Here is a 56,427-nt window from a genome sequence, read left to right on the forward strand (position 1 = left end):
TTAGTATGCATCACCCCTAGAGATGCTAACTCAGAAGGTCTGGGACCGGGCCTGTGAATGCATATTTATAATAAACTCATCAAGTGATTCTAACATGTCCAGCTTTGGGAACCTTAAAAATCTTGCCTTGGTGAGTTTTTCTTGAAGCAAAATTTCAGCGATGGGAGGCTGAGAAGTATTACAATATAAACCAAGGCATATTAAAATTTTGAACAGAAATTGGTTTGAATTCCACTAAAGCAAACTAGAAGTGGTTAGGGGCACTCCACTGACAGGTGTTTGGGGGGAAGACTTTTATAGAGAAGAGGTAGAATCAATGCAAGGATATTATTTGATTGGCTGTAGCTTAAGAGATTGCTTTCTTTGGAACAGCCTAGTTAGCTGTTTATGGTTGGTTGTCCTTAGGTTTCGATTTCTTAACCTTGAGTATTTACAGGCTTAGGTTTGGGTTTCTTAAGCAGGCTGCCACGGCATTAGAACCAGCTCAGTCTAATGGTCTCCTTGTTTAATTAATTTAACAGAAGGTATGTGATATGTGAGGAAAGATTGGTGAGAAATCTGGAGGGTTCATAGTGGGTCCATGGCCCGTTAGGGCAACCACCGTTACTGAAATAAAAATGGTCTGTTTGCCTGCATTCAAGTCAGAGAAGAAATACAGGCAGGTTTGCAGCAAAGAAAGTAAGGATTTATTTCAAGGAGTTGCAAGTCCCAGAAACGGAGGCGAGATAATGCTCTCAAAAACCTGGCTGCCCGGAGGAGTATGGATTATAGAGGGAAAAATCAGTTGTTATGGAAACTAAGGGAGTTGGCTTAACTGATCATTGTGTTCAGTTCTGGAGTCAGCCTGGCGCCATCCCGTCTGGTCCCCTGGCCTGGTTCCATGGCCAGTGGGCTTGTTGTTCTGCCTCGATGGGCCTGGGGCTGAGACACATCTAAAGCTAAGATATTATCTTTAGTGTAACCAAAACTCATTGTCCCCATGACTGTAGACCTGAGTCTTGACAAATCTTATGTTATAAGGCTTAACTGTTAAAGAAGCAGGCATATAGGGAAAAAGGGGAGAAAAAGCAAGCAAGGTACAATGCCATCATCTGGGCAAAACCAGCCTGAATCAGAAAAAAAACTATACTAAAGAAATGAGATGAAGTTTGTGTGTGGTTACACCATGAACTGGGTCAGCTTTCTGCATTGTGGTCCAGAGCTCACGTGAGAGTGTGTGCTAAGCCCAGTTGCCAGCAACGTGTGCCTTCTGAATAGAGTTGTGTCCATGGCTGACTGGAATGGCCAAAGGCTGAGGTCAAAGGCGGAATGGAAGGCCAGGACTCCTGGCCCTAGAACACCAGAGGGCTGGGACCAGTACACCCATACTCTACAAATGCCAGGACAGAGATGAGATGACTTTCTGCTTAGCTAGGCATCTAAGCTGGGCTGCTTTGGTCAGAACTCCGTAGAAGACGTTGTGCTCCACACTGGGTGAACCTAAAACCCAAACGTGGATGTAGCACGTACTATGCGCTTCTCAGTTCTTTCCACACAGTCATTTCATTCTCGTAACGACCTTATGAGTTGGATAATAATACTTTCCCCTTTATACAGATAAAGGAAATGAGACCAGAAAAGGCAAGTGGCTCACTCACGTTCACATAACTAACAAGTTCAAATATAAATTCTCAGGAGACCAGGTAAGTATGTAGCATTGATTAGACTTGCTAACGCATTATGTTTTTATGGAAAATATTTCTCTGGATTGTCATGATTAAGTCATCAATTATTAGTAAAGAAGACTTGGGAATAGGATGGTGAGTGAGTGATCTGCCCTAATTCAAAAGTTTTTACATTCAGCCCTTGCTTATTTTGGGTGTTTATCAGCTCTACGAATTATACAAAGCATATTTTTCATCTCTGACCAACATGGGTGGATTTGCCTTCCATCCTGCCATGTCATGTTCAGGGAATTCAAATTCATTGTTCAATTCGTTTAGGCAAACAAACTAGAGGAGACTAGAGAGACAGCTCAGAGAGGTTATGTGAAGCTAGGGGAGCAAGGGAGGGTAGGTGATCTTCTGTGAGGGAGAGGGCAATGGTCTTGGAGCCATCTCGAGGTCTTTCATGCCTTATTTCTCTGCGTCTCAGTTTTCACATCTGTAAACTGGCAATAAGGATTGTCATCTTGTTGGGCTGTTGTGAGGTTCGAGGTATCATATTCAACTCATAAGTACAATGAAACTGAGGTGTTTGGAGTCGCACTGCTAGTTCGAGGCAGAGCCAGGGTGTGCGGGGTGTGAATTGGTGTCTGGGTTTGGCTAAAGCCCATACTTGCTATTCCACACTGCCACCATCCTCGAATCTGGCCTTCAGGGGCATGAGCCTCAGCTGTACCTCATGTGACCCAAGATAAACTTCCAATTCAGAGGGGCCAAACCCATGTGATTCCCTGGCACCCAGTCATTCTCCTAAACGGTAGGAAATGGAGGCACTTCACCCACTTCGTTTTCTGTCTTGATTTGAGCCTCCAAGGCGAAGAACTCCACTTCAGGGTGAGTCTGCACCTCTGTGTCTTTTCCTTATGGCTTGGGGTACCACCCTGCTATAATAAACAGAACCTGATTTAAAATTAAAAAGTGAGAGGGAAATAATGTGTGTTTTGTTTAAAATTTTGAGCAATCGAGTTTATTTAATGTAGATTTAAAGGAGATTTGGCTCTAGCTTCCATTCCATATATGCCTTGAATGGAAAAACCATGCTGTTAAAAAAATTTTTTAACTGAGTACAAAGATCTTACTGGCTTTATTCAATGATTCAGGAATTGAGCAGCATCCCATCTAGCAGATAGAAAGGCGCTCCAAGGAGCTGTACAAAATGAAAGCCTTTCATAGGAGGAAGGGAACAGGAATAAGAAAGTTATATTGGCAAAAAAAAAAGGTTGATTGGTTTTTGCAAGGTTATTCTCCTTTAGTGGATGGCAGGAGGTGGATTATCTAACAGGTGCTGATCAGTTTAAGTTTCCACTTTTGGGAGATTTGAAACTATAATTAAGACTCAGTTTGGTGACATGGTGCTTAGTGTAAGTGACTCCATTTTGGGCCTGTTGTGTTGTTTTCGGCAATGTCACATGTTGTACTTGAACCATTTTATGGCTGTCCTTATTCTTCATTTCCTTTTCTCTTGTAAAGAAGAAAACCACAGGTTATCCCACAGACTTCTCTATGTGCTTTCTGTGTAGCTCAAGCCTCAGTCTTGTTCCCACTCTACCGCTAGCCGTGCATCCCCAAGTTACCTAATTCACTAAGCCTCAGTTTTCTTGTCTGTAAAGGTTGCTTTGAGGGTCAATGAGATCCACCTAGTATTGTGCCTGGCATATAGTAAGCACTCAATAAATACTAGCCATTATTATTAGTAGTAGTAACTATTTCCACTTCCCTATGTGACCAACTCAAATTTAAATCATTGGTTCTTTGCAAATCTCTGTAAGGAAGTCTACTTTCTGCCAGTGTGTATGATGGTTACATCAGAATTGGGGCACTCAGTAACTAAACTGATCTAACTCATGAATGGTTGCTTTGATTTAAAGTCTCAAAAGACGCATCTCAGGAAATAGATCTCTGCCTAAACTTTCTAAATCGGAGCTTAAATCACCTCCTTTGGGAATCAACTTTCAAAAATAATTCTCTGGCTCCTAAGGCATTAATAGCCCCACTCATACAATTTTGAATGTTAATTTATGTTTGGTGAATAAATAATTATTCTTTTATTGGTTTATTTATATATATCATCATCACTAAGGCATTTGCTTTTTTAAATGTTATTTTTTTAATTTTTCAATTACTTTTGACATTCAATATTTTATCAGTTTCAGGTGTGCAGCATAGTGGTTAGACGTTTACATAACTTATAAAGTGATCCCTCCAATAGGTCTAGTACCCAACTGACACCATCCATAGTTATTACAATATTATTGACTATATACCCTGTGCTGTACTTTACATCCCTGTAACTATTTTGAAACTACCAATTTGTACTTCTTAATCCCTTCAACTTTTTTACTCAACCCCCCCACCCTCCTTCCATCTGACAACCATCAGTTTGTTCTCTGAATCTGTGAGTCTGCTTCTGTTTTATTTTGTTCTTTAGATTCCACATATAAGTGAAATCATACGGTATTTGTCTTTTCTCTGTCTGACGTATTTCACTTAGCATGATACCCTCTAGGTCCATCCATGTTATTACAAATGGTAAGTTGTTTTTTTTTTATGGCTGAGGAATGTTCTATTATATCTAAGTACTACATCTTTGTTATCCAATCGTCTTTTGATGAACACTTAGGTTGCTTCCATATATTGGCTATTGTAAATAATGCTGGAATGCACATAGGGGTGCATATATCTTTTTGAATTAGTGTTTTGAATATTTTTGGATAAATACCCAGAAGTGGAATTGTTGGGTCAAATGATAGTTCTATTGTTAATTTTTTGAGGAAACTCCAAACTGTTTTCCATCATGGTTGTACCAATTTGTGATCCCACCAACAGTGCACGAGGATTCCCTTTTCTTCACATCCTCGCCAACACGTTGTTTGTTGATTAATTGATGACAACCATTCTGACAGGCGTGAGTGATGTCTCTCGTGGTTTTAACTTGCATTTCTCTGATGAGTAATGACATTGAGCATCTTTTCATATGTCTGGTGGCCATCTTTATGTCCTGTTTGGAGAAATGTCTAGTTAGGAACTCTGCTCATTTTTTTTTCAGACAAATTGTTCATTTTATTATTTTGTAAGCTGCATATGAAAGTTTTCATATAGTTTTGTATCCCAACATATAAAAAGAAGACAGGTCCCTCAAGAGTCTTTAAATTAAAGGAATATGAGATATATAAACAGAATTTAAGGAGGCTTAAGATAAGGACACATTAACATGAAATAAACAGGGAATTTAGAGAAGGAAGAGAGATCAAGGATTTCCTGTGGTAGCTCTTATGCACACATCCCACGCTCAGACGTGCTGGTGTGCAGTTTGGGTGTTTTTTTGTTGAGTTTTAGGTGTTCAGCTTGTTGTTTCAAAGAACGATCTGGAGACGTCCCTCATTCTGCCATATTTGTCCAAACTCTCTGCCTGTTTTTAAATTGGATTGTTTGTGATTTGGGGGTTAACTTGTATGACTTTTTAAATTAACTCCTTATCAGCTGTATCATTGGCAAATACCTTCTCCCATTTAATAGGTTATCTTTTGTTTTCGTTGATGGTTTCCTTTGCTGTGCAAAAACTTCTTAGTTTGGTGTAGTCCCATTTGTTTAGTTTTTCTTTAATTTCCCTTGCCCAGAGACTGTCTTAACCCATTGTATAGTCTTGCCTCCCTTGTCATAGATTAATTGACCATGCAGGCATGGTTTTATTACTGGGCTCTCTATTCTGTTTCATCTATATGTCTGTTTTATTTGCTTTTAAAACTTTTGATTACTTTGAGTATGCATAGTTCTCGGCACACTGGAGGTGTACCTCATAGCCCTACACAATTATTATGTCCTTGGAAAATTAATAAACTTTGGGAGGGGAATTTTTCCATTCCATTATTAAACTGGATATTGAGTGAAGTCTGTTACAAATTGCTTTGCAGAGTAAAGAATTCTTTTGCAAAGCCAGGGTACCTTCTCGATGTACTCGATGCACAATTCTGAATTTAGAAGATAGCATAAGTTCACAGGCCAACAGCAGGACTTCACTTTCTGAGGTGCGGGGGCGGGGGACACGGAACTTCCGTTGAGTCAGCCTTCCGCTAGGGGGCGCGCCGCCGCCCGCGGAGGTTCCGCCCTCACCACGCAGCCTCCGTCCAGGGGTGGGCGGGAATCCCCGTGCAGAGGCGGGGCCACCCGAGCTCCCCTCTCCCAGCTAAGATACTTTGCGAGCAGGAGGCAGTGGCTGCTCCTCCGCAGTGTCGGGAAGATGGCGCCGCCGGTGACAGAAAGGGGGCTCAAGAGCGTCGTGTGGCAGAGTGAGTGCGGTGGGGCAGGGGCCGAGAGAGCGTGAGAGAGAGAGAGAGAGGCCAGGAGGCCGCCGCGCCGGCCTTGCTTTCCTGCCCCAGACCCGCAGTCTCTTGGGGAGCCGCCGGGGGCACTTGTTGCGTGTTGCGTCGGGACCCACGCCCCTGTTGGGACTTCTTTCTCCTTCCCTTCCCTAGTTGTTGCCGGCACCGGGGATGGGCGGGGTGCGGGAAGACGGCCTTCTCCCTCGGCCGGGCACCCTCTCCCCTCGGCGGGCGGCTCTGGCCCCGGTCCCCGCCCTCCGCCCTGGGTGAGCGGCCCCGCTGGCGTTTGCTCTCGCCGCCCGGGCGCGGACCCTCGGCGGTGGTCCCCGCGTCCCCCGTGCCCGCACCAGCAGCCGATGTCTCCACCCGAGACGAGCTGGTCCGAGCAGTGTGTTCCTTTATCCCCCCTCCCCTTGTCCCCGCACTTGAGTTTCCCAAGGCTGCTTATTCTGTTTATTCATGTTAGTACCAAGGAGGGTTTTACAACCATAGTTTTCGACGTCTGTCCTTAAAAAAACAAACAAAACCTCACTGTTAAACACACCTTCTTTTCTCTATTCCTAGAGGTGCTCACTTTCTACAGAGTTCTGGAGAAGGGACCACGGGAATGATTCAATTTCGGGGCCAACCTGCACCATCCTCTCTCTCCCTTTACATTGTCCGGGCCACACCCCACTGTTGGGACTCTACCGTACTTTATTGGTTACTGATGTTATGCTTTTCTGCCACATCATCTTTGACTTTTCATAAGAGTTGCTCCAAATCTAGGTCTGCTAAGTTAGAGATGGAATGTAACCACCCAACAGGAAGAACCACCATTGTTTGGCATTGCTGAGTGCAAATTAATTATGGTCTAGTTGTGGAAAGGGAGTGACATCTAATTAGTATTTCTGACTCCATGTTGCTGAGCAAAGAACAGAAATGACTGAGTTAAAATTCCGGGAGTTAGAGTTCCTTATGTAAAATTAAAACTCCAAATCAGTAACTGGCATAGTGCTTAATATACCATAACCAAGTGTATAAATAGAAGGAAAAATAAAGTTATGATAACACCTTTTTAAAAATTGAATAATTATAAGGTTGGCATTTTGTTTTTCAAGATTTCCGGGGGTGACTTTTCAGATATGGTAATGACTTAAAATCACAATGGCATTTAAATATATTTATATGAAAACAGGTAACGAATTGTGTTTAAAAATAATTTCCAAGATATGTATGGTCCTTAGCATTAGAAAAAAAAGGTTAATGATATTAATGTCAGTCTAGAGAGGGAGAGTTCAGTGATAACAAAATTTCTGTTTTTGCTGTTAACTTGAAGTAGCACCAGGATACCCAGTAAGATCAAGAAGACAGGAGACTGAATGAAAGGAAAGAAATATATGGGTTAGAAAATAGTTCTTTGACTTCTTATGTAATAGAAACATAACCGAAAGACAATATGATAGTCATTCAACATTTAGTGAGATAAGTAGGGAGAGAGAGAAGGGGGTGTCTCTTAAAATCTGTTAGCAAAAGGTGACAGAAAGAAATGATGAAGTAATCTAAGTGGTTGGAAAATTATACATTTAACTGAGAAAAGGTTTTGCTAAATTGAAGATGGTACAGTTAGGTCAGGGTAGAAAGCTAAATAACCTTCAATTTACCCTCAAAGTAGGGAGAAGAGAATTAATATTTTTGAACATTTACTCTGTACCAGGCGATCTCTGCATATTTTAAAACTTAGAATTATTTGACATGTTAAAACTGATACAGCTATTATCATAGCTGCATTTTTCAAAATAGCCAAAAATTAAAACAGCTCAGACGTTAATGAATATAACGTGTGTCCACACAATGGAATATTCTTAGGCAATAGAAAGGAATAACATACTGATACATGCTACAGTCTTTGATGAACCTTGAAAAAATGATGCCAAGTGAAAAAAGCCAGTCGGAATCGCCTATCGTGTGACTCCATTTATACTACATGTCCAGAATGGACAAAACTGTAGAAACAAAAAGTAGATTAGTGGTTGCCTATGTGAGGAGGGGATGGGTAGAAGCCGGGATGTTAGCTAAGGGGAACATCTTTCTTTTGGAGCAATGAACATGTTCTAAAATTGATGATGGTGCTGGGTGCACTACTCTGAATATACTGAAAACCATTTCATTGTACACAGTCAACTGAATTGAACAACATGGGTTTGAACTGCCTGAGTCTACTTATACATGGATTTTTTTTTTTCATTAAATACCTGTACTGTTTTTAATCCAGAGTTGAGAGTCTGGATGTAGAGAGCTGACTGTATGCGTTGATCTACTCCATTTTATATAGGGAACTTTAGCATCTGTGGATTTTGGTATCTGTGTGTGAGATTGGGGTGTTGGAGGGGATCATCCTGGACCCAGTCACTCATGGATATCAAGAGACAATTGTAGTAGTTAAGTTTTTGGGGAGTCAAAAGATATACATGGATTTTCAACTGCGTAGGGGTGGCACCTTTAACCCCCTACTTGATTCAAGGGTTAGCTGTATATAGTATGCAAATTAAACCTGATAACAGCTATTAAATATAGACTTAATATTCACACCCGGTTCTTTTAGCTGCAGAGTTAATATGTGACTTGTGTGTTACTTTTCGCAACGTTTAAACCTCGGTTCAGGGCCCCGTTTTATGCCTAGTGTATTGCAGTAACCTCCCAACTGAGCCTCTAAGCCACTGTTCTTTCTCACTTCAGTCCACCTGGCCAATAACTGGCAGAATAATTTTCCCGTAACAGTACTGTGCTGTGATAGGGCTGAAGACTTGCAGAGACCTCCCCGCCCCTTCCCTGAGGATTATTTCAAAGACTCAGTTCACTTTTGAAGACCTGTAACCTCGCCCCTTCCCTGAGGATTATTTCAAAGACTCAGTTCACTTTTGAAGACCTGCAACCCCAACCTACCTTGTTGTCTACTTTTCCCTCATATAATCTTGACGTTCGGCTAGTCTATACTGTTAACTCTTAAAATTTTCTACCTCCATATTTTGATGCCAATTCCTCTGTCTAAAATGCTCCCCTTACCCCTATTCTTCACCTATTCAAATTCTAGTCAGTCTCCAAGTCTATGCTCAAATGGGCTACTACCTCCCTAGTGGCTTCTCATTTTAACCCAGCCTGTTATGTTTCTGTAGCATTTAATTTATTTTTCTCAAATGACACTTCCCACTACTGCCTAATGGGAGTCTCTTGATAAGCTTCTTGAAGATAGGTCCATTATTGTGTCTTCTGGAGCTTTAAATTTAAAACGGGCCCTAGCAGAATGCAATGGATAATAATGCTTGTTGAAAGTAAATAGTAGATCAGTTTTTGCTACCTAAAGTCCCCCATTTATTCAATAAATTTCATTTAATTCCTATGGGAATACAGCAGTCAAAGGCACACAAATGAAAGCTTACATTCATTGGGAAATAACAGAAAATATGAAAACAGAATAAACATGATTGTTTCGGTTTGTGGTATATAGAGGGGCTACTGTGGGTAGGTGGATCAGGAAAGGTTTCTCTGAATAGGTGACATTTGAGCTGAGACCTAAAACATGAGAAGGAATCAGCCTTTAGGGACTACTTTAAAACCCTCTTTTAAAAAAATATTTTGAGTGTTAAAAAGGCTACATTTATTTACCAAACTAATCCCCATACTTAAAAGTCAGTGAAAATTTCTAGTGGTTGGTATTGCTTATTTACTACTTTTTGCTACAGGGATGTGACTGCAAAAATATGACTGATAAAATGTTTTAAAAATTTAGTGAAGTTTATTTGTAAAACACACAACAAAACAATGGTATATAACCACAAAGCAAGTTTAGGCCACCTTGCTTTTTTCCTCTTATTCAATGCAGTCTCTTTTCTTTCTTGTCTATAAATAATAGTCCAATCTAATGTCTGTAATTCATAACATATATTTTAGAGGAAACTTTAGGGAAAATAAAAGTAGTAGTGTATTTGAGCCAATTCTTCGCATATTAAATCATAAGCTTTTTTTTTTCATATTTTCCTTTTAGTCCTTATAGAGCTAAAAATATTTTTTGTCATCTTGAGACTTCCTTTTTTAAACACTTGAGATATTTTCCATGCTCCTTCATAGTCTTTGTAGTAATATTTTTAATCATTATTATTTTTAATCATTATTAAATACCTTGGTGTGGCAAAAAAAATTTTGATGGCATAAAAAGTTGTAACATAAAGTTAATTTTGCTCTCATCTCAGACCCCCTGCATCCCTCTCCACAGACACCCACTCTTAGATTTTTTATAAATTCTAGAAGTTTTCTGGGCAAATATAAGCATATATAAAATACAGTTTTGTTTTTGTTTTAATCAGTTATTTGTCTTCTAGGTCTTTCATTCTGGTCACTTCTTTAAGTTTATCTTGTTGAGCAAAATTTTCTTTTAATGTTTGGATATTTGCACAGTGATGTATTCATTTAAAATCGATATGGAGTATATATGCTGTGCTGCACACTATTCTAGATGCATATTCTTTGATGTCCTAAAATTCACAATTCAGTGGGAGAAGACAGGTACACAAGTACCAAGTGCTTATGAGCAGTATGAAAAAGTTTTATGGAAAGAAAGAAGAAAAAGGAAGTATATCCACTCTGGGAATGGATCGGGGGAAACTCCAAGGAGGAGACGACATTAAAAGGTGGTAGGATTTTGCCAGACAGAAGGAAATCTGAGCCAAGGCCCAAAGATGAGGAAAGTGCATGACTGTTTATGGAACGGGAAACAATTCCTTGTTGCAAGAAATAGAGCGATGAAGACTAAAAGGTGGTCAGACATTTATCTTTAATGGCATTGGGGAGCCATTAAAGATGAAAGATTTTTTCTCCTCAAAAAGACACCAGCATTTTGGGGACTCTATTAAAACAATGCTGAAAGGAAGCCATTTTCTCGTTTCTATTTGAAGAGAAATGACTAAGATTTCGTTAAGTATAATGGTAGTGTAAAGTGCACTACTGCTAGGTGTACAGCTGGATGAATGTTTATCCGTGTAACTGCCACCAAATCAAGATAGAGAACATGTCCAGGCACTTCATAACCCTTCCCAGTCCCACCCTCTCCTTCAGTGTTACTACCTTTCTAACTTACACTGCCATCAAATAATTTTGTAACGGTGCCTTTTTACCTTTACACTCTTAGGTTTAAGAGAGAAACCCTCCAGACCTTTTATTGTATTTTCTTTAAGAATAAATACAGAATTTACTAAATTTCTACCTAGAAATAACTTCTTTAGTATTTGCCTTTGTATATGTGTGGTTAGTCTTATAATAATCCTCAATTTTTGTATGTTCTTTCATAAATTTTTTTGTAATTGATTTATATGATATGCTTTGTAATTAACATGATCAAGAATTCTATATCATATCATTGCGAGAAAATGGTGATCACAAAATGTTACCTGAACTATACTCATACAATTTTTAAACAGTGTACCTTGAAAGCCCTAAGTGGTTTTTCCTATGCACAATTCAGTCCATTTTCATTCAACGGACCGTTAATGAGTATTGCTTTTGCCCCTGCCCCAGGCCCCAAGTTTACCTTTATAAAGATTTTTACCTGTTCACCAAATAACTTGGTAGTCATCTTGTTTCTATAGGTAGGCAGAATCTATTGGAATCATAATCAGGAATGTTTTTGTTTTCTGAGAAAATTTATGGCCTACAAGTCTGTTTTTTTACTTTTGGCTCTTTGATTTTCATACACATTGTCATTATACATTGGTTATAAAAACCTGGTTTATTATTTTTCCTCATTGGACTAATAGTTGGAAGACTTGGTTTCCATTTCAGAGTATATTTCATTTTGCTAACATAAACAATGAGTTTTACATTTTTTTCAGCTTGAATTCTCCATGATTCCACTTTTTAGATCTTCATTTTGTTTTCTTGATTTCTGCTTGTATTCCTGATAGTTTTTTCTTATGCCATAATTTTCTTTTATGTTGTTTTATTTAGGCCATAAATATTTAATATTAAATTTTTATTGTTTAATGACAAATTTTTTCTGTTTCAAGGCTTTTTGCTCTGACATCAGCTTATCATGGTTCCTTGCTTCTCTTTTATTTACTTAGGCATGTGATCTTAGTCCAACTTTAGCAAATAAAAAATAAATTTTTAATATGTATTAAAGAACTAAAATGTAAAAAGTAAAATAAAATCTGGAGAAAATAAAGGATAATGTGGGTTAGACATTTTTAAAAATTAACTGGTAACCCAGATCCCACAAAAGAAAAGATTTTATTAAATAAAAATATTGTAAATTCCTGTGTGGTAGAAGATACCATTATCAAAATCAGTAGCTAGACTATAGACGTCAAGAAAATACTGATCATACATAGAAAATAAAGGTTTAAAAATAGCACCTACAAATTGATAAGTAAAAGATAAATGACAATAGAAAAATGAGTAAAGGATATAAACAAGGCAGTTTCCAGATTTGTAATTTATAGTACATTCAGTCGATTGTTTTTGACTGGCTGGTAATCTGGGAAATGCAAATCAATACAAGGTACACTTTCTAAACCATCAGTTTGATAGAATTAGGGTAATTGGTATCATGCAGTAGTTGGGAAGCTGGCGATGGAAATGTAAATTGTTAGAAACTTTTGAGAGAGCATTTACAATGTGTGGTAAAAGAAGAGACACCTATTTTTTGATGCCAGCCATTTCGCTTATGGGAAACTCTGCTTCAGAAATAAAAGTAATGGTAAATAAAGATAAAAAGATTATCAATGCAACATTATAGTAGCAAAAATGGAAACAAGATGATAACCTGTCATATAGGAGAATAAATAAATAATGTATAGTGTGCCCTAAGGAATATTATGTAGCTATTAAAAAGAATGATTTATATCTATGTTTATATTCTACATGGAGGATATCCAAGATGTATATTTAGTGAAAAAAAAACAAGTGACAGAGCATCTGTGTCTATTTCATTTTTTAAATAATTTGATTACTGGGGAAAAACTCAGAAGTTAGAAGAGGGTATGCACTTGGGGTGTAAATGAGAAGAGACTGGGTGTTGTGTTGAGTCCAAGAGAGAAGGTAAAAGCAATAGAGGGGAGAAGATGGATGAAAATATGAGAGAGATTTAGGTAGAATCAATAGGATTTTGGCTGGGGGAGAGTCATCCTAGACTAGGATTCAGGTCTGGGAGACCAGATAGTGGGTAATGCTGTTTATTAATAAAGGTAAAGAGAAGGAATAATTTTTGAGGGAAAAAATAGTAAAGGTTTACAACACAGTGAATTTCAAGTGCAAGTTGTATCCAGTAGGCATTTGGAGATAGAAATCTCAGAAATGGGAGCTGAATTCGAGATCTGGATTTAAGGTACAGCATGTAGGTGGTCATGGAAGCCATGGGATTAGAGAAGGAAGAGCAGAGACAGAAGAGAGACCTTCTCTAGGTCCATAATGAGATTATCTTTTTATTACTGGCATTTTTTTCCCCTTATTTCCTCAGTTATGATTTATACAATTTCCTTAATTATGCTAGGCTTTGTGTGTTTCCTTAAAAACTCTTATTCATAGATTATTTTCTGTTTTCCAGACAAGTAAGTTTCTCTTGCATTTTATTTTCAGGTTTATTAATAGTTTCTCTGTGATTTAAGATAGTTGTTGATGCTGTGCACTACTTTGTCAGTTCTCTTATTGTTCCCTTCAGTGTTTTCACCTCACTGTTTGCCTATAGGAGAAACAGAATGAGCAAAAATAGGGGAGTCACTATTAACGAGTCATTATTTGGGTAGCATTTGGGTTGGTGGAAGATCAGTTTGCAGAGAAGATAGAGGGCAGTTGGTGGAGAATGTTGAATAGTAGAGTATAGGTTTTATTCTGTAGGAAAGAGTGAGCATTTGAAAGAATTTTGAGGTGGGTGTTAATGTAAACAAAGGGTTGTGTTTCAGGAAGATAACTGACTGCAGTGTGAACAATGGATTGATTGAAAAGGCAAATGGGTTGGAGGCGGAAAGCAGGAAATCCAGATAGGAGACTATGTACAGCAGAAGTTAAGTGAAAGATGATGAGAATTAAGGTAATACTGGTGACAGTCACCAGAAAGAATGGTCAATAATGCCTAATGACTAGATATGGGGGAGGAGGAAGTAGCCAAAGACTATGACTAAGAAAATGACAAAACTCAAATAGAGACATTTAGAGCAATTTTATGGGAACTGTAACCTGAGTTTGAGACATGTAGGCATGTAGAATCTTAAACCTGTATTGTGTAGTTGAATGAATTCCAAGGAGAGACGGGCTCTAAGGTTTGTGGGAAATCGAAGGACTGCAGGGGGTTGGGGGAAATGAGGGGAAGCTCATCAAAAAGTACAGACTTCCAGTTAGAAGATGAGTAAGTTGTAGGCATCTAACGCACAACATGGTGATTATAGGTAACAGTACTGTACTATGTACTTGAAAGTTGCTAAGAGAGTATAACTTAAATGCTCACCCCCAAAAAGAAATGGTAGTTATGTGAGGTGAAGGAAGTGTTAACTAACACTAAGGTGGTAATTATATTGCGATATATGTATACCAGATCCCATTGTATACTATAAAGTTATATAATGTTATATGTCAGTTATATCTCAGTAAAGTTGGGGAAAGAAATTGAAGGACTGATCTGATAGATGAAACTTTGATGATGAATATGTCTCTGAGGAAGAGTGTAGAGCAAGCAGAGTAAAGGTTAGAGAATAGAGTCTTAGGATATATCCATATTTAGGGTGCTAGAGAAATGTACATGAGGTCAAATACTTTTCATTAATATTTAGAGGAAATACTTTTTTTGTTCTGTAATATTAGTTGATGTGTTTTCCTTTGACTCCTCTCCAAACATACCCTATGTGTGACCATATCACTTTTCATGGATGCCCATAATATCTATTCACAAAACTTGTTATCATTTATTTTCAAGATGCTTATACTCGCTGACTGTTTAGGTATCCTCAGATTCTAAGGCAGCACTATCCAGTAGGAATATAATGCAAGCCACATATGTAATTTTTTCTAGTAGCCACATTTTTTAAAAGTAAAAAGAAACAGATGAAATAATTTCACCAGTGTATTTTGTTAAACCTGATATATCCAAGATTATTATTTGAACATGTAATCAATAGGAAAAATAATATTTTACATTCCCTTTTTTTTGTTGTTGTACAGAGACTTCAACATCCGATGTGTATTTTATACTTAAGGATGTCCTAGTCAGGCTAGCCACATTTCAAGTGCCCAATAGCCACATGTGACTAGTTTCTACCATATAGGACAGTGTAGTTTCTAAGGTTTTAAAGAATAATGATATTAGTTCTGCCTAGGGAACTTTTTAGTCTATTCCATCATAAATTCCATTAGCATTCATTTCTTAAGAGAAAGAAACAAATCTGGTAAAAACAAGCAAAATGTCTTTGATTTTTAGCTTGGTTGAAGTATACAGGAATAAAGAAAACTTAGAAAGGGAAGTAGCATATTATTTCAGGGTCTGAACTCTGCCTGAGAAAATCCTTCATCTTTGCTTGTAGAGTACTAGAAACCAGTGCTTTTGGCTCAAATTGCGGTTAAATATTTCAGGCTTTTGCCAAAATTCTCATATATTATAATCTTCCTGCAAACATATAAGCACTTTAACTAACATTTCTTAACACTTTCAAACCTTCCTCGATCATAGTGAAACCTTCTAGGTTACAATTCTTATGGTAAATAACCCTTATTAAATAGACCCTCAGCTTGAACATGTTCTTCTTTAATATGATGTCAAAAACTTGATAGTAAATTACCAAAAGCATTAACTTAATTATAAATTAAGAAATAGAAAATTTTAAGTTAATTATATAAACATCTCATTTCACTCAGAACTAAAGACAGTTACTATAATTTACATTTTAATTGTATTTTGTTTATTACATATTACACAGTACTACAGTTTTCAAAATTAATTGAAAATTAGTAAAACCTAGTAAATGTGGGAAATAAATCATTGCAAGGAACATATTAATAATTATTGATTACAAATCAAGTCTGAACATTATATGTTTGTATCCTAATGCTGTGTTATATATTGTTGAGAATTATAATGTTGTAAATTTAGAAGAAGAGTATTTATCCAGTTTTGACGATCAGATGTAATTTAGCAATGGGCTAGTTAGGGATTTTCCTGTGAGTTTTTTTGTTTTCATCTTGCTTACTTGGGATTTAAGTAGAATAGGGAAGAACAAATCAGATAATACTTTCAGAAATATTTTCCAGATAATGTTTATATACTTAAATATATTAGCCTTTTTTATTATATACTCTTATTCTCAAAAGTTTAAAAATAATTAGTTTAAATGTACCATATAGGTCAGGTATTAAAGAGAACTGGAATTTTACATAGAGTTTTAACAAGTGTAAGTGTTTTTTTATGTAGCTTAGCAGATTTTCAAATTGGATATTTCCTTAACCATCTTGGATCTTTTAAATAGTTATTCTATTATTATATTTCTATATTTTTATTGTTTATTTTTTTAATGCTGTTTAAGATTTCTAAATCTTTTGTTTTTTTTCAGAGATAAAATCAGCAGTGTTTGATGACTGCAAGAAAGAAGACGAATGGAAGGTAGAATTTGCATATTTGCCCTTATATTGAGGACTTTATATTTTGTTTTTATCTTACTTCTGTAAGAGTATAGGGTCTGGAACCATATTGCTTATGTTCAAATCCTAACTTCATCACTTGATAGCTGTGGCTTCTTGGGCAAATTACTTGACCTCTCTCTGCCTCCATTTCCTTGTCTTTAAAATGGGGATGGCAGTACCTCATAGGGTAGTTGTTAATAATAAATGTGTTAAGCTATGTAAAATGTTTAGAACAGTGCTTGGAACAATTAATATTATTTTACAAGCGACATAATTCTAAGAAAATTTGATGTTAAACATAACATTTAAAATGAACAAGTTCTTCAAAATGGACAAGAACTCGTATTATTCACTTATGTATAATACTAGATGTACATATATTGAGAAATAATCTCTAGGTAATGCAAGTTAAAAGATAAGATAATTTTGCCTATTGGCATTTTAATTTTATGTTATAAAAGATTTATAAGTTTGAGTAGGCTTAATAGATTAAATTCTGTCTTTTGTGAATTCTTAGAATCAGATGCTTATACTGTTTCTTAATATATTTATTTTAAGATAATGCTTTTAGATGAATTTACCACTAAGCTTTTGGCATCATGTTGCAAAATGACTGACCTTCTGGCAGAGGGTATAACTGGTAAGTGTCACCATGAAGATTTTTTTATTATGATTGGAAGTGGTTGGAGTAGTAATAAATTTTAGTTAGTAATTTTGTTTCTGAGGGGGTTATGTTTTATTTTTTTAACTAGCCTTAATAATTACACTGGGCATTCTTCTTTTCTCTTTGAATCTTCAGAATAACCTCTGTAACTTGGGGTTTTCTTTCTCAACTGAGACATATAATTATATGCCCCTAACCAAGATTAAGTAAATTGCCTTATTGAGTTTATTTTGCAGATTTTTTACTCTTACATTTTTGTTATGATTTTGTATGTTGATGCACTAAGTTTACCTCAGTGTTTTGGTTAATGTTTGTGCTTTACATGTATTGCTTTCAAATAGTAAGATTTATGTCATAAAGTCAATTTTTATACATTTTTACAAGTGTATAATTTTAACTTTGTTTCTCTTTATTACTTAGAAATGAGGCAATGAATTATAAATTTAAATCAGCTTTAATATGGAATTATGAAAAACAATCATGCATCTTCCATTAGGCAGGATTGTGTCAATGAGATTTTAATCTCTCTTATCTTTTGGGGAAAATACCAATATCTTAATAACATTATCATCCTTAAGTCATAATTCTTTAACTCATTTATTTAAATTTGATCTTCATAACAACTCTTTAAAGACATATTAAGTATCCCATTTGTAATGAGAAACTGCTACTCAGAGTCAAATTAATTCTTTTGTATTTTGGATCCTGATGTATATGTACCTTCTGTCACTTCTAACTTGTGAGGTTCAAAAATATACCCAGTATTTTCAAGAAAGCCTTAGCAATGTATACAGTGGGAAGATTATCTACAAAAATTTAAGTAATTTTTACTTTCTTTAGGATATTTACAAATAATCTTTTATTGTTAATTACATATTCAATTTGAAGTCTTTATGACCTGCAGTGGAAAACGCTCTAAACTAGAAATTGCATGATTAAAGCCTTGATTCTTCTACTATTGAATAAGTGTAATATCGGTTAAGCCGCTTAAGTTTTTTAAGTTCTCAGAGGTCATTCTGATGTGCAGCTAGAGTCAGAACCATTGGATAACATGTGTGAGAATACTGTGAAACTACAAAACCATTTTGCACTGTAAGGAGATTTTACTGAATTTTTGTAGAGCATTTTTTTTTTATTGTGTGTTCAGTGTTGATAGATATTTTTCAAGGAAAGGATTCTGTGACCAAGTAAGCTTGGGCAGCCGCATTAAACAAGCAAAAACAGGTTTCTTTAGGACTTTTTTGAAGTTTTTTATATGCTAGTGTATATGTGGATCTCCTGGGTACAGGTATAGCATTCAGGTTTTTGGAAAACTTATTTGACGACAGAAAGCTTTTTTTTGAGAAGTATTTCATAGGACTGTATATCATAGAGCAGCACATTGCTGTGGACTGTTCTCAGGACCCTCCAGAGTCAGCTACATTTACTGTGGTTTAATCATAATCATATCTGCTAACTTGAACTTGTCACAGCCCTTTTGAGTTCCACATGAGCTCTCCTGAAAATCCCTCGGTTAGATTTGGCATTGGTGGGTTCAGTGATCAGACTTTCCATTGTCATTCAGGCCATTTGTGAAAATATTCAGTGGTGTCTTAGACTTTAAAAAGTAGATGTGAAAAAATTGCACATATGATGCTGCTTTAATGGAGTAATGTCAAGTAAAAACCTTTAAAAAAATAGACTGATAATTAAGATTATTTCTTTGTTACTATTATAGGAATAATCATAAAAACCTTTCCTTTTTCCATCATTTAATAGATGTCCACTTTTCAGTGAATTGAAGAAATGGCACTTTCTGCTGTTGCTAACCAGACATTTCAGAATATTTCACAACACTTTACCATGTACATTATTCACCAAACAATAGTATGTATAGCATAAATGACCATAAGACACTTCATTTTGAGTATTAGGCAATAAAAGTAAGTTAAGACAGATATAACCTTAATGTTTAAAGGTAAATTTACAGTTGTTGGGAATGGAGTAAAAATAAAATTGAATATTTCCTTGGAAATCTTATTTGATACCCTACGTGATGGAAACTGATAAATCTATACTAACATAAATTTAGGATTGAGAAAAATGTATCATCATATATAAAAGAAAAGTCCAAATAGCCTCCTTGCATGTCAGATTAATGTTTTTAATTTTTTCTGGATCCCTCACCAACATGAGTCCTGAATCTTAAAAGATGGTTCTCTTGATTTGTAGAATGAGACTTTAGTTTTTTTGCAATTATAGCATTAATAGATAATGTGACAAGTTAGTTTACTAGTTTAAATTCACTTGGTTTTATATTAGATAATTCTATAAACTTAATTTCAACAATAAAAATAAAATTGAATAAAGTATGGTGATATTTTGTTGAAAAAATACCTTATAATATTAATGTATGGTTTTAAAAGAATAAGAGTAAATTGGCCATTTATTTAAAGAATATTATAGTACTATAGTTAAAAACTTGGGCTCTGGAGCTAGACATATCTGGGTTGGAATCCTGTCTGTTGCACTTTTTATCTGTTTAACTTAGACAAGTTACTTGAATTCTTTTAGCTTTGGTTTCCACATTTGTAAAATACTTACAGAGTTATTATGAGGTTAAACAGATAATTCACATAAAGTGCTTAACCCTGTATCTGGTACATATTTGCTATTATTATAGTAGAGTATTTTTTAAAAGAAATACATATTTTAATTTTGAATACATTTTCTTGGTTTCTTCATGGCATGTTGATTGCTTATGCTGATAGACCTAACTATGGAATAACTGCTTTATCTTTTTTTCTCATAATGAGCACTTAGGCCAGAGGTTAGCCTTGGGGAAGACACATGTTTAGTTTTTTTCAATTTATCAAATGAAGACAAAAAATGTAAACCCAAGATATGTAAATATGTTTTTGTATTATTATAAATGAGCACAGTAAAAATTATTTAAAATTTGTTTCAAGTGTATAAATATTTGGTTAGATAACATGATTTTTTTTTTATTAGTTGTGGAGAACATTTATAAGAATCGAGAACCTGTCAGACAAATGAAGGCTCTTTATTTTATCTCTCCAACATCAAAAGTGAGTATTTTGAATCTTTAAAAAGTATGTTTTTCAATATTTGCACAATTAACATGATTTTCTCACAGAAAAGTTAAATAAAATACCCTTTATTAGAAGAATAGTTCCATAAACTAGTTGGCTTAGGAAAGTTTTTCTGTGTTAGAATTTTGTTTCATTTGCACTCTTCTCAATAAGAATATGTAAGTGAAAAAATTTCTGTCTCCTCCTTATGTGAAAGAAGAATTTAATTGTATAAAGTGTTAGAGTTTCTTTGAGTAATTCGTTACTCATGCAGTTCCTATTCAACCATAATTTTTGAGAAGATGGAAATGTACTTAAACAATCTTGGATTAATCCTTTATTTATCATGGTAACTTCTCTATGTCATACAGTCATCTATATGTACACACACATGTATGTATATATGCAGGCGTGTATATATATTTTTTTGTGTCAAAGGAATTTCTTTAGTTTATAATCTAACCATGATTTAACTCATACTTAAAGCCAAACTTTCAGAGCCATATAAGATATCAAATTCTTTTATTCAGTACAATAGCTGATAGTGCATTTTGTAGCACATCCTTTGGCTTGTTCTCACCTAGAATGTTAACTTGGCAATTCCAGTTTCATTTCTTCTAACTGGTAAAACAGTAGGAAAAACCCAGATATTCACTATTTACTCTCTACAGATTGACTGCTGGTGGGTTTTAACATTTTATATATTATTTATAATATCATCATAAGATAAAATTCATGATGGGAAAAAATACAAGGTAAAGGCACCATTTTTCACCTACTAAATTGGCAGAGGGATATATATATATATATATATATATATATGTATATATATCTATCTCATATTCTAGCTATCAGTGGGTAATGGAGCAGAAACTATATAGCTAGTGAGACTATAGATTGACACAGCCTTTTTGGAAAATAATTTGCCATACTTTATCAAGAACTTTAAAATGGTCTATATCTTCAAGTTTATTGTAAAATAATCAAATGGTCAAATTAAATCCTTTCAATAAAAAAATCCAATGCTAAATTCTTAGCATTAAAAAACAATGGTATGAAAGGCCATGTGGCCTTGGGAAATGAGATTTCTAGGAAATTTTAATGATCTACGGAAAAGTTCCTTTTTAATGATAAGTGACAAAAGCAGGATACAAAATTATATATTCAGTAAAGGATCAGAGGATTCCAAGAAAATGGTACCTGAATGTGACTCCTTTTTCTACCACAACCAACTAGATCCTCTTCCTGTTCTTAGTCAATTACCTGTTGGGTTGCACAGACCTCTGGGTATAAGCAAGGCCTTGGGCTCCTTGGCACTGGTAGAGAAACCTGATATGACACTTCCTCCCTCAGGAGCTAAGTAAGCACCTGGAGATCAGATCAGATAGTTCTCAGGCAAGAATCATAAAATGACAGATTTCAGGAAGAGATTGGCTGTAAGAGATTTGTGAATCCCTGGGGAAAGATCAGTAGGGTGTGTCAGAAAATCGCTGGTGGTCTCTGCTTTGTACCCGTAGCCCTCTGGGGGAAAACCACTTTGCCTTCCTCATCTGTGAAACTGCCTCTGTTTAGGAAACTCCAGCAACTAAATCTAAACCCCAAGGAAGTTGACAAAGAAAAGCCACCACACATCTAAGTGGGTCAAGTGACTAGAGAGAGAGGAAGTTCAGTAAGAATAAAGAAAACATGCATCTAGCAAAATGCAGCTGCTTGGAGAAAAGGAGGACAACCTGAACAGAAAAATGGGACACATCAGGAGAGTCTAGTACAGCATAAAAACCTTTCTGATGCTCAAAAGTGTTATTTCTTAGTTGAACAGTTAATTGAAGAAGAGGATAATCACTACTGAAATTTGAATTAATAGCATAGAGTATCAAGGTGGAATATCTCAAAGCAAAAAAAAAAAATCCCTGGAAATCATAGGGGGAAAGAGACTTACTTGCAGGATAGATCTGTGAAATCTAACAGACATGTTGTTGTCAGTTTGAAGGAGAAAAAGAAACAGGTGAAGGAGAGAGAATTAAATTCTTTATTCTTATTTTTTTGCTTCCAGACCTTTGTATCTTGAAAACTGGCAGTATTGAGTCATATACTACCAGTCTATATTTCCTTTTTCTCCTTGCAGTCTTCTACCAATCTTTAAGGTTTTCATTCTAATCTCTTGACATTTTTAGCTCCTAGTTCACTATGACTCTCTTCATTACTTCTCCAGTCATAGTCTCAGTGGTTTCAGTATTCATGTAGATAACGCTTCCAGTATGTTTGTTGACTTGTTAGTTCCTTGGTCTGTTGTCTTCCAGCGGTCTTGTCTTCCATGTTGCTGCAGCTTCCTAGTTAATAGATCATACCTAGGTTTCCTCAAAACAGTACTTTGTTCACATGTGTTACCTTAATACTTATCATGTTTCTACCTATCACTGGCTAGACAACATCTTTAAAAATAAATTTATAAATTAAACTTTTAGACAGTTAAGTTTTTATTTTATCATTGAAATAAAGTAATCTTATTTCAAAAGCTAGCATATTTAAATTAGTATTTGCTAAAATGTATATTAACACCTAATTTTCTTTAAGTCTGTAGACTGTTTTTTACGTGACTTTGCAAGTAAATCGGAGAACAAATATAAAGCAGCGTATATATACTTCACTGACTGTAAGTAGCTTTGTAAAAGTCATTCATTATATAAAACCCTATTAATTATAAGGTATCTAATTCTTATAGTACTAGTCCAATACTAATGACTTTCTATTCTAATCAGGTTAGAAAGACTCTAAAAATATAAGATCATATGTATCCTAATTCATGTTAAGATGATAGAAAATTAAAAGCAATCATTCCAGACCAGTTTAAAAAGTAGTCATTTTTGCTGGTCTACAGGGTTGCAGCAGGGGCGTGTGGAGAGGGCTATCTCTCAAACCCATGCTGGTGACAGGAAGAATTCTTTTTTAAAGTTTCAATTGGGGATTTGATTATATAATAAAAAATAAGACCCTTTGGGAGGGCACTGAAGAAAGTACCATCTGTTTGACAAATACTAAGGGAGAAAACCTATCATATTTCTCTTACTGTGCCATATGTTCAAATAGAAAGCAGCTAAATGAGAATCAGAAGTACAGAGACATGTAATTCTATGTTATGTTATATCTTATCTAATTACACTGCAAAATAAAAATGCCATTCGTCTAAGTTAGGCCTTGGTCTCAGCTGTTAGAGATACATTCTTTTAAGTAGTATATTATTTTTCCTGTTAATATTTATGTTATGCCTAGTAGGAGTTTGCATTTTTTTAAATGTCATACATAAGTATTTGTCATCTAGATAACCTTATTATATAGAAATTCATGTTTATGTAATTGATAGAATTTAATGAATGTGAAGGCCTTTTTTATCTTAAGGAATCTTGAGGCTAAAGAACTTCTTGTTAAAAGACACTATGAGCCAATGGCTAATATTCCAACCTAGATTTAATGGAACTATAAGCAGGTAAAAGGAGGAAGGAAAAAATGGGCTCCAAGGTCCAGAACTTACTAGTATAGAATTTTAGAACTTCCTGACATTAGAGAAGTTCCTGTAATTCAAGGAAAAATTATCAATTTGTGTGGTATATTTATCCTTAGTGGCAGATTCAGAAAAGTAATATAAATTTCTAAGTTCTGAAAGTCCTACAAAATTTTATTAAGTCATGAGTTTGGATCTGATTTTTCTTCTTAACACTTTCAATTTGCTGTGTTAGCAGCTCTCTAAGGAGATGCAGGTTATGGTGGATCTAAATGGGGAGAATGGAATTTCTCTTCCTGCCCTTTTGATTAGAATACACCTGCTCTGTAAAGTGAAGAATAATATTTACACATTATTTTTGTCCTCATAGTAAATTACTTTGTGAAAATCAGTAATTATATATAAAAATAAATATTCTTGGATGTTGGAATGATTTGGTCAAAAGAATAAAAATTTAGATGGAATTATTATGCTTTGATTTTTCTTTTATCCTCCCAGTTTGCCCTGATAGTCTCTTTAACAAAATTAAGGCTTCTTGCTCCAAGTCAATAAGAAGATGTAAAGAAATAAATATTTCCTTCATTCCACTTGAATCTCAGGTAATTTCTATTTTTATTTTTAATTTTTGTTCATAATGGATTTTAAAATTTGGTTTATGAGCTTATTTGTTAATAAAGTGTATACTAAAGATGTTTTATATGTTATGTATTTGGTGAATTTTGAGCAGTTCACACATAAACATTTCTATAATGAAGGGAAGAACATGAGCATTTAATTGGAATGCAATATTAATATTGAAAGTGGAGCTTAAATTTCATATCTGCCACTAAGTCCTGTGTATGTCAAATTTTACAGCACTATCAAAATATTTTGAGGACAGTCTTTCTTAGATGACTCCAAAAAAATACTTTTAGCTTCTGAAATCATTCGTGATATTAAAATAAATGTTCTTTAATAAATGTTTTAATATAACATTATATAAATTACCATTTTTTTAATTTACAATATGAAGAATTTTTGTTAATTTGTCTTGCCTTTGAAATAGTTAATGAGCCTTCAATTAATAATAATAATAATAGCAAATACATCATATTCTATGTGTCACTTTCCTAAATGCTTTACATAAATAGCCTTATGAATAGATGGTAATTCTGTCTCCATTTTAAAGAGGGGGAAATCAAAGAGGTTAAGTAAGTTGCCCCAAATCACACAACTAGCTTTGTGTGCAAAGCTTTGTTGTGCTTTGTTCCCTGTGTTAGGATTCTAGCATTTCATAGAATTGAAATGGTTGTTTAGAGATAGAAAGATTTTAGATAAAGAATTTCTCTTTTAAGCTATTGCTATTCTTGACAAAGAAGGACTGTAATCCAAAATAAAATTTTAAGATATCTGGTTAACATTAAACTATTTTCCTAAAGTTACCTTCAGACCTAATTCTAGTATGATATGTAAAGTTAGTGCAGGGTGAAAATGGGCTTCCTAAAATCATGTGGGATATAAACAGTAGTTAGATAAATATTGCAGACATATCCGGATCATCTTGCTGCACAGAGAGTTTATTGAAATTGCGGAATTGCTATATTTGAAGCAGAGATTTGTGTAGATATCTGGCCAGTTTGATAGCTGAGGAAAATAACTTGTCTTTGTATGTATAGAGAAATCTCATGAGAATTGTTTACTTAACAGTCTTTGCAAAATGTTGTGATTATTTAAGGTCTTGTCTGTCTGCTATGAGAGAAGGAAGGAAGTACATAGTTTTCATTTATATCTTATTAGCTAAAATTTAGTCATGTGGTTATACCTAAGTGCATGGGAAACATGTCTTTTTTTTTAATTTTTTTTAGGCGAGGTAACACTTGGTCAACCTCACAAATTGCAAGGACCTTGTCAGCTTACAATCCTTATTTTTTTATTTTTTACTCCTACAGCACCTGGTTTTCCTAGGTAGTTTCCCATCCAAGTACTAACCAGGCCCGACCCTGCTTAGCTTCCGAGATCAGATGGAATCGGGTTTGTTCAGGGTAGCATGGCCGTAGACCTAGTCTTTTAACTGGGCATATGGCTGCTTCCTCAAAGAATTGGTATGGGTATGGGAAAACATTTGAAAAATGGATTGGATTTCATAAGGTAGTAATGAAGAGGTAAAGAATATTCTAGAAAAGTAAAAATAGACTGAGTGCAAAGATACAGAAGCAGGAAAGTGTAGGGGAACAGCAGGAAAAATGGATTACAAGAAGTGTGAGGGTATGATGATAGGTAAGGCTGTCTCTCTCTCGGTAGGTTGGGACCGTGTTGTAGGAGGCTCCAGGTCCCACCAAGAATGGTGGCAGAAAATGGGCAGGTGTGGAAAACTGTGGGACTGGTCTTAAAGTCTTTATGGAAAATAAAAGTCAGGAGATCATTGTTGAGACTGGTATAGTCGGATACAGTGTGCTCCAAAGAAGAAAAGTTGGCCATTCACCACATTTATAAGATACATGGAGAGGAAGGAAGTTGATTCTCTCCTCTTGAATACCTTTCAGAGGGTTTACAGTAATTAATGCTACCATGTATATGTTAAGGCAATTAGACAGCATTCAAGAATATAGGGAAGTTTGTTTACAGTGGACCTTAGGGAGTACAGAGTCTGGTATAGTTTCTGGTATAGTTAGTTGAGAGGGTGCTAGATGGTCTCTATGTAGAAAAAGAGCTAAAATTAGCAAAAAATGTAGTTGGAAGTTGCAGGGGTCTGTATTTAAGGAGGTGATTGTGAGTCATAAAGATGAAGAAAGCATTTAGTAATAGTCTAAAGAAACATGTAATGTTGGTGATGGAAAGTGGGAAGGACAGGGAGAAGGAAGGGAAAGAAATGTGTGCGTAGAATGAAAACAAGTTCCAAAATTTGTTTTGGTTCATCGGAATATTAGATAGCTTGGATTAATTTAAACTGTAGTAACAACTCCCAAAATCTCAGTGTATTACAACAATGAAGTATATTTCCCATTTGTGTTATTGTGCATTGCGGTTTGACTGGGGCTTTGCTCTATATCCTCTTTTGGGACTGAGGCTGAAGGAGTAGCCCCTGTCTGGGATGACGCAAAGTGAAAAGAGAGATGGTGGAGCTGCACAATGGCTCTTAAATCTTCCGTGGTGAAGTGGCATGTGTCACTTCTGGTCAGATTCCAATGACCCTAGACAAGCTTGACATCAGTGAGTGGGAAGTATACTCCCATAGGGACGGGTCCCGTCGGGAGGGGCAGTTAGTATTTTTGAACAGATAATATTATCTACCGCAGTAGGATAGTGTGTTACGAGAAAAGCACCATCAAGCTGTAGGGTGCTTGTTAGCAGTAAATACAGAGACCGAGACTTTGAGAAGCACAGACACGAATGGATTAGCTACAACGAAGTCTCAGTCCATGTTCAGGCTGCTGCTCTCAGTGATGGGTTATGTTCAGAAAAATGAATCACTTTGTGTGAAAGGAAATGCAAGGGAGCTTATTTATAATTTATTAGTTAACCTTAATGTTTATTACATACCTACTTTTACACTCTACATTATCCTGGGCTAAGAAGTGATTACTATCATTGTTTAAAAAAATTAAAGTTAGTTTAATGAGGAACTCTCAACTCTAATTAGGGAGCTGCTTCTTTTGTTATTCTTTTGTTATTTTGTTATCCTTCAAATAACACAATAGTAGTAATTCTCTAAGCCAATTCTTTGCACATAAGTAAATGTTTTGTTAGTTGAATAAATGTGTCTGTAAGGTTTCACTGTATATGTGGCACAAGGTGTGTCTTTAAGGACATGAAGAGTATAAGCTAAAGAACTGAAAATATGATCAACGATGGAACATTTTTAGGTTATTCTCTAGAAGATTTTTAGTATATGTCAAATATATAGACTAATTTTGGCTTTGTTGTATTTCTTTGTGCCAGGTAGAGTTTTATTTTAGTTTTGCTACCTCAGATTCTTTCACATAGTTAAAAGCAAACAGTACTATCTGTATATGAAACAAGAATGAAGGAGAGGTAGACTAAGCAGGAAAGGAGAGTGAAAAAAGAAAGGATGAAATAGAGATGACAGAGAAAATGAGATTTGATTAAGTTAAAGACAGTCATTTTGGAAAACAGCATGGTCAGTGCAAGTATTTTTTTTTTTTAATGTCTCAAATAATAGCTGCATTTTTCTTGATATTTTTAACAAGTCTCCAAATTGACAATGTGACTCTTTTTTTCCTGGCCTAACTTAGGTGTATACTCTTGATGTACCAGATGCATTCTATTACTGTTACAGTCCAGACCCTAGTAATGCAAACGGAAAAGATGCCATAATGGAAGCTATGGCTGAGCAGATAGTTACAGTATGCGCTACCCTGGATGAAAATCCCGGGGTGAGATACAGAAGGTAAGACAGTAGTGTCTGTTTATGTTGTGCCTTCTGTTTGCTCTCCAGTATAGAGGTAAGTAATGTCTCTGTGCTTACGCGTATTAGTTAGCAGAATTTATTTTTCTTGTAAAATCATGTTGTACATATAGGAAATTTAAGATGCGAGGTTTAAATTTCAGAGTAACTAATAGCCTCTGTTACTGAATTTCAGAGCTTAAATTTAGTATGACTTATAGGCATTTTTTTCATGAGTTTAAGGAATTCTTAAAGGAATGTCTTTGTTGTCATACAGGGTTTACAGTCTTACATTTAATGTTTTATTAAGTTTTCACCAAATTTAAGTGGCCATATTATCTGAATATGGTTTATAGTGTCTCAGTATCTATATTGTCTAATCCCAGTGGCCATTTTAAATATATTTTGGGGATTTTTTTTAATAAGTAAAATTTGACTTTAGTACTATGGAACTTTTTATTTATTAGCTTCTTTTTAAAAATAAAGTTTACTGCGAAGTGCATAAATTATATGTATATGGCTTGATAAATCATTCCAAAGTGGACATACCCGTCTAACCCACCAAAGAAATAGAACATTAATAACATCTCAGACACCCCCCTCATGATCCCTTCTTGTTACCTCTCCTCTCCCAAAAGATAAATACTATCCTGACTTTTACACATATTTTAGGTTTGCCAGATTTTGAACTTGATAAAGTGGAATCATATGATATGCTTTGCTCCTGGCTTCTTTTTACAGCATTATGTTCTGAGAGTCATCCACACTGTCGTGCGTAGCCAGACAGCTTGGATTTTAATCTGTACTAGCTGTGCGACCCTTCTACCTTAGTTTCTTTATCTTTGAAGTGGGAATAATAATAACAGTGCCCACTTTATAAGGTTGTTATTAGAATTAAATGAGTTAATATCTGTAAAGCACTAATAGTGCATGGCATTAATAAATGGTGGTAGTAAATATACTTTACAAATAAAGATTATCACTTCTCTTTTAAAAGCTTCTTTAAACATTGGCATTTGTCAAGTTAGTAAGCTGAATTGTTTAATTTGAAATTCATGTAGTACTTTATATTTAAATTACATTACTCTTAAACACTTACAAAATCTAGTAAATCCCCTTAATTCTGGTGTTACCCAACAAGCTCTTTACTCATAACTCAGGTATTGGAAACATTCTTTTTCTTATAGGTGATTTGCTGATTACATTCTGAACCCAGTGGAGCAGAGAGCTAAATGGCTTATCTTCTGCCAGAGTTCAGTCTCTGTTCAAGCTTCTGTTCTTGGTGATTGGTTCTATTCAAGGAAATGAGTTAATATAACTAATTTATAATTTAATAGCTCACTTATGGACCTGTTTTGAGTTACTGTAATAGTTAAGTAATCCAGGCTTTCAAAATCCTGCCTGTTTTTTTGGCAAAGTATTCCTTATGCCTATGTACTTTTAAAGTATAATTCTAACATTACATTATTACCTTTTGAAAATAGTTTAAGACAAAATATGTAATAAATTATTCTTTATGGTTGCTCTTTTATTTATTTTTAAAGTATAAAACCTAGAGGTTCTTTAATACTTTGAAGCTCTCACAGTGAGACCATTTTTGAGGTTAGTGTGCTAATTGAAGAGCCTTTTCCACTTTTCATGAAATTACAGTTAAGAGTACAATTTTCATCATTTTAGAAGACAATTAATTACATATAAGATTTAATGCAAAAGACTATTGGAAAGTTGACTAGATGTTAGAATGTGGGGAAATTTCACTAGTGGTTGGGGTAATTTGTCAGATAATTTGGAGAATAATATGGTAGTATCTAGAAAAGCTGAAAATGTACATACTCTGTGACCCAGCAGTTATACTTTTAGGTGTAATATATCTAGAGAAACATGTACATGAGATATATATATACAAAGATATTTGTTCCAGTGTTGTTTACAACAGGATAAAATTCAGAATGACTTAAATGTCCATCTTTAGGGAAATGAATACATAGAATCCAGTATAATCATGTGATAGAATACTATATAGAACTAAAATGAACAGATTTGATATGTGTCAACATATATAGATCTCAAGCATATATAACAGTAAAAAACATCCACTGTTAAAACATATATAAAACTCTGTATATGTATGTATATATGTATATATATCAAAATATAGATATATATATCTAAATGTATATACACACACACACACACACACATACATACATATAGTAATGATAGGAAGAACACACACCAAATTCATAATGTGATTGCCTTGGGGAGTGGGGTGTAGAGGTAGGGGAAGAAGAACAGGAATTGGAGGAGGAATGAACGGAACTGCAATTTTATTTATAATATTTTATTACCTTTATATTTAAAACAAGCTGAAGCATATGTGATTTTTACAGTTATTAAATCCAGACAAATTGATACAATGTTGTATTTATAAAATCTTTTAAATTAATAAATTACATGGTTTAATTTTGGAATTCAACTTTATGATACTGTAAACTGTGTCTTGAAAGATAATTATTTGGATATTTTTTCGTTTCTAGTAAACCTCTAGATAATGCCAGTAAGCTTGCCCAGCTTGTTGAAAAAAAACTTGAAAACTACTACAAGACTGATGAAAAGAGCCTAATAAAGGTAATGTATAAAAGGCAAATAGTGATTATGTATAAAGTCTGACTTATTCCTTTATAAACCAAAGAAACTATTCATTTATTTTCCAGTATTAATTTGGGAATCATTAACATAGATCTTCAGTATTGATTTGGGAGTCTTTAATATAGATGGTAGTAGAAACCTTGGTAATGTAGTTTAGTGGGGAAGGTATGTATTTTGAAATTAAGCACTGTCCAAATCCTGGCTCTGTCATTTAATTCATAGATATGTCAGTTTAGGCAAATTATGTAACTTCTTTGTGCCTAAGTTTTCTTATCTATAAAATAGGGATAATTAGAGAATACCTATTTTATAAAGTGGTGAAAGGATTAAATGAGTTAATACAAGTTTTTAGAATACTTATCATTGAGTAAACATTTAATAAATATGATTATTCGTATTATTACTAGCTCTGTGACCTTGGACATATTATTTACTCTGAGTTGTATTTTTATCTCTAAAATGGGTGAAGTAACATAAACCTTGCCTGGTCGATATGAAGATTAGGTGAGTTAACGTGTGTTTGGCACATATAGAAATTTAATAAATGGCAGCTCTTACTTACCTGATGAAGATAGTATAAAGTAATCAAAGACTAAGGTTAGAACCTGTGAAATACCAGAATTTAGGCTTGGGTTGGAGAATGAAGAACCTGAGGGGATTGACAGTGGTGGTGCCAGAGCGCTAGGAAACCATTGACAGTCTCGAAAGCATGAAAGGAAGAAAGTGTTGATTTGATTGTTTAGAAGAGGAGATGGGCAAAGAAGCCACCAATTACAAAGCTATATGATAAGTGGAATGAAAGAAGAATACATAGAATGTGATGGGAACATAGGCTGTGGCTAAATCTTATTCTAACTGCAGTCCTAGGAGGCATCCAAGAAGAAGAGGCCCTTGAACCTGAAGAATGAGTATAATATGATATAAGAGCAATTTTGTTGCTTGGAGAATAGGATTTTTGGGGCAGAGGCACAGAGAAAAAGGCAGAATCCACAAACAACTTGGCTAGAATGGAGGATGTAAACTTAGATATATTAGTTTAGAACTTTAACAGTTACTAGTGAAAGCCATTGTTGGTTATAGTTATGAAGACAATGGCTCAGTAGTACACATAACACAGTAAATAAATGTTTATTGAATGAGAGAAGAGATATACAGTCAGTATATTACTAAATATTCCTTTAGTTTTTCATAATTTCAGTGCAAAAAGGCAAAATCCACAAAATTAATAAACATCCTTTCCATTCTTTCTGCCTGGGAAATTATACATTCTTTCAAACGTTTAATACCTTCATTCAAAGAGCTGATAAGGTGTCACCACCTTTTTGAAGCCTTTCCTGACTTTTCAGGTCAAGTATTACTTTCTCCCACATCCTTTCGTAATCCCAAGCCCTGATAAAGCACTCATACTGCACTGTCCTCTTCCTGTCCAAATTTCTGAAGACTCATGACTTACAGAGATTGAAGGCTTAGTAAGTGCCACGCTGTGCTAAGTGTTTTATTGTATTATAACATTTAATCTTTACAATAATCTTATAAGCAGAGGTTCTGATTATATTTTGTTTTACAAATGAGAATACTGAGATATTAACAAGTTAAGCAATTTCTCCAAAGTCATACAGCAAGGAAGTGGTCAAGGCTGGACTGAAACCCAGATCCGTCTGATTCTGTAGGCTGAGTGAATGGTCAAATAAAAAAATTTTAAAGATCTATCCTATGTAATTTACCTCTGCTGTACATAAATAAATAGGAAATGTTTGTCTACTGAGTTGTGGTTATCTCTTATGGTTTGAATAATAATCCAAAGAATTTATTACTTTTTAAAATGAAGTATGAAAGATAATGATATTAGCAATTCTTTTTCCCAGCAATATTATTCACTGTTTAATGATTAATGCTGTTTGTGAATTAATGATAAGGTTTTCATTGCGATTTATCATCCTAGCTGGCTGGCATCAGTATAATCTTTTTAAATAGCATAATGATTAAGAAGAGCGCAGGCCATGGAGTGAAGCTGATGTGGGTTTGAGTGTCTTACTAGCTGTGTAATTTGGGCAAGTTTTTTTTTTTAAATTTTCAGTTACAGTTGACATTCAATATTAGTTTCAGGTGTATAGCGTAGTGGTTGCATTTATAAAACTTAAGTGATCCCCACCCCACCCCACCAATATGGGTAAATTACTTTTAAGCCTTAATGCCCTCATTGTCAAATGGAGATAAGAATACCTGTCTCACAAGGTTGCTATAAGAATTAATATTTGTATTTCTTGCTTGGCACAATGTATAGCACAAATAGCTCAAGAAGTAGCTACTATTCATAATTTATATCAATTTTAGTGTTTATAGAGCTGAATTCCTAAGAAAATAGACTTAAATAAAAACTGTTACTTTTTAGAAGGAATTTTCACAATATTATGTTTTCGAATATAATCTCTTAATATAATTATAAAAGCGTTTGCTTTTGTAGTCTTGTTTTTTTTCCCGTTATACCACTCAGATTTTTCTGTTTTTATATAACTTCACAGTCTTAAGAAGGTGACAATTTAGGAAACATCTGCTTTTGTTTTCTAAGATATTAAAATGTGCTCACACAAAGAAATTGAATTTTCTTAAGATAATTTTATCTTGTTATTCTAGAGTAAAACTCATTCCCAGCTCCTAATAATTGATCGTGGCTTTGATCCTGTGTCCACTGTCCTGCATGAACTGACATTTCAGGCAATGGCTTATGATCTACTGCCGATCGAGAATGATACATACAAGCAAGTATAACTTGAAGGGCATATAAAGGGCATATACAAACAGGAGAGACTCTGAGCATTTAATGATTGGTGTAGGCACCAGAGATCAAAAGCCTCTGTAACCTTTTTTATTCAGAGACTTTATCCTTCTCTTTTCCCTATAATCATAATCTATTAAATATCCTTTTCTTTTTCTTATAATTGTAATTTATTAAAAATATCTTGACTTTGTAATGTAAGTTAGTGGGTAATTTGACTTCTTTGAAGCTCTTTGGTGTATTTGCTTCCTTCACTATGTCTACAACAAAGCTACATTTGTAAACAGGTGGAATTCGACTTTTCACTTATGTTAAGAGTAAATACTAGGCCCACTACTATATTTATTGAACTGGAAACCATATTTAAACTGGTTATTCTTCTGAATAACACACTAAGAAGTATCTGTATGTGTGTTTTGTCAATTAATATATTTAAAGAGATTAAAAGACTGGAAAAATAAATAGGGTGGCAATTGAGATAGACAGTTTTAGCAATTTGGTACCTATTTTGATTTAACCCTGATATAAGCACATTTACTTTAAAAGTAATGTGAAATAGAAACCTAAATGAAAAACAAAATAGCTTTTCTATCAAGGGCCCACTTTATTGTATCTTTGTGTATTATATATGAGTGTGTATATGCATGTGCATATGTATATAACATGTTATTTGATATCATAGTCACTAAATCCAAATTGGCATTTTTTAGCTAAGATTTACTATTTGAGAATAGTAGTAAAAGTGAAAAATTTGTTTTCTGAAATTTTATATTTAATTTACTAATTTTAATAGATTAAAAGGTACACTTGTGATAATTATAATAATATTTTTTAAACCAGATATTATTAAACTGATTTTGTATTTTTTATCGTATTTTTATTTGCATTGTGGTCAATCCTGGTTTCTGAGTTTTTGTCTGTTTGAATTAATGAGATGACGTAGAGGAATCAACATAGCTTTTTTCTAAAATAAAAATAATTTCATGCAGTTTATTCAGAAGGGATATTATTACCTCTCTTATCCTTTAGGTCTCTAAACCTGCATTGCTGAAGAGATTTACAAAAGAATTAAACTGATGGACACGAAAGGATTTGGTTTCAGACTATACACAGACATTTCAGACATTTCTAACCCAGTATTTAAAATATTTATCTTTGTAGGTTTGCTAGCAAGCAACGCAAGGTTTAATTTTTTAAGAGAAAGAGAGAGACTTATTTTTTTTTAAAGCTGTCGATACTTCCTTTTTTATGAATCAAAAAAGTCCAGGGATAAGACTAAATGGAAGCATGAACTCCCTGTAGTTTTTGCTGTCACAATTTTAATGGAAATAGAGTACAAAGCAGGAAATTCTAAGTACCCAAAATCTGTTTTTCATCTTGGTGACCCCTTTAAATGTACTCTTAAAATGGGATTGTTGTCTTTTAATGGTCAGCCTTGCTATCTTAATATTTGTTTATAAATCAAAGATTAAAGATATTGTATAAGTAGAAAATGACATTTTAAATAACAAAAGGGCTTATATCCTTAGTGCAGTCCTGTAATTAAGCACAGTCATTCCACCTGTAGACATCTGTAATTATGACCACCTAGGTAGATGGTTTTATAGATAGGACCCGTAATTTGGGGGGCTATGGAAATGATTGTATTCATACAGCAGAAATCTATATTTATTGTCTGCAGTGGGAGCTAGGAAAGCTTAGTGCCATTCTTCCTAATCTTGCCTCAGGAAATTGAGTCCCAGGATGGTTGAATCTCCCTAGCTTCCCAGATGGAAAACAGGAAAATAGAAGGGAGAAGTTAATTTGGGGAGCAGTCACGAAGTCCATTTTTCAGTTACCTCATGAACCCCTTAAATTGCTGCTCACTTCATTACAACCCATTAAAGCAATCACAGTTTTTTTATGGCTACATTAGTTTTTCTATCATTTCCTTTCTCATTCTTTAACCCATTTCCTGTTCGCTCCATGAATGCTCGCCAGCACTTGTGGCTGCAGTGTTTACTCTGAGATAACTTGTAGGTTATAGTCCTAACCTTACCCCCAAATTTTGCCACAAAATATCTTGCTTTTATTATTATTTTCTCATCACTCTAGTATATTGATAGTCTTTGGAAACAAATGACATCATTCTATTTATAGCATTCTATTTTAGTAGCTGTATTTCCATTTACAAAATTTAGGAATTCTCAATCACTGAACATGTCAAATCCTAGAAAACGTAACATTTCTACACATGATTAACATCGTTCTTGAATAGTCTGTTAGCTGAGGATTCATTTGATGAATCCGATTTATGTATACCTTTCTGTTACACTAGGATTAGAAACAAAATCTGTTTAGAAATAACTCCAAGAACAGTTTCTATATTTTATTTTCACATTGAAAACCAGTCAGATTTGCTTCAGCCTCAGACAGTGTGTTTATGTAAAATTGAATTAATGCTGGCGATGAGCTGCACTTTTTTTTTTTTTTCCTCTAAATGGGAAATGGGTTAAAGGAGATGTAGTTATAAGGTTAGGGAAGGATATAGAAACATAATACATTTCTGTGAATTTTGTGTCAACTCTGAACACCTTCGGTATTTAATAGGCTACATTGGGACTGACATTTCTGTTTCTCACTCAATGAATGTTTGATAGTTGTGCTGATGGTTATTAAAATCATTTTAAGCAGTTAGAACACATTGTTAGTATGCTCAGTCTTGTTCTTAAAGTTGATTGTGGAACATTGAATTTTTGTTTTATGAAATACCATTTTGCTAACGTAAAACTATAATTATAACAGCTTAATCTAACATTTGAAAGTAAAAATGTCTTGGTAGGCATAGCGCTTTGATTTTTAATGTAAGGATGAGGTTATGCCTTAGTTTTCAGTAGATATTCATTACCTCCCTAAAATAGTGAATATGTACTCTTCAGTTCTTGAGCTTTATTTTAAAATTATTATTTGTAAAATGTTTTTTCCACTTTTTTGGAGGAAAAATAATCCAAAGTTTTATAATTCTGTCTACTCGTAGATATAAAACAGACGGGAAAGAAAAGGAGGCCGTCCTTGAAGAAGACGATGACCTCTGGGTCAGAATTCGACACCGGCATATTGCGGTTGTATTAGAGTATGTGAACCCATTTTAATTTTAATTTTAATTTTTATCCATATTTTTTGGACATCAAATACATAATAGTACATTTTGTAATCAAAATATTTCTGTAAAGAATTATACCTTGGGAGTTTAAAGAATTCTTTCAATTCAACAGAGAAATTCCCAAGCTTATGAAGGAAATTTCATCAACAAAGAAAGCAACAGAAGGAAAGGTAAGAGTCTTTTAATTTAACTTTCAAAATATTGATGATGAATTTTAAGATTTGTTTCAAGGTTTTATTTTATCTATTTGACATTCCATTTATGGAAATTTCTAACATATACAAAAGTAGAAAAAATGAATTCCCATGTACCCATAATCCAGCCTCAACAATTAGCGACATTTTGCCTCTCTTGCTTCATTGAAGTTTATTTTTAAAAGGCCATTTAGCTAATTTCACTAATGCATTCTTGCTTTTTTTTTTATATCGAAGTATAATTTACCTGAGTAAAATACACAGATCTTAAGTGTGTACTCAGTGACCTTATGTTTTACATGTATATGTACACACACACACACCCCCCACACCCCACACCTGTGGAACCACCACCTAAATCAAGGTATATCAAGGTGTAGAACATTTTCATTATTCCAGAAGGTTACACAGTAGTATCATCTGTGAAAAAATGTAGTTTATCCTTTTCAATCTTTATTTTAAACTAGTTTTATTAGTAATTAATACCTCCTAGCTCTAAAACGTAGAACAGAACTGGTGATAGAGGATATTATTGTCTCATTTCCTAAACTCAGGGGAAACATGTTTGATATTTTATCATTGAGTACTGTATTAGTTTTAGGTTCCTTAAATATATCCTTTTTCAGATTAAGGAAATTCCCTTCTATTTTTAAGTTGCCAACTGTTTTTTTAATCTTTCTGTTATTGAGTTGTAATTTAATTATACCTTATCCAAAGAATATGCACTGTATGATTTCAGTCCTTTGAAATTTGTTTGGTAAATGGCCTATGTGTACTTGAAAAGAACACAAATTCTATGTCAGTTAAATTAAGTTGGTTTATCATGTTATTCAAATCTATTTATTTGCTGATTTTTTTGTCTGCTTTTTCTATCAGTACTGAAAGTGGTATATTAAAATCTCTGATTATGACTGTGAATTAGTTTGATTTTCTTTATAATCCTGTTAACTTTTGAAGCTGTATCAGCTGATGAGGTCATGTTAATTAGAATTATAAGATAGTTATCTGTTGAATTTATATTTTTATCATCATAAAATATCATTTTATCACAGTCTAAAAACTCCATTTACCTTCTTCCTCCCTTGTGCTATTTTTGTCATATATCTTCTTAAACATATATTATAAACTCAAGATGTTATTATTGTTTTAAATTCTCAGTAGACTTATATTACCAACATATTTATGAAATCTGTTGTTATTTAGTCTTTATTGCTCTTGGGTTTTCTATCGGAACAGGATGAATTTTCCTCAACTTTTGTCTTTGTCTTTATCTGAGGATATCTTTTTTTTTTGCAAATTTTTCAGAGATCAGCTTTTGTTGGATTTAGAATTCGAGGTTGGCAGTTTTTCTTTTCCTTTCAGCAATTTTAATCTGGCTGCCATAATTCCTGTTAAAGAAGTCAGCTGTCATGTTATTGGTATTTTCCTGAAGATAAAGTGCCTTTTTTCTTTATCTTTTGATTTTTAGCAATTTGACCATTATGTGCTCTGATATTTTTCTTGATATTTATCCTCCTCTGGTTTGTTGAGCTTGGGTTGGTAACTTTCATTATATTTGTAAAATTCTTTGCCATTATTCCTATCATCTTGATTTTATTCTTTTCTCTCTCTCTTTCTAGGACTCCAGTCACGTGTGTTTTAAATTTTTTGACCATATTCTACATTCCTTACATTCTTTTTCTTTTTTTTCCCCCTCTCTGTGCTTTAGTTGAATTTTCTGTTAACCTGACTTTGTCTCTTACTTCTTTCTGTTGTTTCTAGTCTGCTGTTAAACCCCTTTAATGTATTCTTTTTTTAAATTGAGTTATAAAGTAAAGATCCCCCTTTATACTATACAATTCAAGTTGTTGGCAGTTATGAATAAAACCGCTATAAATATTCAGGTTTTATGTGAACAATGTTTCCATTCACTGGGGTCAATAATTAAGAGTGGATTTCTGGGTCTTATGGTGAATGTATGTTTGACTTCCAAACTGTTTCCCAGAATGACAGTATCATTTTACAGTCCCACCAGCAATGTTTGAGAGTCATTCATTATGTTCGTTGTTTCAAATATTGCACTTAGTTCTAGGACATACATTGAATTTTTAAAAATAAATTCTAATTCTCTATTGAAACACTCCATCTTTTCATCCATTTAGTCCATCTTTTTCTCTGTTATGTTATTTTGAAATCCTTATCTGCTAACTCCATCTGGATGATCTAGGGTCTGTTTTTATTGACTGTTTTATCATTTAAGTGTCAATCATTTTTTCCTCTTTTACATTCACAGTAATATTTGTTTATTAGACATTATGGATGATACATTGCAGAGGTTCTAGATGATGTTCTCTCTACAAAGAGTATTGAGTTCTATTCTAGCAGGTGGTTAATTTGCTGATGAATAACCTTGATTCTGTTGAGACTTCATGTAGGCTGTGTTATGGTGAGTGAATTTCACTCTTGCACTAATCCAAAGACATAGTTTTAGTACTGAATATCTGGGATGTTCACTTAGGACCCTTCTTTGTGTGGATCAAAGAATGCCAGTATCTTCTCAGCACTGAGACCCCTCTGAAATCTTTGTCCAGCATTTAGTCACCCAGCAGTTCTTCCCTGCTAGGCCTTTAAGAGTCATTCCCTTTACATATGCAGCTTAGTATTTGGCCAAGGATCCAAAGGCAACCCTTCTATACATCTTTGAGTTATGTAGTATCTGGCTCTTTTCTCTCTAGCACCTTTCCCCCCAAATCCTACCTAGCAGTCCCAAACTCTGATCTTTTTTCCCTCTCTCCAGAAAGAATATTGCTTTTCTTTCGAACTCTACTTCCTTGCACTGTGATTTGGAAAATGTCCCAGGGAAAAGCCAGGTTGAGTGCAGGGACCACCTTCTGTGTTTTCCTCTGCTCAAGTATCTTAGCCGTGAACGATTTTTTTATCCATTACCTGAAAGCTATCGTCTTACTTGTTTTATTCAATTTTATTTTTGTTTATATAGAGAGAGTAATTTGTTATCTGTTACTTTATTGTGGCTAAAACTGGAAATTTCTTGAATTCGTTTTCTTTAAAAAATTGCCAAATACTTAGTAAATTGATAAATACTTAAAACTGCAGAATTTTAAAGTTGTTATATAGAATAACTGAATCATAAGTTTGATTTTAAAATGTTTGACTTTTCTTAGACATCACTTAGTGCTCTTGCTCAACTGATGAAAAAGATGCCCCATTTCCGTAAACAGATTACTAAGGTAAGCAGGACTGTATATGAGATACCTTGTCATTTTTAGTTTATTAGTCCATCTATTTTTGTAGTCAGGTTTATCTGTGGGTGTTATGGAATACTTGGTGTTAGTTGCCCTCTAAAACCACACTCTAGGCCTGAGAAATATCTCAAATATCTAAGCTTTCCAATAGTATTCACTATATAGAGAATTTCAATGTATCCATATCTAACTGAAACTTTTTTATATTTTTGTCTTGAACAGCCAAACAAAGAAAGTTTAGCATTTATGAACATAATATGAAAATTCAGCATTGGATTGACCAATGGTTGTTATTCTATTTGGTTCTATAAATTAATAGCTATATATTAGTATATTTAAGGGTAAGCTATGTAGGCAGATAAATATTTTTTTGCTGTTCCAGTTATTCTTATGAGTCATTAGCATAATAATCTTTACACTTTTTTTTATCATATTGCACCCTAATCAAGAACTAATATAAATTCAGACATGTTTTGCATGACTTTAAGGACTTCACTACTTTTTATATTCACTATATTTTTTATTACTCATAAACCTGACATAAATTTTATCCTTCCACCCAATCTTTTGCTATCTGTTCATTGCCCCTTATAGGTCATGTTAATTCTCACTTTTTTCCTTTTCTTGAGCTATTTTACTTGCTTTACATGGTACCTTCTTTTCCACCCAAGCCCTTACTCTCCTTCAGGCCAATCTCAGAAGTTTAATATTATCAGTTGCGCAAAAAGAAATTAAAATGCTTTAAATGATTGATTTCTTCTGTTTTTCAGCAAGTTGTCCATCTTAACTTAGCAGAAGATTGCATGAATAAATTCAAGTCTAATATAGAAAAGCTCTGCAAAACTGAACAGGTACATGCAGGGTCGGAAATACCTATATACATAATAGATTTCTTGAGTGAACTTTTTAAGGTAAAACTTAACTTTGCTCAATACAGTACACTGAGTCACAGAACCTCTTTATGCCCTATTTAATACATCAGTCCCCACCAACATTAACAAGTAGCTAAGCAGCCTCATAGTAATAAGCAAGTCCCTCCTAATCTATGATTATGCATTTTAGTTCAATGGGATGATTTGGAGCATTATTTCAGGGTACCATTGTTGGCAGGCCTTTCTCAGTAGGTGCAGCATTTAATGTCGCATCCTGCAGAGTACCGACCTCATGAGCACATTTAACTTGTTTTAAGAGGCTCCTCTATAATGCGAAACTATTTAGATCAGTGCTGTCTAATAGAAATAGAATGCGGGTCATGGTAATTTTAAATATTCTAGTAGTCACATTAAAAAGGTAAGAAACAAGTGTACTTAATTTTGGTAATATGTTTGACTGAACCTTATACATCCAAAATATTATCTTTTCAACATGTAATCAATATAAAAATTGTTACTGAAATATATTACATTCCTTTTTTTTATACCAAGTTTTCAGAATCTGATGTTTTAATTTATAGCACATCTTAATTCAGACTAGCCACATTTTAGGTACTTAATAGCCACATGTGGCTCATGGCTACTATATTAGCACAGGTTTAAATTAATGATTTTCTTCTCTGAATTATATTTTCAACTTTTTACATTTTCTACAATCAGTAGTTTATAAGTAATGCCCACATTTTCCTGTGAAGTGTCATCAGTATTCTATTAAAATTTGGGAAGATTTAATAATAGATATTTTAAACTGAAAATGAATTTGGATTATAGACCACTGACTATTTCATTTTCAATAAGGATCTGGCACTTGGAACTGATGCAGAAGGACAGAAGGTGAAAGATTCTATGCGAGTACTCCTTCCAGTTCTGCTCAACAAAAATCATGATAATTATGATAAAATAAGAGCAATCCTACTCTATATCTTCAGTATTAATGGTAATGGAGATTTTGTTTATTTCCATGAATATATTAGAATACCCAGTTCTAAAATCACTTTACAATGAATGGTTTACTAAAGATCTTAAGAGAATCTTAGAAAATTCAGAGGTAGTAGCTGAAGTTGGTTAAGATAAAAGAAAAATGAAATCGAGAGAAGACTGAAGGGTCTATAATTTAAATGTTTGCTTTTTATTTAAAGAACACTTTTTTTGCGGATATACCTAAAACCTAGAAATTATTGTGGTAGCAGTTTTGTGACTTATATTTTTATTTATCTAAGGAACTACGGAAGAAAATTTGGACAGATTAATCCAGAATGTAAAGATAGAAAATGAGAGCGACATGATTCGTAACTGGATTTACCTTGGTGTTCCCATTGTTCCCCCGGTAAGAAATCTTACATTCCGCATATACTTACATTATATGCATGTATGATTGTTTACATTATGTTTTCTTACATGAGCATCCATGTGGACAGTCTTCTTAATTTCACTCTATAGATTTGATAATTAATAAATTAAAATTTTGTTTTCTTTTCCATATATGAATAATTTGGACAAACGTATCTTACGGCTTATGTTGTAATCTGCTATTTATGATTTTCTCTTTATTATTCATTTATAGCAAATTTTGAAAGAACTCTATTTAGAATCTCACTCTTTCCCATGAAGTTTTATATCACTTTTGAGTAAACATACTTTCTGATACTATTATAAATTTTATTATTAAAACAAAATACTGTGAGTTATATGACTGTACTGTTTAGATTGAGTAGGCACTTCCCATCTTAAGTCAAATGCAATGTAGTATTTGCTGTAAATTAAATACCTGTTAGAAAACAAGAGAATATCACTAAATAAATTACTGATTTTTAATTTTTTCTTCTAATTATATTAGTCTCAACAAAGCAAATCATTAAGAAAGGATCGGTCTGCAGAAGAAACTTTCCAACTTTCTCGATGGACACCTTTTATCAAAGATATTTTGGAGGTAAAATTCATTAAATTTTGCTTAAACCCCAAATGCCCTTGTATAGTGTACTCTTTACTCTTTGTATGTTTATCTGTCAGTCTGAGCATATCTGTGGATCAGGAATTTTCTGCACTACTGGGAAGGTTCACAAAAGAAAGCTGTATCTGGGGATCAGGGGAGGAGAGGAAATTCTTGAAGATTGTTTCCTGAAGTCCTCAAAAAACTCCCACCACTGACTGCCTCAAACTAAAAAAGCATATACATGCTTTATGAAAACACTGCTGTTGTTTTAAATAACTATATGTAGCAGAAATATAAATAATTTGAATGAAAATACAAATAATTTATTTGAATGAAAGTTCAAAATAACATTTGTATATGTCACTATTAGAAAGTGCTAGAATCTAATATTCTTGGAAATGAATTTGTGATTAAAATGTAAACCTCACTATAGTTTGCTATTATATCCAACAGATAGTGGATGCCTTTAGTACTCTCTGCTTTTAGAAAATAATACTCAATTATAGGAAATTAGAAAGTGGACTAATAAAAATTGCATTATGAGCTCAGTAAAATAACATTGATTCTTCAGTCATTATCATATAGTTCCACTTATTCCAATTTTCCTTTGACTTAAGCCCCAATTTTACTTTCCTTTGGGATCTAATTGGGTGCAGTTTATTACTACGATTTTTCTGTTTTGCTTGGCTAATTTTATGTCATTGACACATGCCTAATCATAGATGAAAAATTTAAAGAATTTAGACTTTATTTTCTGCAACATAAAATTTAGTTTTCCTCACCCATAACAAGGATATAAAACTAAGTAGTTGTTCTTGGCTGATATTTTTAAAATAAGAATTGACTTTCTCGAACCCTTTATCAACGATTTGCATGTTAAATTCAGAAAATCCACTTTTGGCTCAGTGGCAATCTGAGACCTTCAGGATATCTCCTGAAACTTGATTTCATAGTTTGCTGCACTCTTACTGAAATATTCTTAGACTACTGAGAACCTTGTGCCCACTCCTTGCGCCTACTTATTAATAGTACTTGTACTGTCCTGCTGTAAAGCTGATATCCAACTTTTATTGATCATGCACACTTAACCGTAAAAAATGTGGACACGAGCCTACAGCACATGATTATTTACTTATAAGCTATATATTACTATACTAATAAAACAATGTATGTAGTATATGCACACACATAGTGTATCATAAGTGTAACCCTAAAAAAGGAGAATTAAAAAAATGAAATGAAAAAACATTTCTCTCACCCCCTTGGATTGTGTGTGTGCCTCTAGGCCAGGGTGCATATCCTGTTGTAGAGCCACCGCTGGGAGGGGAGAGGCTGTGCCCTCCGGCAGCCTAAGGTATGTCCAGACTCGATAGTGTTTAGAAAACCCAGCACTCTAGATGTATAGGTCTTGATAAGATGCCTGGAATCTTCACACCAGTGTGGGGACTCTCCAGATGATGAAATGTAGGCATGCAATAAATATCGGTTTAATGAGTCAGTAAATGATTGCATTAATTTTTGAAGCAAGTAAAATTGGTGAGTTTCAAAAGGGCTGACCTTACTTTATTAAATATTTATCCTTATGTTCCTTAATTGAATTTTATGCAAAACAAACGAACAAAAATATCCTGGAGTTTACAACATTTTCTTGATGGTGTTAACTCTTTTCTTCCTTAGGATGCCATCGATAATAGATTAGATTCAAAAGAATGGCCATATTGTTCTCAGTGTCCAGCAGTGTGGAACGGCTCTGGAGCTGTAAGGTAAAGCCTAGGAACAAGTCAATGACATTTTCAGTGTGATATTGCAGGCCAGTAATCGAAATGGTATGCAATGGTATGCCAGTCATCTTATATTGGCACCTTGAGGCATGTCAGAAACTTAAGAGGCAGTTTTTTTTTAACTGTAACTTGTTTTAAATGAGTCCAGGCAAGCAATATGAAAATGTACTTTATTGTGAAAAATATTTTTATGAAACTAAAAAAGAGTGTCTCATCATCTCTTTTTCCTTCACATAGTAGAGAACACAACCCTTTTGATAATTTTTTTGTGGTGAAATATTTGAAACATTCAGAAAGCTCTAGAGAATATTATAATGCATACCCTTACACTCAGTGTCCACCTTAACACATGAATCATCGTAAATACAATTCAAGCTTCCTGTATATCACACTCTGATTTGATTATTCTCCCTTTCTTCCCTATCCTGAATTTGGTGTTTATCATTCATCTCATTCACCCACATGTCTTTGTACATTTTCTACATATATTTGTATTTCAAATGATGTATAGAGTTGTGTTTTGCAGGATTTTTCTCTTGGTCTTTGGCATTTAGCAGTTTAACTATGTATATCTAGGTGGAGTTCTCTTTACGTTTATTCTACCTGAGGTTTGTTGAGTTTCTTGGATCTACAAGTTAATACTTTTTATCAAATTGGGAAGTTTTCAGTCATCACTTCTCCAAAATTTTTTCTGCCCATTTCTCTTTCCCTCCTGTCCTTTCAAAACTCAATTCCAATGTGTTGTAGGATTTGACATTGTCTCCTGGGTCACTGAAGCTGTTTACTTTTCTTTCATCTGTTTTCTTCCTGTTCTTCAAATATGATATCTGTTGATCCATCTCCAGGTTCTCTGATTCTTTCTTTTGACATCTTAAATCTGCTGTTGAGTCATCTAGTATTTTTTCATTTCAGCGTTCATGCTTTTCATAGTTAGAATTTTCATTTGGTTCTTCTTTTAGTTTCCTTTTCTGTTGAGATTCCTATGGTTAAATCGTTTGCATGATTTTTAATTCTTTGATTATATTTATAATAGTTGCTTTGAAATTTGCTAAATTCAGCATCTGAGTCCACACAGGGTCAGTTTCTGTTGACTGCATTTTTTCAAAATGTGGATCACACTTTACTATTTCTTTAATTCTTGGTTAAAAACTGGACCTTTTAGATAATGTAGCAACTCTAAATTGTTTTTGTTTTAGTAACTTGTATGGACTTAAACTGTAAGATCATTCTCCCCCACAGGGTGTAGCCATTAATGTGATTTTTTTTTTTTTTGTCTTGGTTCTTAGTAATTGCTCCTGTGTTTGCATAGTTTAGAGGTCAGCAAGTTATCTGGGTAGAGGTTGTGTTCGGGTATCTTGAGCCTGTCTGCTTATCAAGCCGAGTGTTGAATTGAAGAATGCATTTCATGTCACAGTCAGTTCTTGAGTCTTTTTTTCTTTTTATCCCCCCCGGGGCGCTCTCAGGCTTTCCCTACACATGCATAATTTTGGTGGTCAGCTAAGGAAGGGTATGTGGAGAGCTTAGCTTGTCCTTGCCTTCTTTGGCTTTCTGACATCCAGATTTCCCCCATTAAATTTTTGACTGATTTGCTGACCAAAACATTGGAGTACCAAAGCTTCATCCCTTCCTGCTCTGAACTAGATCTGCCATTTTCAACCAGCAGAGCTGCAGGATTTTGTACACCCTCTGCCACCCTACCTCAAATCAAGCATTTACCTCCGGCAGGAAAGCTGGTGATTTTCACAATCAGCCTCAAGTCAGTAAAGCTTATAGTTTTTGCCAACTAATTTGACTGGGGGAGGACAATGAGGATAGGGTGCAGTGTCAGCCTAGGAGGTCATGTGGTTACCACCACTATTCTTACTTGATATTCTAGCATATATTCAAGAGTAAGTGCTTCTGAATTTTTTGTCTGCCTGTAGTTGATTTCCAGTTGATGTGAAATGTTTGTTTTCCTCACAATTTCACCCTGGTTTATACTTATTTTCTTGGAGAGGAATCTCCTGACCATCCTACTCTACCATAACCACCAGTTTTCTCTGTAGTTGTGTTTTTAAACTTAATATAAATAGTATCGTATGATGTGTCCTTCTGCAACTTGCTTTTTTGGTTTTCCTCAACATTATATATGTGAAGTTTATTCCAGACTGATACATGTATAAAATTTCACTCATGGTTGGTATATGCTTATATGAGTGTCAGTTTATTCATTTCTTTTCCAGCCAATGGAAATTTAGTCTGTGTCAAAACTGGCACCATTGCCAACAGTATGTAGTGAGCATTCTTGTACATTTACATGTATTCCAGTGTTTCTCTGGGGTGCTTCTCTTGGATTGAGGGCTTTATTTAGTTTTGTTTTATTGTTTCCTTTTCTACTGGTTTGAAAGTTATATAGCCTGTTTGTATTTTTGTAGCAGTTATCCTTAGAATTTTAATATGCTTCTTTGACTCGACAAAGTTGAAATTAATTAGTATCTTTGCCTTCCTCTGGAATGATACCGAAACCTTAGAACAACTTAGTTCAAACCATAAACCTTTTAAATGTTATCTTAATACTTTATTTTAGCTCACTTTATGTCTTTTTTTACTTCCCAAAGTAAAGACCAGCATTTTATTTTATTTTTATTTTTAGTTGTATGTTCATGTTATATTGCTCACCACCACCACTCCCTTGTATCCTCTTTTTGGGGCTCAGTTACCTTCTTTTCTGAAATATATCCTTTAGAAATTTCTCCTGCCTGGGTCTGTTGGTGGTAGTCTGTGGTTTTGTCTGTTTGAAATTATCTTCATTTTGTCCTTACATGATGGCTGTAAATTTCTTAGTTCACAGTAATTTTCACTCCACTCTTTGAGATGCTATTCTCCTGTTTTCTTGAATTCTTTTTAAGCTCTTGGGAAGGTATGTGTATGGGGGTAAGGTGTTTTGTCAGTTTTATCATAAGTAATTTGTTTTTGTAGGTAATATGCCTTTTCTCCCTGGTTGTTTTTCGTCTTTGATAGTCTGTACATACCCATGCTATATCTACCTGAGGATTTAGTTTTCTTTCTTTGGGATTCATTGTGTTTAGGAAGCACAATGGATCTGAGGTTTCATATCTTTTATAAATTCTTTAAATATTGCCATTTTGCAGTCTTGGTTTTGTTGAGATACCTCATTCTATCTTCATGTTTTGTAACCTCATTTTAACCTTTTTTTTTTTTTTTTACCTTTTGTGTTTCATTCTGGAAAATTTTCTTCAGACTTAGTTTTCAGTTATTTAGCTCTCTCTTAAATTTGTGTCTAACCTGCTGAGTAAGCTATTTTTTGAGTGTCTGTGTTCAGCGACTTTACATTTTAAAAATTCAACTTGTTTCTTTTTCAAATATGCTTAGAATTTTTTATTTCTTATTTTGTCATTCTTTCTGTATTTTTTATTTTTCTGTTTGTCATTTACATTAACCAAAAATTTTAACTTCCACGGCTGAAAGTCTTTTTAAAAGGAAGGGTTTATTAGGCTATTGCTAACAAAAAAAAAAAGACCAGTCTTGGGGCATGAGTCTAAACCACCTGTAGCATGTCTAGGTAGAAAAGACAGATGTGTCCATTGTCCTGGAGTTTTGTAAATTGTTTTTTATACATCAGGTAGAGGGGAGAAAGATGTAAGCCATTCTAAAAGGACTTATATTAGCTATAGACAAGGGAATGGGCTAGTTCTGGGGTGGGCACGGCGGAGGCCATAGCAGAGTCCCTAAAGCTCATGTGTAAACGAGAAGCAGAGGCTCCTAGAATTCAACTGCTGCCTGCTTATTCTCTTTAGATGATCTCAGAAATAGCCACCTGGAAGTTAATTTAATAATTTAACACTCCTTAATAATTTAAGGAGTGTGAGCAGCCTTTGTTGGTTTTGCACTGTAGTTGTTAACCAATTAACCACTTTTTGTCTCTTCCTTCCACCCTCTGGCCTGCTGTATTTTAATTTATAACATCTCAGAATTTTTTCCTTGTTCTTTTTCTTTTTTTTAGTGTTATTTTTTTTTTTTAGGCGAGACTAAGAACATTATTAAAAGTTTATTGTGGTATCCTACATTGTAGGGTCTTAGAGGTCATCTAGAACATGGTTTCCAAAGTAGGTAGCAAGATGATCTATTGGGTGCTTATTTTTACCTAAAAGAGGGAGAATTAAGCTTTATTTATATACACTAGTACATGTATATAATTTATAAACTAATATATATGTTTAATAGATGTACATAAATGTTTATTTTAAAATATTTATGTACTTCTCAAATAAAAGCTCTCAAGTTTGACCAGTGGGGTGTGGGACAGTAGTGGCAAGCCCTGTGATCTAGATCAGTGCTATCCAATAGAACGTTCTTTGAGTGAAGGAAATGTGCTGTATCTGCACTGTCCAGTGTGATGGCCACTATCCTACGTGTACTACTGAATACCAATATGTGGCTAGTGTGACTGAGGAACTAAATTTTTAATTTAATTTTATTTCATTTCATTTCATTTAAATTTAAGTAGCCTCATATAGCTAGTGGCTACTGTATTGGACAGTGCAAGTATAAAGCAATCTGGGGGAGGAAATGGTAGAAATAATGGCTACTATTTATTGAGTGCTTTCCTGATACCAGATTCCATACTTAGTATATTTTATACGTCATTTCATTTAATTCTAGGAACAACTCTTAAGGTTTAGAGAGAGGCTAAGTGACTTGCTGAAAGTCATACTGAACTAGAAAGAAGCAGAATCAGAGTTGAAACCCAGGTCTACCTTTTTTTAACAGCTTTATTAAGGTATAATTGACTTAATAACATATGTTTAAAGTATACAACTTGATGTTCTGATATATATACATTGTGAAATGATCACCACAAGCTAATTAATATATCACTTCCACATAGTTACCATTTTCTTTCTTTTTTTTACAGTGAGGCTTAATTTAAATCTACTCTCTTAGCAGATTTCAAGTATACAGTTTTGTTAACTATAGCCACCATGCTATGCATTAGATCTCTAGAAGTTACTAATCTTGTATAACTGAAACTTTGCCCTCTGACCATTTCCCCCTCCCTCAGCTGTTGGCAACTTACATTGTATTCTCTGTTTGTATGAGTTTGACTATTTTAGGTTCCACATATAAGTGAGATCATGTAGTATTTGTCTTTCTGAGTCTAGTTTATTTCACTTAGCATAATATCCTTCAGGTCCATCCATGTTGTTGTAAGTGGCAGAATTTCCTTTTTTTGTAAGGCTGAATGATATTCCATTTTATATACACACACCACATTTTCTTCATTCATTTGTTCATCAAAAGACATTTAGGTTGTTTCCATATCTTGGTTATTGTGCCTAATGCTGCAGTGAACATGAGAGTGCAGATCTGTCTTCAGTATCTCCTGTCATCATACTTTCCCGAGTTCCAGCAAGGGACGTCCCAGTACCACATCAGCTCCAAATCAGTACCTGCAACCCCTGCCCCCATGTCTCTAAAACCCTGTTGTTTCTGTGCTACTCTCCTCGTTTTTTTAACTTCAGGAAGTCAGACTTTTCAAGTATATTATTTTTTCACCTGAAATAAATAAGAGAGTATTAGCTCTATTATATAGGTAAAAATGCTGAGCTAGATTATGAGTGATTTGTCCAAACTATCAGATCAAAATTAAACTTGAAGGCGGGGCCGCCCTGCCTAATTCTCGGTGCCCAATCATACAGTATTAAGTCATTTCCGTAAAATCAGTGTAATTGGTGCCAAATTTGAGTTGGCTTGAATTAGGCTTTTTTAAAAGTCTATAAGCAGCATGGCTTTGGAAATGTTTTTAACACATTTGCATTATTTTATTTTTTAGTGCCCGCCAAAAACCCAGAGCTAATTATTTAGAGGACCGAAAGAATGGGTCAAAGCTGATTGTTTTTGTAATTGGAGGAATTACATACTCTGAAATGCGTTGTGCTTATGAAGTTTCTCAGGCACATAAATCCTGTGAGGTTATCATTGGTAAGACTTGCTTTCCTGTCTCCTACCTTTTTAAACAAACTCTAAATGCAGAAATATATATGTAAAACTTTGTCTTGTATTTTATTTTTAGAACTAAATTATTGAATGCAAAAAGCTTTAAGTCATAATATGTTTTAGCTGATGTACTACTAGAATTTTTTCCTGGTCGACCTTTTTTTTTATTTATTTTTTTATGGTACATTGGTTAACGAAATCCAAGAAATTTCAGCTGTACTTTTTAACAGTAAGGCATATATATATTTACACTGTGTGTTCACCTCCCATAGTTAGATTTCTTTCTGTCACCACATATTTGACTCCCTTTACCCCATCTGCCTCCACCTTCCCTTCACTCTCTACTCTCTGGTATCTGGTCGACCTTTTTGATAATTTTTTAAAAAATATCCTGCCTTTGAGGGAATGAGCTTCAAAATATTATATTCTTTAAATATCAAATATTTCCTTTAAAATATTATGTTCTATACTTTTCTTACTCTCATCGTTAAATAATTTTTGAGATAATTTAGTACAAAAATATTTGTAATTGTTTTGTGGATGTGGACCTGATATTGGCAAGGCCTGTATGGACTTAAGTTTTAAGAATTTCAGTCAAAGCCACTGATATATAAATTCTCCTGACCCAAACCTCAATTTGAAGCACTGCTTAATGGTTGAACAGCGACAGTTCTGTCACAAGGGTAGAATAATCTCCAGTTTTGCTCTTCAGTATATCAATATGTAGCACAAAGTAGAAAAGGCACTAGGAGTGGGCAGGGTTTCTGAGGGTTTACTGAGCATGCTCAGTGAAGAGAAAGGACTGAAATATTATAGGTGGATTTGAGGACAATGTCCTATAGAAATTTCATTAAATTGCCCCAAGTTACTACACTTCTCATATTTGAAGGACAGTACAATATAGTTATGCAGATAGCCAAAGAATATCTATTTAACTGCTGGCCTCTGAAAATTTATCTTTTTCCCATTCCCTACCAGGTTCTACACATATTTTAACACCTAAAAAGCTGTTGGATGATATAAAGATGCTGAATAAATCCAAGGATAAAATCTCCTTTATTAAGGATGAATAGCCTTCGTGTTTTGGTTTGGAGATTCTTATTAATATGTTCAACTAAAATAGATGAAGACAGTGTTGCTATCATGTAATTTAAACATTGTAAATATTTTGTGGAATAATGACTTTTCAAATAAATTTCTTAAAGGGCTATTGACGATTACCTATAATTGGATTTGCCGCTTTTAATAATTTAAATATTGTAATGCTTTGTAGATAATAAGAAATGTTAAAATGCTTTCTAAAAGGAAATTTTTTTATCCTTGGAACAGAATATATTAGAGTTGTGGGTAATTTTTCATAGTTACCTCTATCAGATACTTATCTGTCTTACGCTGAAGTAAGTTTTTTGGGGAAAGAATGATTTTAAATGAAAGGTTATAAAAGTGATAACTGTAAATGTGTATGTGTGATAGTGCAGTCTTTCTTTCTACTGAAATTCATAATTTCTTTTATATGTAAAATAACTGTCATTAAAGAAATAGAATGATTTCACAGTACATACTATCTTGCTAGACACTTCTAAAGAACACAATTTTATATAATTTTGAAATAATGTATGTTTAAATTGGAAAACCAAAAATAATTGTGAACATTCTAAGAGAAAATAAATATATAATTAAAAAATTATCTTTGTTAAGATAACCCCTGTTGGCTTTTAAAAGAATAATGTAATGTATGTATAAGGTTGGATAATATGGTCATATGTCACGTTAGCAACAGTGGTATGCTCTGAGAAATGCATCGGTAGGCGATTTTGTCCTTGTGCGGACATCAGTGAGTGCACTTAGCACAAACCTAGTTGGAACAGCCTACCGCACACCTAGGCTGTTGGAATAGCCTGTTGCTCTGAGGCTATAAACCTGTACAGCCTGTTACTGTACAAAACAACACAAGATTAAATCCAGCACAAGAGACAGTAAACAAGTAAACATGAGGCTACTCCTAGTGTAACATGGGCACTGCTTTACAGGAAACTTTTTTTATAAGTAGAAAGAGTATGCTCTGAAATAACAATAAAAAGTATAATGTAGTAAATACATAAACTGGTAACAGTCATTTATTACCACTATCAAGTATTACGTAATGTACATAATTATATTTGCTATGTAGTTTTATATGGCTGGCTATACAGTAGGTTTGTTGATACCAGCATCCCATAAACATGTGAATAATGTCTTGCGTTATGACATTATGACGGCTATGATGTCACTAGGTGATAATTTTTCAACTCCATTATAGTCTTATGGACTATCGTCATACATGCGGTCCATTGTTGACCAAAGTGTCATTACGCCGCGCATGACTGTGTAAGGATATGTATGCACATGTGTTATGGAAAGGGGACATCTTTATTTCAAACTTGTCCTTTTACCTGGCCTCATAGTGTTCTGTTATATGATGGACCACAATTTTATATATCACTCGTCTTCAGAGTTTTGCTCTTACAAATAATGGCGCATTGTTTGGGTACGTTTGCAAACTTACACAAATATTTCTATAATATAAATTTATAGCAACGACATAGTTGGTCAAAGTATTTGTGTGTTTAAAATACTATAACAGATACACATTTTTAATTTTTATATAGATAAACCCATCACTTTTCCTTTGTGGTTTCTGAATTTTGTGTTATACTTAGAAATACCTTTTGCACCCAAGATTACTAGTTCACCCATTGTTTCTTTTAGAACATTGTGATAGTTTCATTTTATTTTTTTGCAGGTAACTCATTCATCTGGAATTGATTTTAGTGTGAGAATGTATGCTAGATATTGTCTCTTGGCACTTAGCATTATGTCCCATGCCTCCCATCCCATACCACAGGGGATGGAAGGCTAAAAATGAAGCTTTGCAGACTCAGAGGTAAATATGGTTCTGAATAGGTTAAATTTTTCCAATAATTTGGTGAAGATTTGAGAGGTAAGAGGCAGAGGGCATATACTATGGCTATGCCAGTGGACAGGTAAGCTCCTGCCTATGCCAGTGGACAGGTAAGCAGCCAGGCTCCACATTTCAGTATCTGTCTCCTGCTTCATGGGTGTGAGGCAGTGCTCATGGCAGCAGCATCACTAGCTTCCTGTGCCCTGGATCACAGATGATGATGATATGACCTTGGTTTTAAAAAGCATGGTGATCTCCAGTTTCTGCCCTTACAGATTTTCTGAAGATTTTTAAGGACCTAATTCTCTGTGTGAAATCTCTTTCTGCTTGAAGTATCTAGAGGAGTTTCTGTTCCTACTGTGAACCCTGACTGATACAGTGTTTAACAGGAATCCAGCTTTATTTCTGTCTAAACAGCCAGATATTGTACCAGATTTTTTTATTTCTTTTCCCTAGATAATCTGAATTATTACCTTTGTCATAGGCTAAATTTATGTTTGTATTTTGGTTTATTTTCTGGATTCTGTTGAATAGGCATATAGTATTTCTTTTTCCCTATGTATTTCAATTCATTGTATGTTTTAATATATGATGGATATAATCTCTACTCCACCTACACCTAAATTACTGTGATTTTTCAGAAATTTTCTGGCTATTACATTTTTCTAAATTAACTTTAGCGTTATTTTGTTAATACCAGAAGTTATTTTGGTATTTTCATTAGGTTTGCAGTTAATTTATAGGTTAACTTAGAAAAATTGACATCCTGATAATATTGAAACTTGATATTCAGGAATATGGAATGTCTTTTCATTTACTTAAGTCTTTATGACTTTTGGCATCTTCATTTTCTTCATACAGGTACTGCATATTGCCATATCTTTCATGGTTCCATGTGAATTGGATCTTCTTTTCAAATAGATTTTTTATATAAAGTTGTTTTTGAGATAAAATTTCATAACTTGCTATTTTACTAAGTAGCGATGAAAAAATATTGATGTGCAAATGCTTTCTTAGTGCTCTATATGTACCAGGCAGCATTTTTTTTTTTACACCGTAGTATAACTTTATTTGATTGTGAGCTTCGTGAGGGCTGAGGCTATATTTTCTTTTTCTTTTTTTATTAAAAATGATTGGGGTGACATAAATAAAATCAAGTAAGTTGCAAGTGTACAATTCAACAAACAGTATGTCATATATATATTGCATTGTATGTTCACCACCCAAAGTTAGATTTCCTTCCATCACCAAATATTTTACCCCTATCTCCCTCCTCTCCCCCTCCCTCTTCCCTCTGGTAACCAGTAATCCATAGTTCGTCTCCATGAATCTGTTAGTTTGTCCTGTTTGTTATTTTCGGTTTTACATCCCACATATGAGAGAGATCATAGGGTTTTAAGCTTTTTCTGTCTGACCTGGCTTATATCGATCCATCTATGTTGTCGCAAGTGGCAGTATTTCATCTTTTCTTAAGGCTGAGTAGTATTCCATTGTAAATATGTACCACAGCTTCTTTATCCAGTCATCTATCATAGGACACTTTGGTTTCTTCCATGTCCTGGCCATTGTGAATAATACTGCTATGAACATCAGGGTGCATATATCTTTGCGGATAAACGTTTTCAGGTTTTTTGGGTAAATACCCAGAAGAGAGATTGCTGGATCATATGGTAATTCAGTTCTTAGTTTTTTGAGGAACCTCCATGCTGTTATCCATAGTGGTTGTACCAGTTTGCATTCCCACCATCAGTGTATGAGGGTTCCTTTTTGGCCAGGCAGCATTTTTAAGTCTTTACATTGCTTCATTTAATCCTGTGAAGATAGGAGATGGTACTGTTATTATCATCTCCATTTTAAAGCTGAGGAAAATAAGACTCAAAGTTCTGTTGTTTAACCTGGATGTGTATGTGGAAGGGAAGGCTCGACATTAATAAACAGCTCTTTTCACATACTAAGCATGAGAACAGTACATTCCAGTGAGAGGGTTAATTTTCAGTGTCTGATTCTACCTGAGATCCTTTTCTGCCTTGGTAATTATCAGTCCAGGGTTAATAACGTGTGGAAGAGATTTAGACTAATCCAATGCTCTGTGACACGTGGAACTGAGAGTGTGATGACAGCAAACACTGGCCCATTTAGTGACCTCAGTGGCCACTTTGCTCTGTCATAGTGATGTGAGATCCTTCGATGCCTACATTTCACTTATATTTTAGGCTTAGAATTGGAGAGACCTTTTGTTTTCTAAATCTGTTCCTGAATTTGAAGACATAAGAGGTCATCTCACATAAATTTCTTAGTATAGCTATTTCCCCTCCCCCTAGAATCAGCAATGACACATTCTGATATCAAGACCCAGAAAAAGGCTTTTTTGTTGTTGCAGCTAACAAACCATTTATTCAAATCACTGAAGCAGTTTTGCTTCCTGCTGAAAGGTGCTCGGTCCATAAAGTATAGTGGGTTCACGTCGTTCAGCCATATTCACAAAAAATACATAAAAATAGCAGTTCACAAGACACAAAAATTTTTGGATTTGAGCCCAAATGGCACAGATCCTAGCAGTTTATT

At 34.2% G+C, this 56,427-nt stretch overlaps 1 protein-coding gene and 1 pseudogene across 1 annotated transcript; one reads left to right on the plus strand and one right to left on the minus strand.

Moving 5' to 3' along the window:
- The first annotated feature begins 5,830 nt into the window (after positions 1–5,830).
- Positions 5,831–53,020, plus strand: STXBP3 (syntaxin binding protein 3). Its single transcript, XM_039841037.1, has 19 exons — positions 5,831–5,989; positions 16,588–16,637; positions 17,216–17,297; positions 20,313–20,389; positions 22,967–23,045; positions 24,390–24,490; positions 28,124–28,278; positions 30,813–30,903; positions 33,559–33,683; positions 36,717–36,812; positions 36,955–37,012; positions 40,198–40,263; positions 41,049–41,129; positions 42,009–42,147; positions 42,431–42,537; positions 43,048–43,140; positions 44,821–44,906; positions 50,758–50,906; positions 51,900–53,020. Exons 1-19 carry the CDS (start codon positions 5,941–5,943, stop codon positions 51,992–51,994), a joined length of 1,779 nt encoding a protein of 592 aa, XP_039696971.1. The 5' UTR covers positions 5,831–5,940; the 3' UTR covers positions 51,995–53,020.
- LOC120585330 (uncharacterized) lies at positions 25,811–25,929 on the minus strand (annotated as a pseudogene).
- Positions 53,021–56,427: the final 3,407 nt, after the last annotated feature.

The sequence above is a fragment of the Pteropus medius genome, unplaced genomic scaffold (genome assembly GCF_902729225.1).
Source record: "Pteropus medius unplaced genomic scaffold, Ma_sr-lr_union100, whole genome shotgun sequence".
NCBI classification, from domain to species: Eukaryota; Metazoa; Chordata; class Mammalia; order Chiroptera; family Pteropodidae; genus Pteropus; species Pteropus medius.

Coding starts and splice junctions, on each gene's coding strand:
- STXBP3 (XM_039841037.1), top strand. CDS start 5,941: ATGGCGCCGCCGGTGACAGAAAGGGGGCTCAAGAGCGTCGTGTGGCAG. Junction 33,684..36,716: donor ATCGAGAATGATACATACAA/GCAAGTATAACT, acceptor GTCTACTCGTAG/ATATAAAACAGACGGGAAAG. Junction 43,141..44,820: donor TTATCAAAGATATTTTGGAG/GTAAAATTCATT, acceptor TTTCTTCCTTAG/GATGCCATCGATAATAGATT.